We start from the raw sequence: 72,089 nt of genomic DNA, 5'->3' as shown, positions 1-72,089 counted from the left end.
CGTTAGAGTGAGTTACACGTGTGTCAACACATGAATGACCCATTGTGACGGTAGAGTGAGTTACACGTGTGTCAACACATGAATGACCCATTGTGACGTAAGAGTGAGTTACACGTGTGTCAACACATGAATGACCAATTGTGACGTAAGAGTGAGTTACACGTGTGTCAACACATGAATGACCCATTGTGACGTTAGAGTGAGTTACACGTGTGTCTATCCTGTGACGTGAGTACACGTGTGTCAACACATGAATGACCAATCGTGACATAGAGTGAGTTACACGTGTGTCAACCATGAATGACCAATCGTGACATAAGGTGAGTTACACGTGTGTCAACACATGAATGACCATTGTGACGTTAGAGGAGTTACACGTATGTCAACACATGAATGACCCATTGTGACGTTAGAGAGTTACACGTGTGTCAACACATGAATGACCCATTGTGACGTTAGAGTGAGTTACACGTGTGTCAACACATGAATGACCCATTGTGACGGTAGAAGTGGTTACAGTGGTAAACAGACCATTGTGACGTAGAGTGAGTTCAGTGAGTTAACACATGAATGACCATTGTGACGTAGAGTGGTTACACTGTGTCACATGAATGACCCATTGTGACGTAGAGTGAGTTACACGTGTGTCAACCATGAATGACCATTGACATAGAGTGAGTTACACGTGTGTCAACACATGAATGACCCATTGTGACGTTAGAGTGAGTTACACGTGTGTCAACACATGAATGTTGTGACGTAGAGCGAGTACACGTGTGTCAACACATGAATGACCCATTGTGACGTTAGAGTGATACACGTGTGTCAACACATGAATGACCCATTGTGACGGTAGAGTGAGTTACACGTGTGTCAACACATGAATGACCCATTGTGACGTAAGAGTGAGTTACACGTGTGTCAACACATGAATGACCCATTGTGACGTTAGAGTGAGTTACACGTGTGTCAACACATGAATGACCCATTGTGACGTTAGAGTGAGTTACACGTGTGTCAACACATGAATGACCCATTGTGACGTTAGAGTGAGTTACACGTGTGTCAACACATAGAGTGAGTTACACGTGTGTCAACCCATGAATGACCCAATGTGACGGTAGAGTGAGTTACACGTGTGTCAACACGTGAATCACCTATTGATTATTATTTCATTTTGCTGTCCATATTTACCACAGTGACGTTTATGATGCAACTATGACGTCACACGGTAAATGACGAATATAACAAATAGCAGTTTTGATAGATGTCATTTAGATGCATTATTTCTTATTATAATCAATTTCATTTCATTTCGATTTCAAACTTGTAAGTACAACCAGTTGTTTGTTGATACTAAAAGGCTCATATTTCTCACGCATTGAAAAATATATGACTGTCGTGTCATGGCGATACGCTTGGGTAATCATTCAGAAAATCGGTACGCCGAGACACATTAGATACGGCTCGCTGACTAAAGTCTTTATAAATATGACGTTACATTTGACTAGTTTCAATTAGAATCAGAGGTTAATTCAAGTGTGCCTGCTTGTTATAGCTATACGTGAAATATTCATGCATGGTCTCGGCTGATCGGTTCGTACCGCTCTGTTACACTTTGTTTCCCAGAGTAATCTTAGTTTATATATTTCCTCTGTATTTTTTTCTATGTCACACATACATATCATTGTCGGTGTTAGAACTGGAATAGGATTCCGGTACCACAACACGACTTTCGGACCTCCATTTTATGTTTAGAATAGCATTTCCGCTTCCTTTGATCGTTGTGGCATAGCAATACGGAGTCGGATTGTCATTTTCCGGCTCGATGCCTCCCGATACGCGCCTTAAATCAAGATCAGTGAACCGTGTCGCAGGTATACTTTATAAACACGTACCGGAATGCTGTAAGATTATCAAGTGCGAATGAAATCGAAGTCTGTTACTAATTAGCCAATCAATCAACGGCGGAGAGAATTCTCCCGGGAGTATGGTTCGGGAGGAACGGCGCTCAATGCCGTTAAATTGATCGGGGTGATATCACATTAAAACAGTCTTTTAGAAACTCATTTGACATCCAACCAAAGAAGCGAAAACGCGGCCTGTTGTGTACAATGTAGGACAGTCCTTGTACGTGTTCAAATTTCTATGCTCTTTAAGTTTCAACAATGCATTTACCGATACTGTGTAATAGAAGAACTTTGAACGAGGTTAAAGTGTATTTTATTTATTCATGAAACTATCTTGCAATGCTTGACAAGATACAGTTTCCTTAAACATGTCTGTAAATATTTCAAAGCACAAATACAGGTAACATATACATGCAATTGATAAAGTTGCACTGAATCATCTCCGTCATCGGAAATGAATCACGTGATCGCGTTCTTTTTTTTATTGATATTGTCGATTGGTTTAGCATTGTCTGGTGTTTTGTTATCGAACGTGACGCTTATATATTATCAAGTAGTCTTGATAATAGGTCGACATTGCGAGGCTGGTAATCTCGAGGACGATGTTGCGAGACTAGTAATCTTGCGGTCGACATTGTAAGGCTGGTAATCTTGCTGTCGACATTGCGAGGCTGGTAATCTCGCGGTCGACATTGGGAGTTGTTATATGACTGTGAGTTTTGCCGTTTGCTGATTGGTCTAGACCGCTCGAACTGGCCTCGATTTCTCGAAACAAACATGCAGACTTAAGTCAAAACTTAAGTTTTTCTTCTTATGTAACTTATATGAAAACTTAAGACTTAAATCAGTTTTGAACTTAAGTATGTTTCGAGAAATCGGGGCCAGGTCTTGACAAAATGCAATGTCAACCTGAGACCGATGAACACCTGTTAAAAGGTTGACATTGCAAATCCGATCACCTGGCTATTAATAGACACGGGGAATTCCCTGCCTCTTCAACATTTTGGACCAATCACAATAGAGCATAGCCGATCATCGGGCAATAGCAAAATTCAACATGGCAGACAATAGTGAGGTAGGATTAGGAAAGATGTTTTAACACATGTTAAATGTAGCTATATGTTCGAAAATTATATTGTCAAACAAGTACAGGAAAATTACTAAAAGTACTTACTGAGGATACGTAGAGGAAGATTTTCTTGATTATTTGTTTATCAATCATTGAGCTATCCTTGCTTCAAAATTGTTTCAAGTAGCAAAACTTGTATCATTATATCGTTTCACATAACGAAACAATTATTGACTTTTTTGTAGGCTAATACGAGGAATTGTTAAACCTTCGAAAGGTGATATTTCCCTAGGCCTTCGGAAATAAGTCAATATTTGTATAATATCATACATCAATGTTACGGTGATCTGAAATTGAAAAAAAAATGCGACAATTTAAAGGACTGCGGTGTTTGATGACAAGTTATACATTGTTATGTCGCTCTTCAGCGCATTTGAAGCATAAAACAAGAAAATGAATCCATGTAATAATAAACAAGAGATCCCAGAGGGATCTTGGCGCCCACCAAAGAATGATCTACGTCTAACAATGGAGAGATGGATCTTTCTTCTGCTTTTCAAACTTTTACTACATACTACATATAGAATTTGAGAAAGATCCTTTCCTTCCTTTCTGAGATATATCGCAGTAACAAACTTCAACTATCAAAATCCAAGATGGCTACCTATCGGCCATCTTGTTAACCGATCAGTCCCAAAATGCAATCTGCACAACGAAGATCCTAGGGGAACCTACATATGAAATTTGAGACAGAACCCCCTTCAGTACTTTCAGAGAAATATCGGTAACAAACTTTAACTATCAAAATCCAAGATGACGGCTGGTCGGTCAAATTGTTGACTGATCAGTCCCAAAATGCAATATGCACAACTAGAGTTCTAGGGGAACTTACATAAGAAATTTGGGAAAGATCGCTTCAGTACTTTCTGAGAAATAACGGTAACAAACGTCAATTATCAAAATCCAAGATATCGGCCTGTCGGCCATTTTGTTGACTGATCAGTTCTAAAATGCAATAGGCACAACTAGGAACCTAGAGGAACCTGTACATGAAATTTGAGACAGATCCCTTCGTGACTTTCTGAGAAATAGCGGTAAAAAACGATCAAAATCCAAGATGGCTGCCGGTTAGACAGATCCCTTCAGTACTTTCTGAGAAATAGCGGTAACAAACTTCAAATATCAAAATCCAAGATGGCTGTCTGGCGGCAATCTTGTTGACTGATCAGCCCCAAAATGCAATATTTGAGACAGATCCCTTTGTGATTTTCTGAGAAATATCGGTAAAAAACGATCAAAATCCAAGATGGCTGTCGGTTAGACAGATCCCTTCAGTACTTTCTGAGAAATAGCGGTAACAAATTTTAAATATCAAAATTCAAGATGGCTGCCTGGCGGCCATCTTGTTGGCTGATCAGCCCCAAAATGCAATCTGCAGAACTAGGGTCCTAGGAGAACCTACATATGAAATTTGAGAAAGATCCCTATAGTACTTTCTGAGAAATAGCGGTAACAAGAATTGTTAACGGACGGACGGGCAGGACGGACGGACCACGGACGAAAGGCGATTTGAATAGCCAACCATCTGATTATGGTGAGCTAAAAATGCATGTACACAGATAATTAATTTTACGACCGTTTCACTGCAGGTAACCGAAGATTATAAGTAACAAGCTAGTCAGCTATTCGTAATAAAGGGGACTTTGATTTGTAGATGAATACCCAAAATACCACAATCGTGTATGATAAGCAGACAGTGGGAGATAAGACCGATTACTCATCTGTTACGATCTCGCCGATTTTCCAATTCCTTCTCGCACAGTCAGACCGCCGTACATAAGGTATAGACATGTGGTTAACCACGCCCCTCCTCACAATCAACAAGGGACACCAAACGCCGTGTATAAGTAACACACTGATGTATTTATTATTGAATGTGATCACTCGACTGTGAATTGTCTCCGTTAAAATGGCGATGTTTGGTCACGGACGAGCTACCATCTGTGTATTATCTGCTATCTTGTTTGGTGGCAAAATATAACCCAAGTACACATAACAAACTATCAAGTTTCCTTGATCGCCGAGTGGAGGATATATCCATAGCGATCTCTTTTAGGACGTATTTCCAACGTTCCGGTTGGTTGAGCACGCAGTCACTTGAGAACATGGCGGGCACTTGCATTGCATTTTTTTCTTTCACACTTACCTGTTTATAATTTAGACGACGGAATGTTGATCACTCGATTACATGATGCTAAACCATAGCTTTAGGCACCAGTAGGTATAGATACATATATATATATATTTATGTAAATATATACAAATACATCAGTATGTATAAGACCCTCTGTAATCGACTAGCATTAAAACCGAGATCAATGATGAATGGCAATAACCTTTTGTAGGTTCTTATAGTAACTGATCATGTCTCCAACATATCTTACAGGATTATCAAATGTCTTTTGATTGGCGTAATTACCTAAATATACACCTTGTATGGTATTGATGCGTCATGGTCCCGTCATCAGGTGAATTCTCCTTCCTTGGTTGTTTCCGCGCTGTTCAACCTCCGGAGGTGCACCGACTGGGGTGATCAGGTCCCAGCCCGGAACCCCTCAGCTGTCTGCTTGTATGTAGCAACACTGTTGTTCTGATAGATAATGTTTATAACAACTTGATGTTACTGGTGTTGCCCTCTCCACTCCTCCTCTCTCTTCTTTCACAGCCATATTGATACCACCTCAGCCTCGCTGCAGAGCCGCCCTATCAACCTTCTTCTCTCTATGCCAGTGATGCCGATGATCCGCAGGGCCCTCCACATAGACTGCCCAACGAAACCACGACAACCAACATCTACAGGAAGACACCACATTCTGCATCTTCGATGCTGACAGTCGGATACCAAATCTTGGTACTTGGTCTATTTTCACTCGTAGGCGTCGTTGATTCGATCCTCCCACTGTCAGCCTGTTTGGACGATATAAAGACCAAATTACTATGTCTGGCCTTTAATTGGTTACTGCTATTTCTGGTGGGAACGTCATCCGGCCATTCAGATCTGCCCTTAGCTGCCAATCTTCTGCTGTACCTAGCACTCCATTGCCTTCCACACTGCATTTCACACTCAGCATACAAATAGCTCATGACTGTTCTTCCATTGCACGAGCTTCTTCTGAACAAGATGTCTCCTCTCCTCCTGGTTTGATGTCCTTCATTTTTCCTATGTTGTCACTCCAAGCCCTTGTCTACCCAAAGCTATTGTTCCAACGATGTCCCCATATTGAAGCTGTGTCGTGCAGATGCTTCTCGACATCTTCTCTCTCTGCTTTCAATGTTCCAGACCGTTTGCTGCCAAGAAGGTGTGATGTAGATTAGAAAGGGTTGGATGTGAATCTTGCGCGTGCTCTTTCCCTATCCTTTGTTCTTCATCTAATCCTTTTAGCTCTTATTTAAAGGTTCAACCTTTCTCTGATGTTTTTGCGGAGTTCTGACAATGCAGGTCTTTCTTCTTCAGTTGCATCTCTGAAGGATTTTGGTCATGAACTCGCTCGTTCCTGATGGGGGCAAATTCAACACTTGAAGAAATACAAGAACTGATTCAAGACATAAGACATTGGATGTGGACATTCTTTAATATAGGTACTTATTGACATATGCAGGTTGTTTTTTTTTCTAACGGATTTACTAAATATGCACCTTGCAACAACTCATAAAACATCATCATACTATAGCATACGACGATTGTGATGCTGAAGGTGCTTCAGAATCTGCAGCTACAACAGCAGCAATGCTTGATGGTTGTTTTACTTGTCCTTTTCTGTTTTTGTTTTTTTGCTTGTTTGTTTGTTTTTTGTTACCGAGTATATTTAAAGCATAGGGAAATATAATATTCTCGCTATATTCAGTCGTAAGTATACACTTAATAAAACACTTGAACATAATAGACTATTGTTTATATAATCTAAAACGGAAAACAATCGCCGGACGTCCCCATAGGAAGTTTTTTAACATTATCCGAAATTACGACCAAACTGTATATTATGCGGTATGGATTGAGGAAATTTGTCCCGGATCCCGATAATCTGTAAACCTGTATCTAATGACGTCACCAACCACACACAACGATCTACCAAAATAGTCCTATCACCAGGTCTAACAGAGATTCCGAAATTTCGTCTGATTTATTTTATCATGCTTCATTATGTTCTCATTTAGTCTGTATAGTCCCATGTTTTTAATCCATTCCAGTTTAGACGGACGATGTCGTACACCAATCTCGTCCAGAGTTGTCGTTACTTACAAGTAAAGAACGATGAGTATTACACGTGTAGCCGAGTATTACACACATGCAGTCGAGTATTGCACACGTGTGGTCGAATATTACGTACGTGTAGCAGTGTATTACACACGTGTAGTCGAGTATAAACACGGGTAGTTGAGTTTTAAACGTGTAGTCGAGTATTACACACGTGTAGCAGAGTATTACACACATGTAATCGAATATTCCACACGTGTAGTTGAGTATTGCACACATGCAGCAGAGTATTACACACATGTAGTCGTGTGTAAATGGGCGCAGGATGTTACAAAATGTTACTATTTGCTAGGAATCGCACTCGACTGAGAGGGATTTTTGGTTTTGTTCTTACACAGGTTTAGGACGTGCAAACAAGTTTAGTATTTTTAGGCTAGTATTTTTTTGCACGTCGTAAACCTGTGGTTCTTACGCTCAGTCTATCACTCATCCACGATACTCCATGGATTACTGTCGGGAATATTATGACAGTGATAGTAACCCCTGAAATATCGAGGATGTCGATCACTGGTATATGAAATCTCCCTAGCCGAGTATAGGTCTTTAAATACATGCCATGCCGCCGCCTTCAATTCTATAGTGGTTGTATATGTCTTTCAGCTTTATATGTTACAATGTTCGGACAAAAATGGGTGATAGTTAAAGACATAATCAATCAAAGTCTAGATTACTAAGAAAATGTATCTGTAATAGTGACACAGTAGTCCAGTCCTAGGCTTAACCACCACAGCAGGCGTACAGAACATGTCATTTCACACAAAAACAAATTATTTTTCTAATCACATTTAGAAGATGGAGGAACATTTGTACTTGAGAGGTAGAAAATAGAAAAAAAATTAACCCCGCCATTGTGCCCGGGAAAGTGCTTCCTTTTGTTCTGTGTCTTGATGACATTTACATTTAGATATAATTTTGCTTAGAACTCGGAGAATGACAAGCACAGTATAGATATAGATTTAACCTCTCTACAAGTACTACTTATATATTAAAATATCAAATATTGAGACCTTTCTCCAAGATGACTTTGGTTAGTTTCTGGACTCTCAATTCCATTATTTGATCCTTATGTTCTAATTGCTGTTGCAGGGTGTTTTTTTAATTACGATTCATATTTCAACTTCTATACTGAGTATAATATTATAAATCTGCCCGTTAGTGATACAGAAAACTGTATTCTACTTTCTACCAGTGACATTCTACTTTCTTTCTTAATATTCTACATTCTACAAGTAGTTCTGTACCCCGTAAAAAGAAAAAAGCGCACAATAGTTTTATAGAAACTGACCGTATGTCTATGCTTTAACTCAGAACACTTCGGGTTTCGTTCACCGCCGAAGCCGATGGCGTATTTAACAAAAAAAGCAGCCCAAATCGATCCAGTAAGTAAGTAGTATTCCGAGATCTCCTGATACTCTAAATACCGTGATTTCTCGTCCGTACCTTATCGTTTCTCGTCTTTCTTTCGTCTTCACAATGCCCCACTTTTGGCCTTCCGTTGAGCGTTCGCCCCTGTGAAGTAAGCTTTAAGTTCTGTCCCCTGGCCGAGACACACCAAAGTCTATAAAAGTGGTGGTTTCTGCTCCTGCTTGGCGCATTAATGGAGTGGGACGACTGGTTCGCCCGTTCTTAGTATAATGTGTGACCAGGTGGTGCGTGTTGTTTGGTGTCTTCGGCGGCATGCCTCAGTGATATAGCACTATAAAAAGGACAAGTCAGTCTGAGATAACATTAATATTTTCACAAATATCGGAGACAAACCATTTCTAATAGAAGTCAGATTAGTTGGTTTTATTGTGATATGCTAGAAAAGGTGAAATTTGTGTGAAACCTTCGCTCGCTGTCCGCCCATTACACATTGTGGTCGGACGTCTTGTATGCCGAACCCTTGCCCTTGCCAGTGGAGTAAAGCAACTTTGTCTAGATCTACTGAAATCGTTCTTACAGTAGTATCAGCTGCATGCTCCTGTCTAAAAACAATTTCATCAACTCCTCGGTGGTTATGTATTGCATTTGTTTAACGTATGTGACATTGGCTCGGGTATGGGTGCAGCGTATATTGCACCTGCTTAATCGTATTGCTATCCCATTTAGAATTTTAACGGTATCAATCAAGGCCGTGGAATTTGTCAATATTTTGTTATATGTTTCATATGGAATGTAGAACAATAAGTTTGTGACATATTTTGCTTCGTGGTTATGTAATAGATTTAGCCTAACGTCAAATGACCCTGACTGTTAAAGTGAATAGTCGGGCAAAGAAAACCAGTCTAAATGCGTTCATTGGCCTTCCAAATGTTCTCACATATTGATACGACGGTCAAGTTCTGCTTAGTTTCCCAGCTCTGACCATAAAAGTAAAGACAAGTTGAAAGCATTGAAAGCGAGGCTGTGTGGAAATGTAACCATGGACATAGTGAGCCGGGAGGACGTTTTAGAATTTCTATACTTTAAATTAATTTCTTCGTACGCAGACAGATTTTGACGAGAGATTTTATTTTTCCATTTCATAAGAAATTATACTGGATACATTCACACCATTTTTACCGACTTCAGCCATCCTTGCCCGACTGTTCACTTTAATAGGACGTTTATATAATAAACAAAATCAAACAAAACCATGCTTTCATAAAAAAACATCCTAGAAATGGTTGGGCCCAATCATTAGCCTAAATCTTCGTGACACTTTTACAAAAATCTAATTTCCGGTTGACACATATCTCACCTCCTTGTAGGCTTGTGTTTCCCTCCTTGTTAAACTACTATGTCAAACGCTACACTGAATCAGATGAACAGTTGTCGACAAACAGCGCCCCCGTGTGGTCCCATCGTCAACCATATTGTCGCCTGTCACATTTAGCTACGAAAACACTACCATTCGAATAGAGGACATGATTTGTAGATTAAATGCTGTGAATCTTGTTTGGAGGGAAGCTAACCCGCCCACCTTAGGAGAGACATTGTTCGATAGACTGTATGTTGTTTTTTGCTTGTTTCGTCGTGTTACAAGGTGTAGAACGAGCCTTGCTGGACGTCTGACCCCCAGTGCCCGGTGCTACGAGATAGAGGCAAGGTCATTCAGGACAAGCTCACATAGATCGTGTATAAGTATTCACTTGAAACCATATTTAACGGAAAATATATGACACTTTCCTCTGAAGATCTATTATCGCAATCACCCTCTGGTCTTCCGTGGTAATGTACATTATGTAAATACAAGTACAAATTTTTCTCAATAAAAAGTTAAAAAAACACACAACAAAACAAACAAACAAAACAAACAAACAAAAACCAGATTTTAATGGTGAAAATATATCTATCTATATTGACCAATTACAGCACAGCATTTACAGTGACAATATGGTTTTGGTGGGAATATCATATTTTCTTAAATATCAAATGAAAAATATAACATTACGTGTTTATTTCCAATAAATTTTTCATTTTTTTTTCTTGTTAGGAGCATACATGCGTTGCATTTGATTATTTCATATTAATTTTCTTCGAAATATGCGCCTCTTGTATTGAACTAAATTGGTAAGCGGGAAATAATAAAGGGTGACGGGGGTGGTAAGTGTCGCGTCAGATTGAAAAACCTGGTACATGCACTAGTATTTGTTTGTTTCTTTCTTTCTGTCTTTCTTTGATTATTTTCACGTCTTATTAACAGCCAGGGTCAAGTAAAGACGGCCTCCCATGTATTCGATGTGTAGCGTGTATGAAATGCGTTGTGTGTGTTTTGGGAGACTGCGGTATATTCGTGTTGTGTCTTCTTGAATAGAGGAACTATTGTTCTTTTTATAATTTGCTATATCACTGAAGCATGCCATCGAAATCGTGGTGAACAAGAACGCCGGTTTTCATGACCCTCGCGAGCTATTGTATAGTCATTTGCTTTGCTTTGCTTCTGATGGCGCTCGAAGCGAAGGAATACCAAAATAAACGATGATGCCTATGTTTAACCGTGTCAAAGAGGTTGATATTTTAAAGAAAGTTTACATATAGCAATTTTCATCAATATACCCGTTATATAATTCGATGAGTTGAACTTGACTGGCAACTACGTCGCATCATTCCACCACATTTCCTCCTGAACGAAAATAACGCACGTTCGATTTTGATCGATAGCATTCAAGATCAAGGTCACCAAAACGTTTTAATACAAATATCATTAACTGTAGATTTTAATAATATACTTATGACTAATCATCTCTGGTCGGTTTAGGGCTGTTTCAAAGATAATTATGTATATATGTTGTACGATGTAATACAATCTTGGAAACCGAACATTCCGATGACGTCATTGCTGTTGCACTCGTTGGCACGACGACTATCTAATTAATGTATTGTATTTTCAACATTGTGTTGGTGTTCTTGTATCCTTACTGTGTTTGATTTGACAGAACGGTTATCATAAATGTTATCTCTTTACAGTAGGGCTGGCCACGCTATTTCATCAACTCTTCATTGAGAATTCTTATAGCCTTATATTAGCATAAATGTTGACTTAAGCGCCATATTTGACCAGCTTTACAGTGAATAATTGTTATTTGAAATCAACGCTATGATGAATCTGTATTATGATGAATAAGCCTTATTAGTTTTGTTAAATTATATAATTGAAGTAAGGTTATATTGAATCAGAGATATATTGAATACCGTTTTGAAGACAAAGCGGAATGCGAGGTCGTTGGGAAAAGTATAAATTTTGGTACATCCCTAAATCCATGTGAACATGTTTGAATAAATGATCGATAACGGTTTTAGATATTTTTTTTATTTTGCTTAAAATTATTCCAATTTGTGCTATACAGTAGTAAATTCGATACATAACTGCCAAGTCTCGCCTTGACGCTGACTCAAACACGTATTCTTTGTAATGTGATTTACAAGAGATTGTTCACTGTCGCTCGAACGTTTGCTGTATATAAAGCGATTCATTTTCTTTGAAATTTTTCCATCTTATCGAATTAGGGGCTCTAAATCAGTAAATGAATACAGAAGGGTCCCCAGGGCAGGTCGATACCATGGTATAATCCGTTAAGTGAACAGTACAAAACACTCGTCTTCTAGAAATGATTGTTTTGTGTAGGTAACCGGGTTTCGCTAAGACTGTTTGCCGTAAATCTCTGTCGCATTTCGTATATACTTTATCATTCGCGATGTTTACTAGTAAAGCAGCCATGCAGGTAGTGTACACAGGTGGTAGGGCGTTAAACTCATACAGGTCCAGATATGATGCTATCCCCAATGTATGATTGTACAAGGAGACTAAAATTAAGGTTGGGATCTTATCTCCGACACCGTCTCACTTTTGGCCTTGTGTTGAGCGTTTACCCATACTAGTATTGTCATTTTATTTCTAAAGACACAGAAATTGTGTGAACTTTGTCTGAGATGTTGCGATTGAGTGTTGCTCATGGGTTCGATCCCAGTTAGCGCTAGACTACATATAGAACGAATAATCATACCCTGTCTCCACTTCGGTTATCTTCCGTCCGTCGTTCAGAGCTACGTCATCGCAGCTAGACTACATATACTAATCAGTACTTTTAAAGTAATGTGTACAGCATCACTTCTCTTCGTGTATTGGCTACGTCCATGACAGAGGAACAATATATAGTAGCTTTAAACATGACGATGTATCCGCAAATGAAATATGCATTATTAATGTAAATTTGCTCCTTGTGTTAAAGACGTGGCAGAGAGTCTGTGTAGAATTCTATTCTCTTTTATTCCGATTTTTATTAAAATTTCCACAAAAGCGATTTTTTATGCTAATGCTATCATTGTTTTGATTAGAAAATATTTGTTTAATGTAATTTACTATCGACTAAGACAGCTCTAGGATTAATCATTCCCATTACTTTTATTTGAAGCATTGAATAGCATTTATCTTATTAAAACATTTTGATGATGGGTACTGGAAAGATCCATTGCGCGTGAAGCAAATTCAATAATATTCGGAGCCGGAGACGGGCCGGAGAAATTCTGCGACATGGGAATATCTTATTTAATTATTATATTGCTTTAAACCTAAATCAATTGTCTGGGTTAAAATGAGATTTTCCTTGAAGATATGTAAGAAAATCTGTGACGTCAGGTGCAAAGCCAACACTTAGATTTGATTAGTGTTAACGCGATGGTAAATCCGGATTTCTTTTTTCATCATTAGAAAATGGCCAGAAAACCACACAAAAGATATAAATATTACAGCAGCTGTTTATTTAATTCACATAGAAGTGGATCGGAATATACTCAGAATAGTTCCGCACTGATTGGAACCCATATGATTATAATGGCAGGAAACAAGGGAATTCCGCCGAGACACAATAAGTGTCCTGATTCATATCACGAGACCAGTTGGAAGGATTTCCAAATCATTTTTTACTTCAGATTTCGACAATAATCCTCCATGAGTATGTTCAAAGGCATAAGTCATGAGTAATTGGGTTATATTGTAGAGAATACAAAGTGGGTCTTTTTTTGTCTTATTCGTTGAGCGATATGCAAAAGAAAGCAATTCATGGAAAAAACATGCGTTTTTTCCAAATAAATAAACTCAGATCACATTGCACTGCGCAGCGTTTCTAGATGCCTGCTGACAAAGTTTGTTGTATTTTATTTGACTTCCATTTTTAAGATTAAATTGAGTTTGTGTATAACAGCTGTATGTTAATGTAATTTTACAAAGATATCCATAATATGGACAAAGTGCGGCGATCTGAAGTCCACTTATGACAACAAGTAATTATCGGATACTTATCACTGGTACCCACGTGTAAAACATAAAAAAAAGATAATTAGACACCGTGAACCAAAGCCAAATGACTATTAAAGTGTATATGCCAACTCTTTCCATGATACAATATCGTCCTTTCCTCTGTCAACTCTCTCATAGACACAGTATCGTCCTCTTCTCCATCATCTCTCTCCTTGACACAATATCGTCCTTCCCTCTGTCATCTCTCTCCTTGACACAATATCGTCCGTCCTTTCCTCTGTCATCTCTCTCCTTGACACAATATCGTCCGTCCTTTCCTCCGTCATCTTTCTCCTTGACACAATATCGTCCATTCCTCTGTCATCTCTCTCCTTGACACAATATCGTCCATCCTTTCCTCTGTCATCTCTCTCCTAGACATAATATCGTCCGTCCTTTCCTCCGTCATCTTTCTCCTTGACACAATATCGTCCTTTCCTCTGTCATCTCTCTCCTTGACACAATATCGTCCGTCCTTTTCTCTGTCATCTCTCTTCTTGACACAATATCGTCCTTTCCTCTGTCATCTCTCTCCTTGACACAATATCGTCCTTTCCTCTGTCATCTCTCTTCTTGACACAATATCGTCCTTTCCTCTGTCATCTCTCTCCTTGACACAATATCGTCCGTCCTTTTCTCTGTCATCTCTCTTCTTGACACAATATCGTCCTTTCCTCTGTCATCTTTCTCCTTGACACAATATCGTCCTTTTCTCTGTCATCTCTCTTCTTGACACAATATCGTCCTTTCCTCTGTCATCTTTCTCCTTGACACAATCCCGTCCTTTCCTCTGTCATCTCTCTTCTTGACACAATATCGTCCTTTCCTCTGTCATCTCTCTCCTTGACACAATATCGTCCGTCCTTTTCTCTGTCATCTCTCTTCTTGACACAATATCGTCCTTTCCTCCGTCATCTCTCTCCTTGACACAATATCATCCGTCTTTTCTCTGTCATCTCTCTCCTTGACACAATATCGTCCTTTCCTCTGTCATCTCTCTCCTTGACACAATATCATCCGTCCTTTCCTCCGTCATCTCTCTCCTTGACACAATATCGTCCGTTCTTTCCTCCGTCATCTCTCTCCTTGACACAATATCGTCCGTCCTTTCCTCTGTCATCTCTCTCCTTGACACAATATCGTCCGTTCTTTCCTCCGTCATCTCTCTCCTTGACACAATATCGTCCGTCCTTTTCTCTGTCATCTCTCTTCTTGACACAATATCGTCCTTTCCTCTGTCATCTTTCTCCTTGACACGATATCGTCCGTCCTTTTCTCTTTCATCTCTCTCCTTGACACAATATCGTCCTTTCCTCTGTCATCTCTCTCCTTGACACAATATCGTCCTTTCCTCTGTCATCTCTCTCCTTGACACAATATCGTCCATCCTTTTCTCTGTCATCTCTCTCCTTGACACAATATCGTTCCTTTCCTCTGTCATCCCTCTCCTTGACACAATATCGTCCTTTCCTCTGTCATCTTCTCCTTGACACAATATCGTCCTTCCTCTGTCACACACAATATCGTCCTTTCCTCTGTCATCCTCTCTCTTGACACAATATCGTCCTTTCTCTCCTCGTCCTTTCTCTGTCATCTCTCTCCTTGACACAATATCGTCCTTTCCTCTGTCATCTCTCTCCTTGACACAATATCGTCCTTTCCTCTGTCATCTCTCTCCTTGACACAATATCGTCCTTTTCTCTGTCATCTCTCTCCTTGACACAATATCGTCCTTTCCTCTGTCATCTCTCTCCTTGACACAATATCGTCCTTTTCTCTGTCATCTCTCTCCTTGACACAATATCGTCCTTTTCTCTGTCATCTCTCTCCTTGACACAATATCGTCCTTTTTCTCTGTCATCTCTCTCCTTGACACAATATCGTCCTTTTCTCTGTCATCTCTCTCCTTGACACAATATCGTCCTTTTCTCTGTCATCTCTCTCCTTGACACAATATCGTCCTTTCCTCTGTCATCTCTCTCCTTGACACAATATCGTCCTTTCCTCTGTCATCTCTCTCCTTGACACAATATCGTCCTTTCCTCTGTCATCTCTCTCCTTGACACAATATCGTCCTTTTCTCTGTCATCTCTCTCCTTGACACAATATCGTCCTTTCCTCTGTCATCTCTCTCCTTGACACAATATCTCCTTTCCTTGTCATCTCTCTCCTTGACCAATATCGTCCTTTCCTCTGTCATCTCTCTCCTTGACACAATATCGTCCTTTCCTCTGTCATCTCTCTCCTTGACACAATATCGTCCTTTTCTCTGTCATCTCTCTCCTTGACACAATATCGTCCTTTCCTCTGTCATCTCTCTCCTTGACACAATATCGTCCTTTCCTTTGTCATCTCTCTCCTTGACACAATATCGTCCTTTCCTTTGTCATCTCTCTCCTTGACACAATATCGTCCTTTCCTCTGTCATCTCTCTCCTTGACACAATATCGTCCTTTCCTCTGTCATCTCTCTCCTTGACACAATATCGTCCTTTCCTCTGTCATCTCTCTCCTTGACACAATATCGTCCTTTCCTCTGTCATCTCTCTCCTTGACACAATATCGTCCTTTCCTCCGTCATCTCTCTCCTTGACACAATATCGTCCTTTCCTCTGTCATCTCTCTCCTTGACACAATATCGTCCTTTCCTCTGTCATCTCTCTCCTTGACACAATATCGTCCTTTCCTCTGTCATCTCTCTCCTTGACACAATATCGTCCTTTCCTCTGTCATCTCTCTCCTTGACACAATATCGTCCTTTCCTCTGTCATCTCTCTCCTTGACACAATATCGTCCTTTTCTCTGTCATCTCTCTCCTTGACACAATATCGTCCTTTCCTCAATTATCTCTCTCCTTGACACAATATCGTCCTTTCCTCTGTCATCTCTCTCCTTGACACAATATCGTCCTTTCCTCTGTCATCTCTCTCCTTGACACAATATCGTCCTTTCCCTCTGTCATCTCTCTCCTTGACACAATATCGTCCTTTCCTCTGTCATCTCTCTCCTTGACACAATATCGTCCTTTCCTCTGTCATCTCTCTCCTTGACACAATATCGTCCTTTCCTCTGTCATCTCTCTCCTTGACACAATATCGTCCTTTCCTCTGTCATCTCTCTCCTTGACACAATATCGTCCTTTCCTCTGTCATCTCTCTCCTTGACACATATCGTCCTGTCATCTCTCTCCTTGACACAATATCGTCCTTTCCTCTGTCATCTCTCTCCTTGACACAATATCGTCCTTTCCTCTGTCATCTCTCTCCTTGACACAATATCGTCCTTTCCTCTGTCATCTCTCTCCTTGACACAATATCGTCCTTTCCTCTGTCATCTCTCTCCTTGACACAATATCGTCCTTTCCTCTGTCATCTCTCTCCTTGACACAATATCGTCCTTTCCTCTGTCATCTCTCTCCTTGACACAATATCGTCCTTTCCTCTGTCATCTCTCTCCTTGACACAATATCGTCCTTTCCTTTCCTCGTCATCTCTCTCCTTGACACAATATCGTCCTTTTTCCTCTGTCATCTCTCTCCTTGACACAATATCGTCCTTTCCTTCTCCTCTCTTGACAAATATCGTCCTTCTCTGTCATCTCTCTCCTTGACACAATATCGTCCTTTCCTCTGTCATCTCTCTCCTTGACACAATATCGTCCTTTTCTCTGTCATCTCTCTCCTTGACACAATATCGTCCTTTTCTCTGTCATCTCTCTCCTTGACACAATATCGTCCTTTCTTTCCTCTGTCATCTCTCTCCTTGACACAATATCGTCCTTTCCTCTGTCATCTCTCTCCTTGACACAATATCGTCCTTTCCTCTGTCATCTCTCTCCTTGACACAATATCGTCCGTCCTTTTCTCTGTCATCTCTCTCCTTGACACAATATCGTCCATCCTTTCCTCTGTCATCTCTCTCCTTGACACAATATCGTCCTTTCCTCTGTCATCTCTCTCCTTGACACAATATCGTCCTTTCCTCTGTCATCTCTCTCCTTGACACAATATCGTCCTTTCCTCTGTCATCTCTCTCCTTGACACAATATCGTCCTTTCCTCTGTCATCTCTCTCCTTGACACAATATCGTCCTTTTCTCTGTCATCTCTCTCCTTGACACAATATCGTCCTTTCCTCTGTCATCTCTCTCCTTGACACAATATCGTCCTTTCCTCCGTCATCTCTCTCCTTGACACAATATCGTCCTTTTCTCTGTCATCTCTCTCCTTGACACAATATCGTCCTTTCTTTCCTCTGTCATCTCTCTCCTTGACACAATATCGTCCTTTTCTCTGTCATCTCTCTCCTTGACACAATATCGTCCTTTTCTCTGTCATCTCTCTCCTTGACACAATATCGTCCTTTCCTCTGTCATCTCTCTCCTTGACACAATATCGTCCTTTCCTCTGTCATCTCTCTCCTTGACACAATATCGTCCTTTCCTCTGTCATCTCTCTCCTTGACACAATATCGTCCTTTCCTCTGTCATCTCTCTCCTTGACACAATATCGTCCTTGCCATTTTCCTCTGTCATCTCTCTCCTTTTCTCTGTCATCTCTCTCACTTGATATAATATCGCGCTCCTTTTCCTGTTCATCTCACTCCTAGACTCAAATATCGTCTCTCATCTCTCTCTTCTTGACACAATATCGTCCTCGCTTTCCTCTGTCAACTCTCTCCTTGACACAATATCGTCATTTCTCTGTCCATCTCTCTCCTTGGACAATAATATCGTCCTATCTTTTTCTCTCTCTCTCTTGACACAATATCGTCCTTTCCTCTGTCATCTCTCTCCTTGACACAATATCGTCCTTTTCCTCTGTCATCTCTCTCCTTGTCCTTGACACAATATCGTCCTTTCCTTCCTTTGTCATCTCTCTCCTTGACACAATATCGTCCTTTCCTCTGTCATCTCTCTCCTTGACACAATATCGTCCTTTTTCCTCTGTCATCTCTCTTACCTTGACACAATATCGTCCTTTTTCTCTGTCATCTCTCTCCTTGACACAATATCGTCCTTTCCTCTGTCATCTCTCTCCTTGACACAATATCGTCTTTCCTCTGTCATCTCTCTCCTTGACACAATTCGTCCTTTCCTCTGTCATCTCCCGTCTTCTTGACACAATATCGTCCTTTTCTCTGTCATCTCTCTCCTTGACACAATATCGTCCTTTTCTCTGTCATCTCTCTCCTTGACGCAATATCGTCCTTTCTTTCCTTTGTCATCTCTCTTCTTGACACAATATCGTCCTTTTCTCTGTCATCTCTCTCCTTGACACAATATCGTCCTTTCCTCTGTTCATCTCTCTCCTTGACACAATATCGTCCTCCTTCTCCTGTACAATTATCTCTCTCCTTGACACAATATCGTCCCTTTTATCCTCTGTCATCTCTCTCCTTGACACAATATCGTCCTTTCCTCTAATTATCGACGCAATCCTTTCCTCTTGACTCTCTCCCTTGACACAATATCGTCTCCCTTTCCTCAATTATCTCTCTCCTTGACACAATATCGTCCTTTTTGTAATCTGTCATCGTCTCTTTCCTTTGACACAATATCGTCCTTTCCTCTGTCATCTCTCTCCTTGACACAATATCGTCCTTATCCTTCAATGTCATCGCTCTCTCTTGACACAATTTCGTCCTTCTCTGTCATCTCTCTCCTTGACACACATATCGTCCTGTCCTCAATTATCTCTCTCCTTGACACAATCGTCGTCCTCCTTTTCCTCAATGACACATCTCTCTCCTTGACACTATATCGTCCTTTTCTCCTGTCATCTCTCCTCCTTGACACAATATCGTCCCTGTCTTCTCGTGTCATCTCTCTCCTTAAACGCATAATATCGTCCTATTTTTCCTTTGTCCATCTCTCTTCTTGACACAATAATCGTCCATTCCTCTGTCATCTCTCTCCTTGACACAATATGTCCAAACCCTTCTCCTCTGACATCTCTCTCCCTTGACACACTATCGGTCCTTTTCTCTGTCACATCTTCTCTCTCTCTCTCTTTGACACACAATATCGTCCGTCTCTGTCATGTCTGTCCTTGACACATCTTCGTCCTTCCCTCAATTATCATCTCTCCTTGACCACAATATCGTCCATTTCCTCTGATCATCTCTCTCCTTGACACAATATAGTCGTGCCTTCCCTCAATTAAATCATCTCTCCTTGACACAAATATCGTATGGCACCTATATAAAAAAGTCCTCTGTCATGATCTCTACCTTGACAAGTCAATAATCGGATGTGTCCTTCATTCCTACGTCATAGATTAAATCTGATATTACTTAAATGCCTTGCGCACGATGTTATGTGTGGGTATGATGTCTACGGGAAACGATGTTATGTGGGTATGATGTCTGCGGGAAAAACGATATTATGTGGGTATGGATTGTCTGCGGGAAACGATGTTTATGTGGGTATGATGTCTACGGGAAAACGATGTTTATGTGGGTATGATGTCTACGGGAAACGATGTTATGTGTGGGTTTGATGTCTTGCGGGATAACGATGTTTGTGGGTATGATGTGGGTATGATGTCTGTGGGGTAAATGTCTACGGGAAACGATGTTAATATGTGGGGTTGGATGTCTACGCGGAAACGATGTTTTTGTGGGTATTGACTGTCTGCGGGAAACGATGTTAGTGGGTATGATGTCTACGGGAAAATACGATGTTTTGTGGGTATGATGTCTACGGGAAACGATGTTATGTGGGTATGATGTCTACGGGAAACGTTGTTATGTGGGTATGATGTCTGCGGGAAACGATGTTATGTGGGTATGATGTCTACGGGAAACGATGTTATGTTGGGGGAAATATGTTATGTGGGTATGATGTCTGCGGGGGAAACGATGTTATGTGGGTATGATGTCTGTGGGAAACGATGTTATGTGGGTATGATGTCTGCGGGAAAACGATGTTATGTGGGTATGATGTCTACGGGAAACGATGTTATGTGGGTATGATGTCTACGGGAAACGATGTTATGGGGTATGATGTCTCGGGAACGATGTGGGTATGATGTCTACGGGAAACGATGTTATGTGGGTATGATGTCCGTAAACGATGTTATGTGGGTATGATGTCTACGGAAACGATGTTATGTGGGTATGATGTCCGCGGGAAACGATGTTATGTGGGTATGATGTCTACGGGAAACGATGTTATGTGGGTATGATGTCTACGGGAAACGATGTTATGTGGGTATGATGTCTACGGGAAACGATGTTATGTGGGTATGATGTCTGCGGGAAACGATGTTATGTGGGTATGATGTCTGCGGGGAAACGATGTTATGTGGGTATGATGTCTACGGGAAACGATGTTTATGGGTATGATGTCTCGGGAAACGATGTTATGTGGGTATGATGTCTACGGGAAACGATGTTATGTGGGTATTGATGTCTGCGGGAAACGATGTTTGTGGGTATGATGTCTATGTGGGTATGATGTCTACGGAAACGATGTTATGTGGGTATGATGTTATACGGAAACGATGTTATGTGGGTATGATGTCTGCGGGAAACGATGTTATGTGGGTATGATGTCTACGGGAAACGATGTTATGTGGGTATGATGTCTGCGGGAAACGATGTTATGTGGGTATGATGTCTACGGGAAACGATGTTATGTGGGTATGATGTCTACGGGAAACGATGTTATGTGGGTATGATGTCTACGGGAAACGATGTTATGTGGGTATGATGTCTACGGGAAACGATGTTATGTGGGTATGATGTCTGCGGGAAACGATGTTATGTGGGTATATGATGTCTACGGGAAACGATGTTATGTGGGTATGATGTCTACGGGAAACGATGTTATGTGGGTATGATGTCTGCGGGAAACGATGTTATGTGGGTATGATGTCTACGGGAAACGATGTTATGTGGGTATGATGTCTACGGGAAACGATGTTATGTGGGTATGATGTCTACGGGAAACGATGTTATGTGGGTTATGATGTCTACGGGAAACGATGTTATGTGGGTATGATGTCTACGGGAAACGATGTTTATGTGGGTATGATGTCTACGGAAAACGATTGTATGTGGGTATGATGTCTACGGGAAACGATGTTATGTGGGTATGATGTCTGCGGAAACGATGTTATGTGGGTATGATGTCTACGGGAAACGATGTTTTGTGGGTATGATGTCTACGGGAAAACGATGTTATGTGGGTATGATGTCTACGGGAAACGATGTTATGTGGGTATGATGTCTACGGGAAACGATGTTATGTGGGTATGATGTCTGCGGGAAACGATGTTATGTGGGTATGATGTCTACGGGAAACGATGTTATGTGGGTATGATGTCTACGGGAAACGATGTTATGTGGGTATGATGTCTACGGGAAACGATGTTATGTGGGTATGATGTCTACGGGAAACGATGTTATGTGGGTATGATGTCTGCGGGAAACGATGTTATGTGGGTATGATGTCTACGGGAAACGATGTTATGTGGGTATGATGTCTCGGGAAACGATGTTATGTGGGTATGATGTCTACGGGAAACGATGTTATGTGGGTATGATGTCTGCGGGAAACGATGTTATGTGGGTATGATGTCTGCGGGAAACGATGTTATGTGGTATGATGTCGATGTTATTGTGGGTATGATGTCTACGGGAAACGATGTTATGTGGGTATGATGTCTGCGGGAAACGATGTTATGTGGGTATGATGTCTACGGGAAACGATGTTATGTGGGTATGATGTCTACGGGAAACGATGTTATGTGGGTATGATGTCTACGGGAAACGATGTTATGTGGGTATGATGTCTACGGGAAACGATGTTATGTGGGTATGATGTCTGCGGGAAACGATGTTTATGTGGGTATGATGTCTGCGGGAAACGATGTTATGTGGGTATGATGTCTACGGGAAACGATGTTATGTGGGTATGATGTCTACGGGAAACGATGTTATGTGGGTATGATGTCTACGGGAAACGATGTTATGTGGGTATGATGTCTGCGGGAAACGATGTTGGGATGATGTGCGGAAACGATGTTATGTGGGTATGATGTCTACGGGAAACGATGTTATGTGGGTATGATGTCTACGGGAAACGATGTTATGTGGGTATGATGTCTACGGGAAACGATGTTATGTGGGTATGATGTCTGCGGGAAACGATGTTATGTGGGTATGATGTCTACGGGAAACGATGTTATGTGGGTATGATGTCTGCGGGAAACGATGTTATGTGGGTATGATGTCTACGGGAAACGATGTTATGTGGGTATGATGTCTACGGGAAACGATGTTATGTGGGTATGATGTCTGCGGGAAACGATGTTATGTGGGTATGATGTCTACGGGAAACGATGTTATGTGGGTATGATGTCTACGGGAAACGATGTTATGTGGGTATGATGTCTGCGGGAAACGATGTTATGTGGGTATGATGTCTGCGGGAAACGATGTTATGTGGGTATGATGTCTACGGGAAACGATGTTATGTGGGTATGATGTCTACGGGAAACGATGTTATGTGGGTATGATGTCTGCGGGAAACGATGTTATGTGGGTATGATGTCTACGGGAAACGATGTTATGTGGGTATGATGTCTGCGGGAAACGATGTTATGTGGGTATGATGTCTGCGGGAAACGATGTTATGTGGGTATGATGTCTACGGGAAACGATGTTATGTGGGTATGATGTCTGCGGGAAACGATGTTATGTGGGTATGATGTCTGCGGGAAACGATGTTATGTGGGTATGATGTCTACGGGACGATGTTTATGTGGGTATGATGTCTACGGGAAACGATGTTATGTGGGTATGATGTCTACGGGAAACGATGTTATGTGGGTATGATGTCTGCGGGAAACGATGTTATGTGGGTATGATGTCTACGGGAAACGATGTTATGTGGGTATGATGTCTACGGGAAACGATGTTATGTGGGTATGATGTCTGCGGGAAACGATGTTTTGTGGGTATGATGTCTACGGGAAACGATGTTTTGTGGGTATGATGTCTGCGGGAAACGATGTTATGTGGGTATGATGTCTACGGGAAACGATGTTATGTGGGTATGATGTCTGCGGGAAACGATGTTATGTGGGTATGATGTCTACGGGAAACGATGTTATGTGGGTATGTGTCTACGGGAAACGATGTTATGTGGGTATGTGTCTGCGGGAAACGATGTTATGTGGGTATGATGTCTGCGGGAAACGATGTTTATGTGGGTATGATGTCTACGGGAAACGATGTTATGTGGGTATGATGTCTACGGGAAACGATGTTATGTGGGTATGATGTCTACGGGAAACGATGTTATGTGGGTATGATGTCTACGGGAAACGATGTTATGTGGGTATGATGTCTACGGGAAACGATGTTATGTGGGTATGATGTCTACGGGAAACGATGTTTTGTGGGTATGATGTCTACGGGAAACGATGTTATGTGGGTATGATGTCTGCGGGAAACGATGTTATGTGGGTATGATGTCTGCGGGAAACGATGTTATGTGGGTATGATGTCTACGGGAAACGATGTTATGTGGTATGACGTGTCTAGGGAAACGATGTTATGTGGGTATGACGTTCTGGAAAACGATGTTATGTGGGTATGATGTCTACGGGAAACGATGTTATGTGGGTATGGTGTCTACGGGAAACGATGTTATGTTGGTTTTATACGCCCATTTAATTACGAAACGTTTTGTGTATATTGTGATTTAATCCATGATCAAAACTGTGTGAATTTGTTGTAGGAATTCAGAAATTAAAATCTTTTTAATTTTCGCCTAAAAACTCGCGTTTGTTAAGAGTACACTCAGACACTCAGTGTTATGTTTCTATAACATAAAAAGATGTATTCAAGTTCATCCTTATAATGAAGATAATCTCTTCAGTATTAAAAATCCATTTAGGACTCTTTTTCTATGAAATCAAACTCCATTTTTTCTCATTTATGTGCTGATAAAGTAATTTTTTTAGCCAATAAAAATGCTTGTTTAAAGCAAAATTGAATGATTTTTGTGTAAATTGTGTTATTGAGCACAGAAATATCCGGGGAACGAAGTGATTAAAATGTCTAATATGTGGAGGCGTGTAGGTGTTAAAACAAATAACTAACAAATTAATATATTAATATATGCTTTTCCTTCCTAGTTATAATATCGGCAAATTAGTGAGAAGTAATTAAATTCATATGCTAGCTACGGAATACTCTTTTTTTAGTTTGTTTTATTTTTACATTTTATTTCGGAAATTGTGCATGTCACTTCATGTTTTTGAGTTGATAAATTTCGACTGCTAGGTCCACTATAATTAATATGATTAGAAAAATGACAATTCCTTTGAAATATAATTTATGGATCCTTCTCCCCATTTTCCACAATAAAATTCAAAACTCATATATTTTAAGTTTCTATATTGAAATTAACCTCGCCATTCGAACAATAATTCAACATGAAAAATAACAATAAAAAATAAGTTAAAAAATTGTCATAATAACTTTAAACTCAATATAAGTTTTTTCTTATTTCAATAAGTTCAATTAGCAACATTTATAATAGGCCTATGTGTGTGTTTTTGTTTCAAATAATAAACTGTTGAATTGTATTTTGTTAATTTATTGTTATGTGTGTCAAAGACTTTCAATGTTGTTTTATTAAACCGATTAAATCTGTTGTTTTTTTCTTCAATTTTCGGTTGAAAATCGCTGTTCTCCATTTTCCGGCTTTCCACGCCTACTTTTTTGACAGACAGGTAATGTATGCACACTAGCCTATTTACTATGCACACTTTCTCATTACGTATGCACACTCCGGTAAATACTCGATGCTGATTGGTGAAGTGGCGTGTGAATTGTGCATAACTAATGACTCCACGTGGGGTTGTTGAGTCGATAGCCAGCTGTTGAGTTGACCAATCACTCGCGCCCAAATATGGCAAATGTATTTGCCTCCTGCTTTTGTTATTTGCGGAATAATAACGCGTGTTGAATTATACTGTGTGTGGCATTTTACAAGGCAGTTCACACGGGCGCATACACATAGAGAGGTTCGGTCTGTACATTCGCTAGGAATTTTACATCATATATCGGCGAAATACCCGGATTTTCGTCATCAAATTGTGTTCAAGTTGTTCTCAGGGCTGTACCCCGGGTCTAGAGTTCATATGGATGTTACACAGCGAGGAATTCTTTGATGGATTACCGATAAATGCAGATTCGCGGGTCGACCCCGAGCTGTGTTGTGTGTGTAGACTGGTCGATGTGCGTTCAGACGCCTTTCCCTATGTTTTTGCATGTGTAGAGTGTTTCTAATGTGTGATTGTAAGAACAGTACAATCTAAATGAAGACTGGTGTAATTTTTGGGATATAATTTCGAATAACGAACTCCGCGATGTATCCTAATCGCCACCCGGTAAGTGCTTGTGCTGCTACAGAGCGTAGCACGTTTTTGCTTTCTGTTTACTTGCGAGTCTCTTTGTTCATGAATGGCGGGTTGTGCCTTGTCTCGGCGCGCTCAGAGACCCCGGGCTCTAGGCCTGTAGATTTGTAGATTTCCTTTCCCCAACGACCCCATTTTTGTTATGACTATCATTATCGTCGTTACACTGTTGTTTCAGACGCCACACCAGCCCGGTCAACCGTTTAAATTCACGGTGGCGGAATCGTGTGATCGAATCAAAGAAGAATTCAGCTTTCTACAAGCCCAATATCACAGGTACAGCTCAAATTAAACTCCACGTATTATCAGACCGAATATTTATGTAAATGTGTGTACTATGTCTCGTTGACTTTCCTTGTAACTGAAACATATTACCATAGCCATAAATGACATTTAGCATTAGTCTGAATTAGGTCACATGAAATGGAGTAATAATAAATGATAAGAAAAGTGTTTGGACTACCTCATGATGCCTAATACACAATGACGTATTGTTTTTGTTTTGTATGTGTAGTTTAAAAATGGAATGTGAGAAACTGGCCCAGGAAAAGACTGAAATGCAGCGACACTATGTCATGGTAAGTTCACACGCAACCAACCGTGACCCCGTTAAGAATATTTTAACGATTTCACTTTGATCCTGGATAGTGGGTCTAATGGCTGTAGATAAGATTTACACAAATTATCTAACAGCATTTTTAAATATTCTATCTTGATTACTGTACAATATCTGATTCGTACCCGTCCCCCTGCTAGGATCACAGGGCAATGTAAATATTAGAAACCTTGTGTACATATGTTTGTATGTGAAGATGCTTATGTTCGTATGTGAACAGTGCGCGTGTTAAACTTGGCGGTGTATCTGCCTGCACGTTAGGTAAATTGATTTGCCGTAATTGAATTAATTTTAGTCCCGTGTGATATGGCTAGGGTCATGACCTGCTAACCGAGTGTAACAGAAAGTGTTGTGACTCATAGGCTACACCATGCAGGGTTCTACACAGAAAAATCACTGTGAACTGGGCATCTCACTAAAACGGAATTACTGCCATACACATGTACATACGTCTGCATATAGCCTACTAGTTATATAATTACTTTGGCTACATCACATAGCCTTGTGAGCATGGTCTGTGTCAAGTTTCATTGGCCTATCAGTTTAATTGTCTAATTAAAAGAACATTTATTTAGCTTAGACAATAATCTGAACAGTGGGTATTTTAATTGCAGCTCGTAGAAAAATCATTTATAGATATATAGAAGATGTTTGTGTATTAAAGCATATTATTAATTCGTTTAATTTGACCTTTGGCAAAAAGTTGACCAACAAAGATAAGCGATATATTAAGCCTGATTGTATCAATTATCAATTAAAAGTGGAGAAAAAAAGCTTTAATATTTTCACAGACCATATATAGTCGAATATCTCTAGGCAATAAAAACCTTCAGCTATAAATATATTCATGAATTGATAGCGTTTTTAATGTATGTTGAATTTGAATTATTGATATAATTTGTTTGCAGTACTACGAAATGTCGTATGGATTAAACGTGGAAATGCATAAACAGGTAAGTCAAGATAACTAGACTGAAGACAGGTGTATTTATACAGGTAAACACTGATACAGACTCGTACATAAATACACCACTAACTAAAGGTGATACACATTTTTTGCGATAAGAGTTCCCCCATACAAACTAATCGCCATCTAGGCATGCCAGGATCACATGAGCAAGGTATACACTCGATAACATTGTAGAGTAATGTGATCCTCAAATGACTGCACTTAACGTTTTGTAACTGGTCGAGTTAAGAACATTTTATCAGTTTTTGAGCGTTAGGTTTAGGAAATTAGAGACTTAGGCGCCTCCCATTCCACTTTGAATAAAAAGGGGTTTATTTAATCCTGGTGGGCTTGCAGAGACTTCTAGAATTATTATTAAGCTTTCAAAATAAAACAGATTTAGGACCCTCCCATAGAAAATGTGATAAAACAGTTTGGAGACTGACTTTCCAGATGCTAGCTCAGTAAGGTCCCAAGGCTTTCGACTCCTCCCATATTTCAAACCCTGTCTTTGTGTGTCTGGGGTCATACAATGGGCCCCTATTCTCCCTAGGGGACAGAGCTCATTTTTCTCCAGTGGGTGTGTCACTTTTTTATATTTGTAAAAGAGGTGGCAAAATTCCTGCGTCTTACACAGTCACATGTAAGAGAGAAAATCTCCCTATATATATATATACACACACCAGAGAAGGAGATAAGTTACTCCTATCTGGGTCCTGATTACATGAGGTGTGTATAGGACTCGCTCCTGACTGTAGAAAAGCTGTAGATCTCTTGTACAAGTGTAATTGGCCTGTGATAAGTTTTTCAATATCTTGAGGGGGCGTGGCCTAATGCCTGAGGAGGCGGAGCCTAGCCTAGACTGACAGTGAGTGTGTCTGTTTGATACAGAAAACTGTTGTACACATTGCTATCAATCAATATCCTGGTCCAGGCTACACAAAGCTGGACATTTGAGAGGGGTAAGCCAGGCATCTGAGGGTTAGATATCCCAGCTGGTGCCTACATACCTGAGGATAACAGACACTCTTATTACTGTAGAATATTTACACGAGTGCTTACAGCCAAGAACACAAGTGCTTACAGACCGATGCCATTTCACTAAATTACAGTCATACAAATATACACAGGGTGTGTGTCGATTGCAGTTTTAATTTAAATTTAATTGAATGTGAAATTAGATGAAACAGCTGAACAAACCCTTAAATTGTGCTAGTTTTAACCACATTGATCTTAAATATGTCAGTGTTATTATAACAGACATTACATAAGAAATAAATGTTTCTAATTAGGGAATCAATGATATTGTGTAACATATTATTCGTGATTAATTTTTCCTCAATATTTCTGGTATTCGTGTGAATGATTTTGATAATCCTTATTAATTTTCCTTCAATATTCTCTGGAATGTACATACAGCTGAAGATATTTGAATACTAAATGATGAATGTTTAAGTTTCATCTTTTAATGTTTATGCAGAAAATGATTATTGAAAGATCCAATCTTGCAAACGAGCAATTATAAATATGCCACGTTAATAGATGTACGTTGGGTTTGGGAGTGTAAGGCTCTACAGTACATTGGATCGATGCCTTGGGTAGTGTTTAGCCATTCATTAACCAAGTCTAGTTACTAGCTAGTGTGAACACATCAATTCATTGGCTGCTGTAGATCTGCTGGGAATTGATGTAGTCAGTAGGGCAGTTTGAGGCAGATTGTGTCTTTTAATTGGATATGGATTCTTTCCTGAAGCACTTGTCTAAGACATTTGGTCTTATGGAACCTTGATTGGTTATAGTTAGTCCTGGTATTGTGGACTAGAATGGACCAGTCCAGTCCACGGGTCTGTCCCAGTATTGTGGACTAGAATGGACCAGTCTAGTTCACGGGTCTGTCCCAGTATTGTGGACTAGAATGGACCAGTCTAGTTCACGGGTCTGTCCCAGTGTTGTGGACTAGAATGGACCAGTCTAGTTCACGGGTCTGTCCCAGTATTGTGGACTAGAATGGACCAGTCCAGTCCACGGGTCTGTCCCTGTTTTATTGACTGGAATGGACCAGTCCAATCCACGGGTATGTCCCAGTATTGTGGACCAGAATGGACTGGCCCAGTCAGCAGGCCTTTCCCGGTATTGTGGACTAGAATGGACCAGTCCAGTCCACGGGTCTGTCCCAATATTGTGGACCCTGTCCAGTCCGCAGGTATGTCCCTGTTGATGGCCAAGTCCAGTTGCGGCAAAAAACTGATTGTTTGATTCTCTTGAGCCCTTATGTACAGTTATTTGTATTTAGCATGAATTGATAGTCTTCAGCTGTTCTCGCTGAATTAAAGTGTTACTGCAGCTTACCGGTAAAATGTCATTCCATTAACAGTATTGATTGCATGGAGTAACCAACCTATTTCTATTTTTTACTTCGTCATAAAAGGAACATCTTAAAGAATGCATCAACTTTTTTTTGCAACTGAACTGCCATTAAACCCAATTCTCAAAGATCAAATTTTTTAACCGGTGCTGGAACAATTCACTATATAATAGTGTAAGTTCCTCTGAGATTGACAGCGCTGATCAAAGCGGTATTCATTTCACTATAACCGACCCATGGGTTAATGAAACTGTTTTGAAATTCAGTGCCAGAAGCTATGTAAGTTGTACAGCAAGGATTCTCGTATTTGATTAAGATGGCGGAGAGCGCGGTTACATCCCCATTTAAGACATTGCAGTCTAACCATCGCTTCGCATAAAGAAGAACATAAAATCAATATAGCGAATAGATTCCTTCATTTTACTGGAATTGATAATCTTTTAGAGCAAATACAATTTCCATGGAAACCTAGCCGCTAAGAGTTGACGCTTTGACATGTCGGGACTTGGATTGTATGCCAGTCAGTTTGCATTTTTTGGTCAATAACTTTATTTAATGAAAGTTGTAATGGAAAATCGATCAGAATTTATAGCTAATATCTGAATAAACTAGCTGTCGTAGGACATGGTATTGTTGACTGGTATGTGGGCAAACACTAGAGGGTTAAAGAAGGCAAGATAGTGGGAATCGATGTGCTAAGAAAACAAAAGGCGCTCTCTTATCTTGTGTAAACTTCTAGATCTAGTATATAGGTTCAATGTCAACAAAACCTCAGCATATATACAGTCTTTTATTTATTGACTTTTCAGCTGTTTTCTGAAAGATAATGATTTAAAAAAAAATTCTTTTTACAGATTGTAAATTTTAAATTTACAGCAAATATTAAATCTTGGGTCAGTTTCTAAAAGGCACATAAATATTCCAAAATGGCATCATTACAATTCTTCAAGGACTTTTTCAATGGTGTTTGTTTTACTGAATAAAAAAAATTCCGGAAGATTTGATCCTGTGAGATGTTATAGAGAATGGAATGCTATTTATAAATTAATTGTCTGGTTTCTAGATAATAGCTTAATACTAAATTACTCTCCCATCTACAATTACAGTTTATAATTGTCTATAGTAAAGGTAATATGCTAATTAGACACATACCGATCATGCGATCATGTGTACTAAATACAAATTTAGTCGTTTTTCTAATTGGTTGATTACTGTTCGGTTATAATGCTTTATTGCTTGCCTTAGGAATTATATTACTTAATTAACTACAATGTACTCAGCAAGTAGAACCGGCTTCTGTACACAATTAATGCTTGGCTAGAAATGTATACTAAATCATATCTTGAAATTTTTTTTGACCAAGTTTGAAGAGATTTGAATTTCAAGGATCAATAATTATAATTCTTAAACCCCGACCCCGGTTACCCCCTTCCTGCAGGAAAAAAGGAAGAAAAAAAAAGAAAGAAAAATGTCATTATTGTCTTATTTCTTACTCAAGAAAAGGATTTATAAATGTATATGCAAATGAAATGATGTAACAGGAACATGTCGGTTTTTCATCTCTTCGCCTGTCTTATTACGCATGAATGATGCATTTTATACATGCATGACCTATTATCTGTAATTATCATTAAACTTTGTCATGAATATGTAAATGGTTTTCTGATAACAAGATGCGTTTTTTGGTGGTTTAATGCCCTGGAATTAAACTATCATTTTTAGTTAGGCCAAACCAAATATTTGTTGGATTTTAACTTTTCTTTTCCTTCTTTATCTGGCCTCTACAAGGATAATTGTAGATGAAGAAGTTTTGCTCGTTTTCTTCACATTCCGTTAGTTCTCATGCATGTTTGATAATGAATCTTGTTTTTAAGCTTAAATATTTTCTTTTTTTGTTTTCTCAGACTGAAATTGCCAAGAGGCTGAATGCTATTTGTGCTCAGGTCATTCCATTTCTCTCTCAGGAGGTAAGTTCCGGTTTTTCAGGTTATTCCATTTTCTCCACTTGTGGGGTCTGGTAGAAACAATACTTTTTACTTAAAATACACATTCGTTCACCAAAATGTTCGGTCGATCATTGATGACAATTTTATTTGTATACATTAAAAGAAATTTAAGACAGAATTATAATCACATTGGCAATTTTATTAAGTAATTTGTTAGTAAAATTTTCAACACAGCTGACCAAAATGTTTTTTGGGGTATTTCGAGTTTTTTCATTGTTTATTTAGAAGGATTGAAGTTTTTCATGGCAAGTTGATGAAGAGCAGGTGCATATTGGGGAGTCTTCCTTGGGGGGGGGGGGGGGGGTGGGTAATAGGAAATCTGTCCAGACCAATAAATATGCCCCCCCACTCCCCCTACCACTCTCCACTCCAGACAGACCCAATTATAGTTATCATATCATTACTGAGGAATGCAGTAGTGATGGGCTATTTGATAATGGTTTGCAGGGAGGGAAATGGTATAACCTAGGGTTGTGGGGGGGGTGTAAATTAGGATGAGGGGAGGGGGTTAATTGAAAACAATGGAAGGTGTGGATATGGAATGTTGATGATAAGTTTTTTTGGTATAGTCTGTCCATCGTTAATTAACTTAATCATGTAATTGGAATAAACATGTCCACCAGTTCACTTTCGAATGTCGTACCTCCTTACATCCTGGAGAGAGATATTTTGGACAGGAACAGCTAATTTACTAATTAGCAATGGTGAAATTAATTAATTACAAATTTCTAGTACATACACATTTCTATAAGCTATATACCCTCTCATTATATCTTGAAACAAAGTTGTCATCAGATAATATTTTGGTAATTATAAATATGATTTTGAAGGTAATTACATGGCGAACAAGGAGAGCTGACACTTGGTATAGATTGGTGTTGGATACTGCTATGTCAATAGTTATATTTAGTGCCGTGTGTTGTGTAAATAAGCCCGTTACATTGTGTGTTCGCAAACAACACCAACTTAACACTTGAGTCAATATTGACATTTCTCATATTTAAACAGACCTTACAATAGGGCTATAAAATTACGCTCGTTACCGATTTGTAACTATATCTGTGATGTTTACAACATTTAATTTAGTTTTACGAGTGATATGAGAGCTAGGCGAGACTCTTGTAGGGGTTCTGGATAGTTATATGGAGAAGTACACGTAAAATATGAAATCTGTGATATCTTTATAATCAGCTGTTCTGGTGCCATAATTAGAACTAATTTTATTCAAGAATTACGATAAAAAGTAATGACAGTCAGGCCATGTTCCTTCAGTTGTAAATAAAAGTAATGTTCATCATGTGGAAATGAAATACATTATCTTGTGACTTCCATTAAGATTGTATAATCGCACCTTATTTTCAGTACTGAAGTAAATGTAATCGCTGGTGCAATGACAGTAAAATTATTAATACTATCATGATAAGTGCAGTCATGTGTGAATTTCAGACTAGTTTTAAACAACATTCTGAGACATAGGGACCAGAGCAGAATACCGGGAGAGGAAGGGGGGTGGGAGCAGAAGGAAGAGCAAATAGAGGGGTAGGGGCACACAGAAGGGCACATACACACAGGGGCTGGGGCACCAGGAAGCTTTATAGATAGTGCACATACACACAGGGGAGGGGGGATACATGGAAGGGCACACTCAGGGAAGAAGGTGGGGGAAACATGGAAGGGCACACTCAGGGAAGAGGGGGGAGTTCATGGAAGGGCACACACAGGGAAGTGGGGGGGGGGACATGGAAGGGCACACACAGGGAAGAGGGGGGGTGGTACATGGCACATACAGGGAAGGTGGGGGGGATGGAAGAAGGAATGGAAAACAGCAGTAGATGATAACTTATTTTTTATTGCCCAGATTGAACAATGATTAAGCATTATAGAATGTTTAATGTTATGTTGTTGTGTCGTTTCAGCATCAGCAACAGGTGGCAGCGGCTGTAGAAAGAGCCAAACAGGTGACTATGACAGAACTCAATGCTATCATTGGGGTAAGTAATCTCCCCTTGATATTTGAGTTTTTACAGAAAACATACTTATAGCAGTCAATGTGGACTGAAAACAGATTCTCTTAAGTCATTTCAGAAAGACATGACTGGTTTGAATTTAAGGCCCTTCGTGACAATCAGAATAAATTGACTCGTTTTAAAAAGTCATCTGTTTATATTTAATGCCCTTTAGGCCTATTCTGACCAACAAACATACAGTGTTTATTAGAATAACACCCATGAAATTAGACTTATATAAGTATGTTCGCTGTCGAGAGCATGTGTGTCATGTTTGAAGTATTTTAATATAATCATTACCTTTGGGTATAAGATACTGAGATATATGTATATTCATATAGGTATTTAATTTTGTAGGCAATATCATCCATACACACTAGACAGAAACATGTATAAATGGGTCATTACTCAATTTATTTTTGAATGTAATTAAGTGTAAGAGGATTTTATCTCCATCATTATTTGTAGAGGAGACATCAGATATTGAAATAGTTTTCTTGACACCATATCTGTCTAAGACGCAATATTTTGTGATCAGATTTCCACTTAATATCAAATAAAGCGTACTTGCGTACTTTGTATATATATATGTTACTTAATTACTGGTTATTTTCCATGAGAACAAATTTGATCATTTTACTTATAAAAAATTGAAAAGATGAATGTTAAACGAATAACCAGTGGGCATTATTTACGTCTGCCTGTCGCTGGGATGGAAAACTTTCAGAAAAACTGTTGTTTGATCTTCACAGCAACAGATGCAGGCTGGACAACACCTGGCCGGTGCACATGCTCATGGGGCCCCACCATTCCCGATGCCTCCCCACCCCCCAGGACTACAACCCCCAGGGCTGCCCTCCAGTACAGCCTCTACGCTCCTCGCCCTCACCGGACACAGTGCCCTCGGGCTTTCTTCACACCTCAACTCACTCAAGGAGGAAAAAGGTGAGTAGTAGCTCATTCTGATCAATTAAGGTCAAGGGTCATGGAAAAGATCAGTTGTAGGTCAAGTAAGGTCAAGGTCATGAAAAAGATCAGTAATAGGTCAGGTAAGGTCAAGGGTCTGTACATGCAGTAGGTCAAGTAAGGTCATGAGTCATGAAATTGAAAAAAAATCAGTAGTATGTCAAGAGTAAGGTCAAGGGTCATGAGAAAGGTCAGTAGTAAGTCAAATAAGGTCAAAGGTCATATCAACATGTTCCTTTTAATGAACATTTAGCTTATTCCCAAGACATTTTCTTTAAAATTAACCTTCAATTTCATATGGAAATTAATCATTTATTTAATCTTTGTTTACATAATACAGGAGACACTGTATTAGATGTACTATTACAGTATGTACTGTTTATATGATAATTAATTTTGTTACCTCGTTAATTGGATGGATATAAAATTCATCAGGTAAAGGTCTGTTAATTGAAGTAATCTGTATGGGATTTGGTACATAATCCGTATGTTATCCAGTAAGTAGACAAATAGCATTAAAAATTTACTACAATCATCAATGTATACTGTATGTTGAAATTTGCCTCAATGTATAATGTTTGTTATCTTTCTTTTCATTTTCCATGTGGTGTCAAACAGATGAAAAACATGTAAGTAATATTTTACATTAGATTTGTACGGAATTAGTAATTATAAAATTGTAAATAAATAAGCAGATCTCCCGAAAGAACATTAAATATTCATCCATCATTATTCTACATTAATCCCCATTTAGGCTACTTTAGGCATATATAATCCTTTGTTAAATGACCCCAGGAATTAATAATTTGATACGATTTATTTAAAATACCTGCCAGTTTGATGACGTATTAGTTAGGGTACGGCAAGCTTTGTTACAGTGATAAGTAGAGGTGTTAGATTAGCCATTAAATCGTTATTGATGATAATTTCTTTTTGAGCTTAAATCGTGTCATGATTATCGGCTTATATATTTATAAGTAGAAAAATAATTGCCAGGTCAAAATTATAAAAGGATAACATGTTTATGAAACTATTTTGTGTTATGCAAGATTTTCATCCCTACCATCAAAGTGTCAAATTTGTGATTCTGGCATATATTGACAGAATTTTATCCAAAAACGCTGTTTTAGATTTATAAGTACACTACTGAATGTCGTTATAGAACAATGAACTTTTTGCATGTTTCGTTATATTTCCTGGACAGGATTTAACAAGGTTAGGTAACTCTATTCCCTCATGCTTCCAGGATTATCACAGTGAAATGAGATTTGTATAAATCCCATGCAATATGTCATTGAGGTCAACTAGCGTCTTTTATCAAAAGGTCAAATTGGGAGCAGAAAATCTGATATTTCGACCATCATGTTGATTGCTTTCTTTGTGTAGTCTAAATTCTTATACTTTCAGAATAGATGTAGTACAATTTTGTCCGAATATTGACGATATGATTATTGACTCAAATTTACTTTTATCGAGAGGTCATGGTGACCGAGTGTTCTGACGTATTACCACAAGCCCCCACCCCTGAGTTTCTAGTTTGACTCCCATTTGAGGCATTTGCAAGTCACTAGTTGTCGATTGGTATTTTTTCTCTGGGTACTCTGGCTTTCTTCCACTTTCTTAAACCTGGCTTGTTTAAATGACCCTGGCAGCCAATGATAGGGTGTAAATCACAAATACATCTTACTACAGAACAAAAGTGATCAACTTTAAAGATCGCATATACCAAACTGTCAGCTAATTAATTTTAATGTATTTTGTCTTGTAATCGTGTAATTATTTAGAATGTGACTCAATGATACCATTATCTCGAGGCTGGAGTGGTGATTTTTGACATATTGTGTTATAATTTCCTAAATCAACTTGTTCTTGTCTCAGCTGAAATTTACGACAGGTGTAAATTCTGCAATTTATTGCATTATTTGCATTAAAAGTACCTGTATTAACTAATCATGTGGCAGGTGAAACATTCTTGTCAATTAAAGGGGGTTTTAAATTTGTGATTGGATAGAGGGTACATGTACTTTCAGACAAAAAGAAGAAGGGGGATTAGAAGTGAGGTGAAAAGTTTCAATGTTTGAAGATGAGATTTATATATACATTGATAGAAACGAACACCGTTTTTAGTTGGTTGTGAAAGATTGCAACGCACTGGTAATTTTACACAAGCTATTTACATGATCCTTGGTGTTAAATAAGTGTGGAGGATTTGGCATTACAGGAGATTAACAGATGTTACCGAATCCATCCAATGTCTGATCCTCTTAACTAGTGGTATTAAGTCTATTTGGGTTAGGGCTTACCGATCAGGGATTACGGGCTAGAGAGGCTCGTCACGGCTCAGTGCCATCCACATTCTAATCCTAATCGAATTTATAACGTAAATAATACCAAGTGCTAGGATCAAGCCTGTTGTTAAAAATTCTTTAGAAAAAAAATCTTGCCTCATTCTTATGACGATAGCTTTAGGTATTGAATGGATCACTTTAAATATTGATCAAGCACTTTGCCCCCTAAAATGCGTACTAACGATAGAAAATACGACTGTTTGCTAATGAACAATAATGATATTTACACACCCGGCTTGTAGTTTATATTCAAAACGAAAAAAAAAAATCTTTTTACAAGTCCTTTTCACATAAGTAGTTTTGAGGCTCTTTAGGGGAACTTGATCGAAGTATAGTAAATGGGAAAATTTGTCTTGAATGAAAAATGTGTGGTCATTTTTACATTAACAGATTTTATTTTTTCATTCACATATATGATTTGACATAATAATTCTAATAATGCTGAAAATGTTAATGTAAAAAAAAAAAAAAAAAAGTTTTATTTTTATAGTTTACTTAAATTTTTCTTTTTAATTGCAAACTGACTATTTCAAATTTTGAATAGATTTAATTTGGCACCAAATTAATTTTCAAACAAAAAGCTTTAAGTCCGGTTTCTGAACATTTGAAAAAATGGATCTTTTACATTTAAGTAAACATTTGTAGTTAAATTGCTGATTAATTATTTAAATGGTCTAGACAAAATGTAAATTGTAAGGTAGCTAAAATTAGATAGAACATTTATTTCTTTCTGTTCATATATAGACCAACAAGAGTAAAGACCAATCATGTATTTTCTTTCACCATAAAAAAAAACCAACTACTCAGTCACCGATTGGTCACGGTCGGCTAACAAAGTACAAATGAGCCTATATTTGTCTCAGTTTGTTTGCCTTTCTTTGGCTTTTTGGCCTGAAATTGATAGTTTTGTGTTGGTCCTCTATTATATTGTGATTATGTAAACACGTGGCACATTAGAGTCAGCCATTCTGGGTAGTTACCATACCTAGAGAAATCAATGACCATTATAAACTACCGTTCAGACACAGATTCAATGTTTAGGACTTGACCCTCACACACCACTGATGCTTCACCAACCATCACACGACTTGTTAGCTTTCATTGTAAAACAGACAAAGAACGAATGATTTCGTGGTTTAGTCGAAATGAGACAAATGTTACAATTAACAAAAATTAAGGGAAAATGCTTTCAGAATATTTTTAAAAACTGCCATTTATTGAAATTATCGGCTATCTAAGTTTTCATTTTTTCATAAAGAAAATTAAAACAAATAAAGGACTTGTATTTGAGTAAAGTTGACGATGCTTTGCGTATCCAGTACAGTAGACCCGTAGGGATGTGTTAAAGTAAACATCGTGAGACTGTATAGAATGATCGGATATTAGCTTCTTGTCTTGACAAAGGCTGCGGCAATATTTGCTTTGCCCTATATGAAATATTTGTTTCATTTTCTGCCTCACAAAAGTTGCTACACATAGGCCGCTGTTCAAACAAGGTTAGTCAGCTCAGATATAGCCAACTATTTGAACAGAAAACCCTGACAAAACATTGCATCCTCCAGGGATGAGAACAAGTCGATTCCTATGGATTTGTGTTGTCAATTGTGGCTTGTGTACATTAGGTGTTAAGTACACTGGAGAATGGATTGCCCTCGGACAGAAGGACAGGTGACTGTTTACGAGAGGAAAGGTGGCTCTAGGCGGCTTTAATTTTATTTGACGGACCAATGTTTTGATTGTTTTGTTTAGCATGTTTGTTTTCAACCACAAGATATTTTGCAAACAGCTATTGACGATAATTCTATATCTACAAACGTTGGTTGTACACCATTAAGTTGTTAGGCTTTTGATAGGTGTGGCGTGGCATGGTAGATTTAAACACCGTGGAAATTCTCCGATAAAATATGTCGTTATCTTTGACATTGTGTACAGTTTCTGCCTGCCCCTTTAAAGTAAAGTAAATATTAGTTCTGGTTTAATTCAAGCTTAATTGTTTCTAATTTAAGTTTGTTGTCTCAAATATTAATTCATTGATGCATTTGTATTTAAAACCCTTTAACAAAAAAATTGGCTGATCTTGCAAAACTTGAAGAAGAAGAAAATGAACCTTGAGAAATCTTGACAATGTAAAAAAAAAAATCAATGAAAATATCGAATGATGAGGGCATCTCTTTATGAGGGCATTATTCATAGTTGTATGGGATTAGATTGCAAGGCGACTCGTCTAAAGTTATGTTGTGAAAAAAAAAAACCCATTAACAATGGAATTAGAAATATGTTTACGGCAAGACAATTTTTATATGATTATTGCTAAAAAAATTACAAGTAAATTTCTGAAACAGCATTTTCAGCTTAATTTATTACTACTTAGAGAAGGTCGCTTTGGGAAATCAAATTTTCTGCCGAGAAAAATTTTAGAACGAAAAATTGCTGTTTTTTCTCCTTTTTGAGAAATCAATAATATGAATGAAAATGAACATTTGATCTTTCTGGATTGAAATCTTACTAAAAATCAATACGATAAAACAAAATTATCAAAAAATAGATTTCAAGGAGGCATTTGAAAAAAAAAAAATATAAACAAGTAATGTAAAAAGACGACAGGAAGATTTCCCTGAAGGCATATTCACTGCAGGTCTTGCTTAATGTTTCAACCTTTTAAGGTCCGTTCATTTTAATACAGTATAATTTTTGTCGCAGAAAAAAACAATTACATTACAATTTCATTTCAATGAGACTTTTAAGTTATAATCAAAAGCAGTAAATTTTCAGTTTTACTTGAATTATTTCCACATTTTCGACAAGATTATTTCCACATTTTCGACACAAATTTTATGCTGCAACTTGTTCGTCATCAATCATACTTGTTTAGAGTCATTATAAAAAAGTTGAGGCAATAACGCTGGGTTATATAAGATCTTAGGGTTACTCAGCTGGCGGCCATTAAACGCTCATTAAGCATATGGCAAGAGCTTGCTCCGAATTCTTTTTTGATCCAGTGCAAATGTAAGTATATGACGCTAATAGGCCCTAACCATACCCACAAACAAATGGCTTTTTATCTCGTTTTTACTACTGCATATTTTTCCTGGGGTGATTTTTTAATTCAATTCTTTAAATAACGTACCATCTCGTCCAACACTGTAAAGATATATACAGTCTTCCTGATTTTTGAAAACTTGGCAGCCTCTGTTAGTATTATCAAACCTACCAATACACGTAACCCAAGAAAACAGGGAGCTGTCTTAACATCTGGCAGCTAGCGTATGTAGATAAGCTTCATTAAAAATCATTTTGAAAAGATGTAGTCAAACATTTTTGGCTATCTGTATAAAAAACATTCAGGAAAGACAAAACGCCAGTTTTTAGTCAATCATAGTTTTCAGAGAAGAAGAAGATAATGATCCTAATGTAATACTTCAATTGGCAAGAGGTTAGGCAGAAAATGAATTAGAGAGCTCGAGATCTGGTGTGCTCGGGGAAAACAAAGAAACGCATATGATGTAATCGTGGAACACCCTAATCTCGGGAAATTATTCTGAAGCTGTTAAAAGCTGTAAAGAACCGAAATCTATTCTTTATTGAGATGTTCGAGGCGTTTGGCACTGTCTGTGTCAAAGATGTATATCTGCAGACTTGAAACGCGCTGCTGAATTTCATTTTAAGATTACTTTGCAAATGGGACGTTGAGAGGTGGCTCGGTGATAGAAGAACACCTGTTGTTGTCGGCATGGCTTCACCTCGCCTTCTGACCCACTCGGCTTCATGTTGATAAATAAATCGTGCAATCTGCATCTGACTCTTTCTTAATGGAAGCAAAAATATCTGTAAAAAAAATAAAAATCTGCTAATCTTTCATATGATCACTTGACTAAGGCACAAATATCCGTGAAGATCTTTAAGATTTATTTGTATAGAAATGCGTCTACAAACATATCGCAGCATATTAAATTAAACCTGGTGAGAAATGAGGGGATCATCAAAAACCAAGAAAATCTCGTTATCGTTTAAATGGTATCATCTTTTACTGGAGAAATATCTGTTATACCTCCTTCTAGATGATCTAATGCAGACTTTTATGTCTTGTATAAAAAATCATCTTGGAATAAATTTGAATTTGAAAGGGAGATAATTTTGTGCCATGCTGGCTGAAGAGACTTTGAGCTTAATACGCTTAACGATTTTCGTTGGCATCAAAAAAAGTGATTTAGCCTAATATAGATTGATTGTTAAACGTCAGATATACATCAAGTACATTTGTAGTCCAGCTCATTAGCAGTGTTAGTGTGGAATTGTATGGTACGTAGTTGAGAAATATTGACGTAGTTGAGAAATATTGATGAGGTTTAACTGTAATGCTTATAAAGAGGCTATCAATTGTCAATCAGTTTGGATAATTTACTTAAGTATCGACAAGCTGGATAACATACTAATGTCCAAAACCTGTCTTTGTGACACCTCTATAGACAGACCACTTGGTAAATAAGACCACATTCTTGGGGTCCCAAATGGCAGCTCCTATATACCATTTGACCTGTGTATTAGGACCATCATTTGACCTGTGTACCATCATTTGACCAGTGTATTAGGACCATCATTTGACCTGTGTATTAGGACCATCATTTGACCTGTGTATTAGGACCATCATTTGACCTGTGTAATAGGACCATCATTTGACCAGTGTATAAGGACCACTCTTTGACCTGTGTATAAGGACCACTTTTGGACCTGTATATAAGGACCACCATTTGACCTGTGTATATGGGCCACTTTTGGACCTGTGTATAGGGACCACCATTTGACCTGTGTATAGGGACCACCATTTGACCTGTGTATAAGGACCACTTTATCCATTGGATGGTCTTTATAGACAGGTTTACACTGAACAAATTTTAATTTGTGGAACTCCCATCATAAAATATAACACCCTTTAACCTGGCAGCATATAAGGGGCTATTATTAGACCCCTTTTTGTTTATCTGTACCCCTAAACTTACTAAAACTCATGTTATGGGCTGCATGGATCCCTGCTACCACTTGAAACCTTATATTAGGGACTGCATCAATCCCTGCCACTTTAAACAATTATATTAGGGGTTGCATCGATCCCTGCCATTTAAAACATTATTTTAGGAGCTGCATCTTTCCCTGCCACTTGAAACATTATATTATATTAGGAGCTGCTTTGAACCCAGCAACTTGAAACATTATATTAGGGGCTGTGTGTACCAATAAACAAATAGAAGGGCTAGTCTGAGCTGAATAAATCCATGGTATTATTTAGGGACCGTCTGAAGCCAGATATCCCCGAAACTACTTGAGGAGTATAGAGCCCCTCGTAAAGTCCCTATCTCTCGGTATCGGGGCTCTAAGTTTTGTCATTTGAGATACTTACCTCTCCAGGGTGGCCTATCAGCCCTTCAATATCTCCAGTGCCAATACAATATCGCAACAATCGCCAAACAGCACTGCTTAGCGAGTGTTGAGACAGCTATATGTAAACACTCTCCAATTGTTTGCTCTGTTGGATTTGGCTAAGTGTTTGCCGATCATAAACCTTGTACTGGGTGTATACTGAAGGTGAACTTTACGAATACAGGTAGAGATTGATGAGAGGCACTGATCTCCCGCGAAGTTCCATCGATATCGTCACTCGTTGTTGTATTAGATCGTCGGAGCTAAATCCCCAGTGTTTAGGGAGCCGAGGCCTACATTTGTATATTCTGTTATTGAGACGGTCATGTTTAAGGATCAACGTTCGGGAATCAAATGGTAGTTTTACTTGTTGTTGACAAGATTTTCTTATTTTAAGGCTTTTAACTCAATTGAGACACAAAAACTCTGTTTGTATTGCTATTTGGCTGTATTACCCGACTTGTCTGTTACGGAGGTAGTTATGACATCGGGTTATAGCGCGTTGATTCTCAGACGATAGGCCAAGTTATAATTGGTTTTAATATCTTTTATACTAAATGGGAGGAGTCTCCTTAAAATCTCTGCTCTGGGAAAGGTTGAAAGGTCAAGGTCATTATTTTCGCTAAACCAATTTCATACAAGCAATCATATAAAAGTTCCAGCCAAGACAATGGGTGAAATAACAGTTTCTGTTTATAGAAAGGGACAGAATATCCAGCGTTGCCATGGTAACGCGTACATCAATATACATTGAAGTACAAACATATTTGGGCAACACACCTATAAATAGATAGAAAAAGTAATGAGATCGGAGAAGAAAGAATTAAAGCAACCAATGGCATTTAATTTCAGATCTCGCTGCATGCATCAGAGACCCCCGAGACTCGATTAGACTGCAATTTCAGCAAGAAATCAATATCTCATTGTCTTTATCTTTTCCCGTATAAAATGTTGTCCCGAGGGTATTTAGTAGGCCGGCATGTCTCCTCATATACTCACTGGCTGCTGTTCCAACATCCTGCGATTCGGCGCCTGTATAGTTCCTACGCGGATCAGAACACCATCATTTTAGTTCTCCAATATATTTTATAGCTACACGTCGAGTGATTTACGATTCCTATTTTCCTTTTGGCATATTGAACGTATGGAACATACATTAGATGTTAAGATAGGAAATGAAATTTTTGTGTACTAACTTATATTTTCAGAAAATTCCATGGAATTTCCACTTTGTAATAAAAAATAAACATTCAATATTTACATTTAGTTTGTTATATAGGATTGTGTAATTCTAGATTTAGCTGAAGGTTAAAAATGCAAATTTAACAGACAAGCATGAAAAGTAATATCGTAAAGACTATAGCTCTTATACCAAGCCTACTAGATCAATATCTCCGCAATCCCAATTTAAAACGATATGACTGCCAAATTATTGCTGAAATTATCAATGAAAAAGTTAGCTTCATATATAATATGCTTTGGTATTATTGCCAAAAAATCATTATGATGAATCAGGGAAAATATTAAAGATCCAAGCTTTTCTGAATTAACATTAGAAAAACAAACTACAATATCCTACATTTCAAAGAATCTTGACATCAAAATTAATTGCAAAAATCCAACTGAGGCCACCATTTTGTCTCAACGTTCTCGGCTTCTGATGTCATGTCATTGTTTACGGACGTCTGAATTCCCAGCCAATGAAAATTGCTCCAGTTTATAGTAGTCTAGTGACTGATGCAAAAATATTCCACAGCCAAAGCTGCGGGATATCCAGGGAGGGGGAGGGATTACGTGATATAATGTAATATGTGTTATAAGTTTTTCCATGTATACATATTTCCTTTTGATGAATGTGTAGCTAACACATGAGCTAAAGCGAGAAGGTTACCTTTAAAGAGATAAAAGTATTAATTATTTTTGAGTGTTAGATTTGTGGCTGGAACATAAAGAGAAAGTTAATTAAAGCAAGTGATTACTGGTGTTGGATGTGGAGAGTTTACTTAGCAGAGTACAGGGCTCTATAACCCACAGCTGTCTGGTTCAAAGGCGCACTTTTATATCGCCAGGCAACAGTAGGTGATATGGCTGCAATTAACATGTCGTGGCATTAATTAGTCTCGTTAGCTCTTGTAGGATGATTCTGACAAACACAATAGCAGGTCACATTTCGTTAGTGATACACAAAGTTCTAACCTGGACTAGGATATGTCAAGCCATGTTGGAATGTATATATACATAGAATTATCGCTAAGTTTACTTCATATACCAAGTAAAGATTGGAGTTCATTGAGGACAAGCTCTAGGGCTATATAATTAACTTTAGGAAATTCAAGACATCTAATTTCAATTCACCTTCGGCAGTGATATACAAAACGTATCAAAATCTAAAGTAGTATTAAAAGGACTTCGTTAAATGTCGGAAGTTTTTTGTGTGGTACTAAAGAATAGAATCAAGGAATACTTATGGATGAAATATCTTAAATTTGACGATGTCTAAATATCAAATTGTTGTTTCATACATGTATATCTTTCAACTAGGAGAATTTTTTTTCAGTTTGTTAAAATGTTGTTTTGAATTTTATGTTTCAGAGGTCTTCCACCTCACCTGGAGATCGAGACAAATACGGAGAAAAATATGCAGAGAAATTCAGCGAAAAATACCCTTCACATCGCAGTCGAACTCCAGAAGTAAATGAAAATGCATCAAAAAAGCGAAGAACCGAAGAGAAGTCTAACGTAAGTTAGGTTCATAAGGTTCATAATGAAAGCAATTTTATCGACGTCATTTCAATCATCATAGGTGGAAATTTGTGTAGAATGTTGTATTTTTCGAGCCATGGCTAAAGAGGAAAATTACATGGTGAACAGTGAATACTTATCACATGATCAATATGTGTAAATAGATACTGACACAAAACTACGATAACAATGCTCCACTTTAAGAGATTAACTCCTAATTTATCATGTATTAATTTATTTGTCGGATATGATGTAAGCCTGCTTTGCATTGGTTGAAAATGAGTATCATTTGTTCCAATGTTTGTCGCAATGTTAGAGTTTGATTTAATGGTTTTCAGGATAGCGATGGTGAGAAGAGTGACTCGGAGCTAGTAGTTGACGTTGGGGAGGTGAGAAGCATCCAACCAATCGCTGTACGGCTTTTATAATTGCATTCGTCCTAATTTGTTCATGTAGAATTTTGTAAAAAAAAAAAACACTGGCAACTTTACTATTCCATTAAATTGACAACGCTCCATTTGAAATGGTTAAAAACTTTTTTTTTTTAGTTCTTACATATTCGATCTTTTAACCATGGTTGAATACTTGGGAGTAATTACTTATTGAGACGCGACTTAAATTTTTAAAAAGAGTGGAGATTGCGACAGGTTTTCTTTAACCAATATTTTTTTGATTAACAAAACATTAATTTATCAATTGAATACTTTCCAATAAGTAACTGACTATGAAGTTTCCTCAACAAATGATCTTGACTGACCTTGAAGGTTACACATTTGAGATCTGCATGACATGTTTGAGCTTTCACCTGTGGTTTCAAAATCTAATAAAGAAAAAAAAGTAATACTTGTAATCCTCTATGGATGAGAAAAAAAGAAGTGACAAGTTTCTGTTTAAAAAGTAATCATGCAAAACTATCTGAAATATCCATTGAATGAATCAGGACTTTTTGGCCTCTTGTGCATTTATACATTTTTCGCATATAATATGTTTACTTATTTTATGAAGAAAAAAAACTAATGAATAATTTTGTTTATTTGATTAACTTTGGAAGACTCATTCATCGCAGAAATCTTAATGGAATATGATCTGATTTAGGATGCAACGTCCCCTATGATTGAAGATTTTTTTAAAGTCATTTGTCACAGAAATCTTAAATGAAACATGATCTGATTTAGGACTCAGCGCCCCCTCCCCCTATGAATGGAGATCTATCGCCCAGAGAAAAAGTCCCTAAGGAGCTCCCCAAGAAATCAGAAGATCGGATAAGTCCACGGAGTGACGCATCCTCGCACGGAAGTGTAGCATCAAACAAACACGGCAGAGAGGTAAGATGTCTGGCTAAGGAAGTTGTACGAGAAATATTTCGTTATCTTGGTAACTTTAAAACTTCACAATATTCAATTTATATTGACCATAAGTCTCTGTTGATACTTTTCTCAGGTTGATAAAACCATGTGTTAACCTCATTAATTATAATCACTTTGTTAATTAAGCAAAGAGAGATATTGTGGTTCTCTTGACTTTACTTGTATATCTGATTTTACAGAACGAGAAAGCATCAACTCCCGTTTCCAAACCGGCCACCCCAACAAGTTCGGGAAGCACAACTCCCGGGCCATCGGGCGGAAGTGCAATGAAGTCAGGTGCGAAGTTTCCCCTTGCAGGTGAGTGAGAGAGTGGTGTTGATTGGTGGTTTGATTTATAGGCAGTGCTTTGGTTCATTAACAATAGTAGTCCGCAACAAAAAGTAGTCCCATTTATATAGATTATATTTGTTCTTTTTTAGATACAATTTGTAAAATTTTTAGTTATAGCGAAATATGTTCTTTTTTATATAAATTTTTGTGTTGCCTTTCTTATTCAATTACTAAAATACTTTTTTTTCATTTTGAAATTTTTTGAAATCTATTATTCCATAAATTACAGTTGCATGAATTTATAGTAGATGTCGCTGTAGATTTCTGTTTTTGTATAATGCTTAAATTGTTATGCATATGTATATGCATCTTTGTATATTTAGAATTAAATTTAATGTGACATGAATTTCACAGCATTCATATCATTCAAATTTGTTTTAAACTTTTTAGTTAGATATCAGAATGAAACAAGAAACTTTACTTTAGAATATTCTGCCTTGGGTTTATGTAATACATGTAAATATATAGGATTGAAATTGAAATAGGAAATGCCCTTATTTCCCTACCTCACTGCAAATTGTCAACCCAACACATCACCTCTCTCTCACTCTGACTAACAACATACCTGTGTCACTGACGAAGGTATTTCACCTGTGGTTACCTGCAATCCTTTTCTGTCACATCGTCAAACCACAGCACAAGTGAACTGTGGTTGTAGACTGTTTGATAAATTGTATTAATTCTCATAAGTTACTGGGTACATTTACCTCCCTGAGGTAAATTTGTGCTAATTCTCTTACATCACCTGTGTTTTCTTATGTACACATGTACATGCATGATCAATTTCTCTTAATCTAAGATTGGTAGAATTATTTGTTTTAGATAAGGAAAGAATTGAAATCAATTTCATGTAAGAAAATAAGATTTGGGAAGAAAAACTGACCTGAAAACATAATGACTGATTAAGGGAAATCACTGACTACAGAGGATTCCGCTTGAATAAGTCATTTTCCAGAAGAAAATATTCAAATAACTGGAGTATTCAAATAGGCGGAGATGGCATTTTGATCCTATATATTTCAAAATTGAAAAATATTTGATTTTATTTTTAGAATTTCCCAAATATTTTATTTGAATAACCGGAGGTCATGTAAAAGTCTATTCAATACACGGAGTTAAAAAACAAAGATAAAGAATTTTATACAAATAACCGAAATATTCAAATAACCGTTATTTGATTATGTGGAGTCCTCTGTATATATAAATATGTAATTAGTAAATAGGTAACAGAAGTATTGACAAAATTTAATTACCCTTTTAATTGATGGGAAAACTAAACTCATCATGGACTTTGTGTATGAACTAGGACTTTGTGTATGAACTAGTGGAGGAAAGTTCTTGGTTTGTCCTCATCTAATTCACCCCTGAAAGTACATTTAGACTCTTCTGAATCAAAGACTAGACCAGTCCATTATGATATTTCTAGGGTAAAGGAGGTAATTGGGGAAAATTTCTCTTGTAATTGTAACTGAAAACTTTTATGTATTAGCTACTTGGGTAGTATAAGTGTTCTATGCAGAGCAAGTTTGTGGTTGATGTGTGTACAGATAAAATGTAAATCATTCTTGTGGTAAACGTTAATTATAAGTAGTTTGTAAAAATGGCTATTTTCTGTTCAGTAGTGGTTTGTAATATTAGCAAGTCTATAAGATACCATCAATGGGTCAAAGATTGTCTTTAAGCCAACTGGTCTCTATAGCCAACTAGTCTCTTGTCAAATTATGTTGAAATAAGCCATTCAGGAAAGGTTCAATGTACAGGTGGTCACTTAAGGCAGGTTTTGTGCTATGGATGATAAATATTGGATTCTTTGTCTTTGTCAAACTTAATAGTCTTAATTTGAAACATCCGGGCAATGTTTTCATAAAGAGCATATTTAAATATTAAAATGGTAAGTTATGAACCTGAGGCAAGTCTTGATACGGCGTTAGAGTGAATTTGTGCCTTTTTGAATTGTTTTTTAATAAAAACTACTGAAAATCTTATTTTCATACAGATTATTGGTTATTAAAGAAAAGGTAGATTTTGATAACTTGCATAGAATTCTGCTATTTATAGTATTCATGATATTCAAATAAATCAAAACATTAAATCAATAATACTGTCATAGATCTTACAACATATGGAAGAAAATAATTTTCTGATACTGATTAGTATGAAATTGATTTCAGTACAAACATCAATCACTGTTTCTGGCTTTTGATTATTCTGAAGATTCCAGAACGGCTTTTGGGGCAATTATCCAAAATTTTAAAGAAGCTGAATTCATTGAAATGAAATATTCATTGGGAAAGGAAAGTAATTTACGGGAAGAGAAATTCATCATGCAGAAATTTAATTACTGTTAAAATAGAATATCTATTTCCTGTTAATTCTTTCTGCATGCTGGTGGCGTTGAACTTTGCCATGGCAACCAACATCACTTTATATGTTGTGGGTAAACGGAATACATCTGTTTGTAGCATGGTTGTTGTATGCTTATATATATGTGTGTCATTATCGATTTCTAATTTTTCCATTATCTTTGTTTCATAATGTATGAAAATTCAGAAAGGAAAAAAAAAAGATTTTAAAAAAAATTATGATATAAAAAAGAAAAAAATCCTCTTTTTTGTCAATCTTTTTAGCTTTGAAGAATTAAAAGTAAACTTTGTGTCGTCAATTATAGAATGCCATCATCCTTGATACTTCATGGGTTACTATAGCTGGATATAGTGAAACTGAAATTTTTTTTGAGTAAAATGAAAAAGCATCAAATTTTGAAATTCCTTACTGATATTTCATTATTCTGACTATATCTTGCATGGCGTATGTAGCTGATATTTCGTTATTCTGACTATATTTTGCATGATGTATGTAACAGATATTTCGTTACACTGACTATATTTGTGTGGCGTATGTAGCTGATATTTCGTTATTCTGACTATATTTTTCGTTGTGGTGTATTTCCTTTGCTTCCTATCGTTTTGTTCGCTGGTTGTGTATCAAGTTATGTGGCCTTTTCTGGCAGGTTCCTATCCCCCTTTTCTGCCCCCAGGCGGACCCCATGGCCTGCCCGCAGAGATCCCACCTGCCAGCTACAGTAACGGAATCCTACACAACAACATCTCGCCCAACCCTGCCATAGGAAACTATCACCGACCACTGTTTGACCCCCACCCCCCAGCGATGAGGCCCGGGGCAGGCATGGGAGGAATCCCCGGGGGAAAGCCGTAAGTATCATTTACTCCCTATCAAATAGAGGGGGGAGGCAGGCACATCTCGTTCTAATTTGTCATCAGACTCCAAGGTCATGAAACAGTCTTTAATTGTTACAAAAGACTTAGCCAATCACAAATGATGTTACAAAACATTGTCAAAATTAGCCAATCACACATGAGGTTACAAAATGTTATGTCATATTTCATTGGCTAGCCAAACTAAATCCTCAAGATCTAGCCTGTTTCAAGTTGCTGGATCTTGGTCCGGGGAAATATCTTACAGACTTCACTAGTTTGTAAACATATATTGAGGTTCTAAATTTTCCAGACCAGAAATAGCTATACTACATGTACCTTTTGCTATATGGAGTATGTGATTAGCATAAATTAATATTGCTGCTTGAACTAGGGATCAAACTCCGAGCCTACTTGTAGATGATGACAGAGATTTCCTGCTCGAGATGTTTCTTTGAGATGTTTTATATAAGTGGACTCTTGTAACCGGTGCCCAATCATTGGAGCTGTCATATATACTTAAATTACTACAGCTATTTACTCTTATTTATTTACAGTATTTAGAATTTTTACTCGTACACCTGAAATATGAGTGGGGCTTGTTATTTTAGAAAAGTATTTATTTTAAAATATACATAGCTGGTTGGCCATGCTTGAAAAATAATTTCAAAATATTTTTTAATCGAGCTGAACAAATGTTGGTGGATTTTTGGGTTTTGGTCGGTTTGTATTGTAATTGTGTTTATGGATTAGAGAGAACATTTATCAAATGGAAATGATTTAGGAAGGTTTTAAAAACGCTTTCTATCCCTAGACACTTTATGATCGTACGAGTTAACTATTCCTTACAGAAGAAGGAATTATAAATTAAGGATCAATGATGTATGTTTTTGAAAATTCATGACTTCGTATGCTAGCTTTCTTAAATGAAATGAAATTTGAAAAATGACACCATTTTGATATCAAGAATACTAGTGTGTGAAAGAGTTGGCTGTAAGATATTTAGTATCACCGGATAAAAAAAGTGCACTGTATGTGTTCAGTAAAATAGCAAAGAACATATATTTGAAAAACATGATTGTAGAAGGCACTTTCGGACAACTTTGTTCTGGAAATATGTCGGGAAAATTACAAGCCATATCCGACTATTCCTTATAAATGTTTCATCCATTTTTAAGTATAAGTCATAAATCTTGTGATAATGGATGCTATATTTTACGTTTCCTGGGAGACAGTCATGCATAAAAACCATTAGACTCGATAGGTTTTTGAAAATCACATGCAACACAAGCATTAAGCTTTTGAGTGTACATAGTTTCTTGGGGGATTTTTTCTGTAGTACAGTTGTTCGGTGTTCTGTTTCTAGAGCATATTCCTTCCACGTTAGTGTCGACGGCCAGATGCAGCCGGTGCCGTTTCCACCAGATGCCCTGATTGGTCAGGGGATTCCACGCCACGCGAGGCAGATCAACACGCTGAACCATGGAGAAGTCGTGTGTGCCGTCACCATCAGCAATCCTACGAGACATGTCTACACAGGAGGCAAGGCAAGTATCGCCGCCCTGGTGGTGGCTATGGCACTCGGTAACGAGTCATTAGACCGCTTTATAGTATCTAATTTCCAAGGGTCGGAAGTGACATCATTGAATAGAAATAAAAAATCTAATGCTTTTGTATCAGGTTTCTTAATTGATGCTGCCTGCATTTGTACGTTCATTTACAAGTTATTGATTTACCGACATTTACTGCTTTGTATGCTCTGAAAAACATCCTGCTGAGAAAAGTAATCAAACAAGGGTTTAAACAATAGTGCCATATTGTGAAATATACATAGACTGAAATATACATGTTTGTAGGCTGAAATATACATGTTTGTAGGCTGAAATATACATGCATGTGTGTAAACTGAAATATACATGTTGGTATGTAGACTGAAATATACATGTATGTGTGTAGACTGAAATATACATGTATGATTGTGTGTAGACTGAAATATACATGTATGATTGTGTGTAGACTGAAATATACATGTATGATTGTGTGTAGACTGAAATATACATGTATGATTGTGTGTAGACTGAAATATACATGTATGATTGTGTGTAGACTGAAATATACATGTATGATTGTGTGTAGACTGAAATATACATGTTTGTTTCTTGGTAATTTGTAACTGAGTTAAGGAATGAAAGATGTTCATTTCTTTTACTGAAGATTTGCTTGGAAATGTAATAATGCTATACTGTAATACTGAATAATCTTACATATCATCATGTTTTGTTACAGGGATGTGTAAAAGTTTGGGATATAAGTCAGCCAGGAAATAAAAGTCCCATTTCACAATTAGACTGTTTGGTAAGTACATCATCACTACTTTCTTCAGAATTTCTTGTAAATACTCATTTTTTGCATGTTTACCATGTTTTTCCTACTTTGAAATGATTCTGTGGATTTTATTTTCACAAATTGTACTGGTAATCATCTGTGAAATTCGCAAACTTTAAATGCAAAAATAAATTGGTTAAAAGTAATAGATGTGTGTTAGAGATGTCTTAAAATATTGGGTTAGCATGGTATGCCAATCATATCCATTGTGAGGTAGTTACAAGATGTGGGTTGATCTTTTATCTCCGAGAACTCTGGCTATCCTCAATCCCATACCTGACACCATATGATCCTGGTCGTTTGTAGTGCATTAAATTATCTCAAGGGGTTATTAATTTGTACTCTTATAAAAAGATAAAAAAAAATGTCAAGCAAGTAAATGGAGTAAAAAACATATTTATCACTTTGGTAATTTCGAAATAAATCTATTGAGTAAACAGCAGATTGGAAATGTAAACATTTCATACAGATTACACTTTACAATTAACACATTCCTGCAAAACAAACCTGGCAGTCGATCCTACAGCAGGAGGTTGGCAATACAGTCACCCCTAAAATTTAATGTGGACTGTTTCAGTTCTTAAAGTAAGAGAGTCCAAATGTGTTTTCAAGGGTGAAGAACTTAAATTAGAAAATATCTTATCGACTAGAAGTTGTTGTTTTTTTGGATCAGAAAATGTTAAAAAATTGATTAAGCTACTTTCTAGATGAAATCTTATCAAAAGAAAGTTTTTAAAGAAATTAGAAAATGCATTGTAAAATAATTGCCTGAACTCTGGCCAAGAAAGCTATAATTTGTCTTGGCAAATTATCTGACACTGAAAAGTTGCGTTATAAAGTTTGTAGATTTGAAAAAAACATTGTTTCATTTGGTTTTTCTGTTATTTGGATGCCTGATAACAAACATTGAAAACATTCTAACAAAATATACCTATCAATACCGCAATCTCAAGAGAAAGAAATTGAAATAATGGAGCCACTTAGAAGTCGTTAAGTACTTCATGTAATTAATTATTTTGGCAGTAGATTTTGTTGGGTGATAAAAATTGTCTAATTGTTTTATCAATTCTGAAAATTACCCTGAGTATCTTAACAACTTTCAGCCTATTTCTCTCGCTGTGTGATTGCCGTTAGACATTTCATCCGAAACTAAATTAAATACATAAATTCCTCCAATACATTATAATTAAGGGTACTCTACAAATGATACTTGGACAATTGAATCAGAAGAAAAGTCGCAATGTCTGGTCCGCAATACCTTCCTTTTAACTTAATTGTCCTTGCTTTCATTCTTTTTCTTAACGATCACCATTAATTGACATCAAATTCTTATTCATAATGTTATAAGTCACTAGGCTTGTGAAGTAAGCTTTGTGTTATACTTGGCATAGAGACATGCTTAGGTGTAAATGATTTCTATCAAGGCTCTTACGAAATCAGATACACCAACTTCCTTCTTTGTAGATAATGTTGTGTCCTAATGCAATCCAACCTTGATGATCATGTTGGCTAAATAGACCGTCATACCTGGTCAATGGATATAAAAAATAAATGAATCACAGAGCCTGCTGGGCTAATCCTGATGGCAATGTATCTCCTGAATAGCTGTGCATACTAATCTATGGCTAAGTGAAGCGGAAAGCTTGTAAAAAGATGAAGGAGAAATAGCAAGATTACATGCAAGGTTTCTTATTTGTTTGTAGCAAAGAGATAACTACATAAGATCCATTAAGCTGCTACAGGATGGCCGGACGTTAATTGTAGGAGGTGAAGCGAGTACGCTTTCCATATGGGACCTGGCGGCAGTGAGTATCCCTTAATTACTATTCCAGGTAGACACGTAATCACATCTTATTATTACTGGTAGACACATGATTACATCTCAGGTAGACACATATTAACATCATATTATTCCAGGTAGACACGTAATTATATCATATTATTCCAGGTAGACACGTAATTATATCTTGCTATTCCAGGTAGACACGTACATTACCATATTTCAGGTAGACACGTAATTATATCTTGCTATTCCAGGTAGACACGTACATTTCCATATTTCAGGTAGACACGTAATTATATCTCACTATTCCAGGTAGACATGTAATCACATCTTATTATTACTGGTAGACACATGATTACATCTCAGGTAGACACATATTAACATCATATTATTCCAGGTAGACACGTACATTACCATATTCCAGGTAGACACGTAATTATATCTTGCTATTCCAGGTAGACACGTACATTTCCATATTCCAGGTAGACACCTAATTATATCTCGCTATTCCAGGTAGACACGTAATTACATCTTCATATTCCAGGTAGACACCTCATTATATCTCACTGTTCCAGGTAGACACGTAATTATATTTCCATATTCCAAGTAGACACATAATTATATCTCGCTTTTCCAGGTAGACATATAATTAAATAGATTTACAGGTAACTGTCCGTAGAAATTTTGAGTTGGTCTTAAGGCTCCAGGGTTCTGTATTTCCATAGTAACTAATCTCCAAGTACCTTAGGTAAGTACGGGTTCTGATTGGTTGACTGTTGTGTACGAGGTTGTTAACGTATTATTGATTGGTTGATTAGACTGAGTGGCAGTTTGTGTCGTGACAAAGCCGTCTGCCTGTGTCACGACATTTCTGCGGAACTGTACCCTAAGTGACTACCAGGCATTCTGTGTGGATCTAGTGATTTAAGTCTAGTGATCAGAGATTCTGGTACATATGTTGCGTGTCGTTCTCCATTAGGCTAGTATACCTATATATAGAGAAGGTGTTGCTAGCTTTAGGAGCACTGCAAGGCTTAGATTTGTACTTGAGAGGTCAACAAGATGGTAAAAGAGGTCAACAACATTTTTTTTCTCTCTTGAAATCTGACTTCCTGATAACTCAAAAGAAAAGTGCAGTAAGATTGGTACAATAAGTGTTCTGAGGGGACCTTTGAATGTAGGACGCTAGGGGTCGTCAAGGAATACAGTAACATCTTAGCGTAATGTTGAATATCCAGTAAGATCTTCGCTCCATCTCAAGAATCCAGCAACTGCCCATGAAATTAAAAAAACAACATGAAGGCAGTGGGAATCTTAACATTTCATCCATATATTGTAACGAAATAAAAGCACTATGTCTTGTAACATTGTCTTCTTTTGTGTGTACAAAATGTCTTAACTGTATAAAAAAGCTTTGAGTTGGAAGACCTTGATATTAATTGTTGTTTTAATAATAAATCTTCATGTCCAACAAATCTGTTTCCTGAGCAGATTTCATGTTATGTGTACACATAATTCAAATTGCTTAAAGATGCTCCACCGCTGACAAATGGTATTTTTTCACTATCAAAAACAGCAACAGACGATTTAATATTTTTTCTTCAGTTACAAAAGTTACTTACTTTACACCATTACCATCATTGAAAAGTTTGAGCTTCTAATTTTACTTCCAGTTTAAAATATCGAAAATAATTAATTGCATCCCAAAAAAATTCCGTTGCATTATATTCTTTATGGAATGATGTACTGATTGCGCATGTACCAAAGGCAAAATGAATTATTTTATATTATATTTTGTGGTAACTAGACATATATATACACGATTTAACACCAATTATTGTTCAAATTATGAATATCATTTATGCTCTGTCAGCGGTGGAGCATCTTTAAACAATTCATTTATATTGATTGACAATTAATAGTCTTGTTCTTGTTTTGACAGCCAACTCCGCGGATTAAAGCCGAGCTGACCTCGAGTGCGCCCGCCTGTTACGCCCTAGCCATTAGTCCAGACTCCAAAGTCTGTTTTAGTTGTTGTAGCGACGGTAACATAGCAGTTTGGGATCTTCACAATCAAACCCTCGTAAGGTAGGTATCCACATCACTTAGTCTGACAAACTGGCGTTAACAAATATTGTAAAATCAATGCATTGAATGTTATTATCATAGTCTCACTTTGTTAATTTTAACGAGAGTTAATTGGCAATCAAATGAGGGAGGAGGCAGATGTACAAAAAGGAAAGAATTGAAGAATGTAAACAATTCAGAGATCATATTTTGTTCTCCATTTGTTTATTTTGTTTTTTATTTTAGAAGAATGTATTCTATAATTCATTTAAAAAAGAAAATTATCAAACTGTTAGAAAAAGATTTCAAACAATAAAAGTGATCTCTATTGATACAGCCTGTATTTACTGTTCAATTTGTTGTGGCCTTTAGAGTTCTCTGAAGTGCAATAAAAATCCATGTCATCCTTTTCCAGACAATTCCAAGGCCACACAGATGGTGCTAGCTGTATAGATATTTCTCCTGACGGCACCAAGTTATGGACTGGAGGCCTAGATAATACTGTCCGCTCCTGGGACCTTAGGGAGGTAAGAAAAAGGGGTCACTGGGTACAAATGAGGGGTCAGTAAGTTCTAATAATGAGGTCACTAGGTACAAATAATGGTGAAGGGGTCACTTGGTACAAGTAAGGGGTCACTTGGTACAAGTAAGGGTCAAGGGATTACTTGGTAAAAGTAAGGGTCAAGGGGTCACTTGGTACAAATAAGGGACCAATAAGGCCTGATAACAGGTCACTTGGTACAAAGTGAATAATTTGATATAATTAGTGGCCTTTATAAAACATTGAATTGAACTGGGTGATTAATGGTGTTTTACTGATGTTTAGTGATGTTTTACTGATGTTTACTGATGTTTTATTAATGTTTACTGATGTTTTATTAATGTTTTACTGATGTTTACTGATGTTTTATTAATGTTTACTGATGTTTTATTAATGTTTACTGATGTTTAATGATGCTGATGATATGTTACGGTGTCTATCCTGATGTTTCCTGTACTGTTTCCATATCATTCCGCCCTTTTCAGATAATTCATTAAAATTCCAGTGATTTTCATTCAGATTGTTTGTATAACTTATGTTTTTTGTTTATTTACAGGGTCGACAGCTACAACAGCATGACTTTAGTTCCCAGATATTCTCCCTTGGGTACTGTCCTACCGGAGAATGGCTAGCTGTAGGGTAAGTCCTTAACAAGGGGGCATGACTTTCCTTCCCAGATATTCTTCCTTGGGTACTGTCTTACTAGACTAGTCCTGAAAGAGAGGATCACCGCCTTCTCAGGGCTGCCTCTCAAAGTCAGGAATTTTAGGAACATATAACTACCACTTGACCAAAGGTTGTTGTTGTCTCTTTGTGTTGTATTAGATGCACACCAAGCTACTTGATTTATTTGGATTACAAGTCCTCTTGTGTCTAGTGTCTCAAATATCAACAAGTATTTTGTTTCTCACCAGACTTCCCCCATCCTCCTCTATTGCACAGCTTTGTATGGAATTTGTCTAATCAGTATAAAATCAGTTGTGATATTTGTGTAATCAGTATATAATCAGTTGTGATATTTGTGTAATCACTATATAATTAGTGTAATTTTCTATCATGCAGTATGGAGTGTAATCAGTATGTTAGTTTGATATTCCTTGTAATCAGTATATAGTTGGTATAATGTTCTATCTTGCAGTATGGAGTGTAATCAGTATATTATCAGTGTGATATTTGTGAAATCAGTATATAGTTGGTATAATGTTCTACCTTGCAGTATGGCGTGTAATTAGTATATTATCAGTGTGATTTTCTGTGTAATCAGTATATATTCAGTGTAATGTTCTACCTTGCAGTATGGAGTGTAATCAATATATTATCAGTGTGATATTCTGTGTAATCAGTATATATTCAGTGTAATGTTCTACCTTGCAGTATGGAGAGCAGTAACGTTGAAGTGTTACACTGTAGTAAACCAGACAAATATCAGCTGCATCTCCACGAAAGCTGCGTCCTCTCACTCAAATTTGCATATTGTGGCAAGTGGTTCGTCAGTACCGGCAAGGACAACCTCCTGAATGCGTGGCGTACCCCATATGGCGCTAGTATCTTTCAGGTATGTATCAACTTATGTAACCGCGAGACAAAATCATAAATAGGTGAAGGTACGTGGGCAGTAAACCAGTCATATAAACTGTGAAGACAATCTAACATTGTCATTTAGGTACAGGTTCATTATTTGAATATAACTTAAATATTATTGATTGTTGTTCACAAGAATAAATGTGGTGAGACTAGATGTGTGATAGGCCAGTGTCTATACTCGGTGAGACGATATGTGCGGGCTCAAAATAGAAAGGATTTTACTGAGTGTACTTGGCCCACATGGTTCGCCTTACAAAGTGAGGCACTGCACAGCTGTCGCAGGCTTTCCAAAATCATTACACCGAGTGCTTGCTTTCACTTTGGGAGTAAGACAATTATAAGACTTTAATGGCAGTTGTTGAAATCGTTGGGACCAGGGTCTACTCTATGTTAGGCATGTTCTCTTGAAATTGAATTATTCTAAAAACATTAGACAAGAAAAGCACATTTGTAGTAAAAAGTTCTAATTTTAACATCAGTATTAACAATTCTTCATTCATAAATATAGACCTAGCCGGGAGGCATTTCTACACGGTAACATACACCGCCTTCACGCTGTAACCGAGCACAGCTGCCCGCGATACCAAGATTAAATTAAAACACAACCCACGGACAGCAGGGTTAATGCTGTAATGATTAGCCACTTGGGGGAAGGGTTTTGAAATTCGGAAAATTTACAGATGTGCTTCGACATTAGGAAGCAACATCTATCATAATTTGTATGGTGCTACGGCAACGAAGAGCTGGCAAATAGCTGTGTATAAATCGCAGGTTCATTATAAGGGAAACGGAGATGTTTATACATAGTTATGAACATATGTATAATCTCAGGCATTTGAATTTAATTGTTAGCGGTAGATTACAAGGCCTTGGTAAGAGGCTGTGAGATTGAATATAGGATAGCAGGGTGATATTTATTTTAATGCGAAGTAAATGCTAGAAGAAGTTGGCACGTTATCAAACAAGAATGCCTAGTATTTATTATTAGGTGATTTTTGTGATTACATTTGGGCTGCCCGTGGTTTTCACAGATCACTATCAAAAAATCTAGAAGAAGCATATGCTTTGAAGAATAATATAGGAAAAGGAATTAAAATGGCATTGGATCCAGGAGTACCAGGAGTAAAAATGGTACTAGTAGTGATATTTACATTGGTTGTTGTGTAGCAAGCATTATATATTTTTTTTTTTTTTTTTGGAGGGGGAGGGGAGGCATTTACTATTAAAATGTACCATGAAGTTGGCAATGCAATAATTGCTAATAGAAATCTGATTGTAATTTCTTTTACCTATGATTTCTTAAATTCACCAGAAAAAGGATATCTTTAATATTGAAATTCATGAATTTAACGCAAGATTTTGCACAGGCAAAAAAAAGAAAAATTGATATTAACACACATGTCTGTAAATGAGGCATGTTTATGTATTTCAGATAACCATATTTTGTCAAAGGAATTTTGTAATGTTCATCTATCATTTAGCATTAAAGATCTTTGTAATGTAAATTTCTTACATGAATATTAAACCTTCATCAAATGCATAATTCTGAACAACATTCTAAAAACATTTTAAGCAGAAAATGCCCTCAGGTTGCCTTGGTGATTGCAGAAAGTTTGATGTACATCACATTTACCAACATTCTTGGATCTTCTTTATGTAAAAAGGATATCTAATTGTTAATTAATTAAGTGGTGAGGAAATGTTTAAGGAATTTATGAACAAAATTGTTGACTTTAATCAATTTCTGTTTCAGTCAAAGGAATCTTCATCGGTTTTGAGCTGTGACATATCAACAGATGATAAATATATCGTGACGGGTTCCGGTGACAAGAAGGCCACACTATATGAAGTTATATTCTAAACGGCACACTGCCCAGTAACAGATCTCCTAGGCCACCGCAAGTGTTTCACTGAGCTTGCCCGAACTCTTGGTGAAATCCAGTGTTCACTTCCTGTCAGGACACACATAAAAGCTCGCTCCTGATTGGTTGAAACTTGTGTTGTTTTCTGAAAAGACAGAATTTGGCTGATAGTTCAAGGACGACACCAGTAGGGCGTTAAATGGACCAACAGAGCGAGTAATATTAGCTCACGGTGACAATTTAGTCCACCAACATTCTGGACAATACATACCATTGTCTGCGATTGTCCAACCTATGAAATCCAGTTCCTTGTGAACACCTAAGAAAGTTCAGAAAATCTTTCCATTTACTTTTCTTCTCGATTAAAAATGGCCGATTTCATGTGGTAGCGGTTCCCATGGTTACTTAAAGTGATCATCATGGAAACAAACTAATAACCTGTTGCAGAGTGCTATGATTACCTCATGAATATACGTGTATTATAGAGGGGAGAAGGACACGTAGAAGTAGATGGAGTTGTCTTGCCCAAACCTGAGTCCCTGTGATTGCTGATCAAACTTGTGTAAATATCTTAGACCATTTCCCCCATGTTGTTTTCATAAACTTTTTTCCTCCAGCAAAAAAAAATAGTATATATATATTGATGTGGAGATCATTCAGGTGGTCACTGCAGACATGACCTTGTGTTGATAAACTTTTCAAGGTCGTTTGTACCGAGATGGACGGTTCGTGTTGTGATTGCGTATTAAGTGGTGCAACTGTTGCTGGATGCTGAATGAACTTTAAATGTTGTTGGTAAATATGAAAGTTAAGGACGAACAATAGAAGAGAGGTACTATTAATGTTTTACGTAGATATTCAACAATACTGTATGTGAATACCTTCTTATTTTTTCTTTCATTCCTTTTGGGGGATAATTCTGCAGCACATTCTCTTTCAAACAAATTCTTGTCAACCTGTGACAATAGAGCACTTAGAATTTGTTTTTCATTCGTATTGATCAAGTCGTTGACCCAATATGGGCAGATCAGGTAGATAAGTAATATATATGTGTTTAATGTTCAGTGTTGTTATCTCATTAGCGTTTTTTATGGATGGACAACAATTCACTCAGGTCATGGTCCTACTAGGACACTGTATGCATGCCCATTCTAAAATCCTATCTCATGTAGGATATCATTTGTTCAAAAATGAGATTTTCCCCTCTGTTTTATCAAATTTCTTGGCTCGTATGTCCACAATTAAATTGTAATGACATTGCTATGAAGATCAGTATTGCATTTGTTTTCCTGAATGTCTAGTACACCCCTGTAACTTCATATAGTGGACTGTTCTAGTACACTCCTGTAACTTCATAGTGGACTGTTCTAGTACACCCCTGTAACTTCATAGTGGACTGTTCTAGTACACCCCTGTAACTTCATAGTGGACTGTTCTAGTCTATGAATTAGAAGACTCCAAATGTGTGTTCAGGGGAGAGCAAGTCCATCTATCGTCATGTTGATGAGTGAACATTTTGATGTCTACCAGCGGTTGGCATTGTAGATACATTCAGGAAATTTACACATATAAATGTCAGCTTTCGTTAAATGTTAACATTTTTAATGTATTCATCCTTCATACAACTCATGTTCTGATCTAATAAATGATCCTGTGTTGGTGTGCTTGACGTGCACATTCTGCAATAATATTCATCGTAATCAGCCTCCTAACTTCACACTCGGCATGTAACATGTTGTAACATTTCAATTTCCGTCTAAATATGTCATTCATGTTATACAGCGTTCACTTACAAATGCAACTTGTATTATGCTCATGAATTCAAAAGTTTTTTGAGACCAGAACATACAGGTGAAATTCCAAGAATTTTGTAAGGATTGTAGTGTATAGCTTACTACCTAAGATCACTATAAATACCATCTGTAAAATGCTTAAATTGTCTGGGAATGATTTGATCACTTTGATCGTGACTACACACAAAAAGCTGGTCATTCCTTGAAATCCAGGAATTCTCCATAAGTTACATGTATTATACTGGTAAAGTGAAAGTAACAAAATATACCTCTCCCAGGGCCTGCTTAGGACAGTCCCCTCTCATATCCATTGTAAATTAACTGTGTACATGTTGTGTAAATGGAAAGAAAGGAGTGTCATTGTGCAAAGTGGAACAGTATGTATAGATAAAAGTTTGACAGGGGTGCGCCACGGGGTAATTGTATCTGAATAGTATTTAGTATGTATAGTATTTGGGGAAAAAGTGTGTCTGGGGTGCGCCAAGGGGTATACATGTTCATGTGCTGAAATAGTCCAATTATCACCTTTCCTGTTCATAGCAGATATTGTGCTTGTGGATTCTATTGTTATCATCAACACATCGTGTTTTCAGCTCAAGCTCCGAGCATAATAATGATGATAATGATGTAATGATGATGATGATTAGGATGATGACGATAAAACATCATATTATGTATATGCTATTATAGGAGAAAATTGTCGTTCATTTTCTCGACAAGGACACATTGTAAGGTGTGCCATTTCTAGTCAATAGGTTTCTCCTTCAAAGATGTCCAAGGGTATATATTAATTAACAACTGTAGGTTTGTCCACAACTCATTATGTTATAGCCATCAAAAAGTATCATTTGTCTGTTTGAACTGTCAGGATAATTGCCGATTCAAAAGTTAATTCAAAATAGAAGAAATAAAAAAAAAAAAATAAGATTTATCACAGATGATTTTCATTTTGTGTTTAACTTTAATTCCTAGTCCAAATTTTTTGAGAGAAAAATATCTACAAAAATGTACTAAATTTTTAGGACATTGTTTTATGCTTTGTTCAAAAAAAAATGGCAGCAAGCTGATACTGGCCGGTTTGTCCTCCTGACTAATACAGTTTAGATACAAATATACATTCCCCCTGACAGAATGACAACACTAGGTTCATATCAAACAGACAATTGATCATAGCTCTCTTTATCCAAGGTTGATTATCTCCCCTTTGTTCCTCCAGGTGGCCCTCGAGTACCACGGCCATTGTCTGTTATCAGACAGCAGGTTTTACACAGGTGCACTGTTAATCTGTAGGAAGTTCCACCTGCTAGGAATCATTATCAGGTGTAACACTGACTGATTCCGAGGTGGCATTAATCCATCTATGCGTCACCTTCCAAAACAACAGATCATGTTGGAAGGAAGCAATGTACAGGTGTCTGTGCACTTGTTGCTCAGAGCATTACTTAGATGGCAGGTACACAGATGGTGTCGCCTGTTGTGAGAGCTCACTAGGCCTATTGTGAGAGCTCGCTAGGCCTATTGTGAGAGCTCGCTAGGCCTATTGTTAGAGCTTGCTATGCCTGTTGTGAGAGCTCTCACTGTACATGTATTGACACCTGTACCAAGAGCTTGTCACAGGCATCTGCACCAGTCACAGAGCTCACTAACAGTCCAAGAGCTCACTGAACGGGTTTCATTACAGGTCTGTTCTTGGAGCTCTCCGGTGTGTAATGGCACCTGTTCTTTGAAACGAATGGTACTTATATGGCTTATCTTCTCTGTTAGGCTTGCCGAAGGGGTCGAAGGTCGGAGAGAGTCAGCCTATCCCAGTACAAGTGTTGTGCTTTGGCAGTTTCTACATGGTGATGCTAGAATTCAGGGTCCCTGTATTGATGGGCAGGTTTTAGGGACGGACTTAAAACAGCAAGTAGATATGGTACCCTGTTGAAATTGTTATAACTATTCTCTATTTTTGTAATTAAAAGTTTACAAAAACAAACATTTATCCTTGTATTCTTTGTTGAACAGTCTTTATCACGAAAATATCTTAAGAAAATCATATCAAGCAACTTCAGCATTTCTTCCATTTTATTTGACCAGTACAGTGATGAGTCTAGAGAGATTTAATCTATCCTCATATCTATCTGATTACTATACATTTCCTACATTTTCAATCATAACCTGTACCTTCTGTAAATGCTGAAACACTGACACATATGATTATCTTAAGATATTTTACTGTTGTCACAGCAAAAACAACCTGGAATAACCAAATATTTGATAACATAATCGCGTGGCAGACCAGACAGGATTATCTTAATGGTCATCACATGATACAGGATTATCTTATTGGTCATCACATGGTACGGGATTATCTTACTGGTCATCACATCATACTGGATTATCTTAGAGATATTCACATGATACATAATTACAATTATCTTACTGGTCATCACATGATACAGGATTGTCTTACTGGTCATCACATCATACAGGATTATCTTACTGGTCATCACATGATACAGGATTATCTTACTGGTCATCACATGATACAGGATTATCTTACTGGTCATCACATGATACAGGATTATCTTACTGGTCATCACATGATACAGGATTATCTTACTGGTCATCACACCGTACAGGAATATCTTACTGGACATCACATGATACAGGATTATCTTTACTGGTCATCACATGATACAGGATTATCTTACTGGTCATCACATGATACAGGATTATCTTACTGGTCATCACATGATACAGGAATTATCTTACTGGTCATCACATGATACAGGATTATCTTACTGGTCATCACATGATACAGGATTATCTTACTGGTCATCACATGATACAGGATTATCTTACTGGTCATCACATGATACAGGATTATCTTACTGGTCATCACATGATACAGGATTATCTTACTGGTCATCACATGATACAGGATTATCTTACTGGTCATCACATGATACAGGATTATCTTACTGGTCATCACATGATACAGGATTATCTTACTGGTCATCACATGATACAGGATTATCTTACTGGTCATCACATGATACAGGATTATCTTACTGGTCATCACATGATACAGGATTATCTTACTGGTCATCACATGATACAGGATTATCTTACTGGTCATCACATGATACATAATTATCTTACTGGTCACCACATGATACTGGATTATCTTACTGGTCATCACATGATACAGGATTATCTTACTGGTCATCACATGATACAGGATTATCTTACTGGTCATCACATGATACAGGATTATCTTACTGGTCATCACATGATACAGGATTATCTTACTGGTCATCACATGATACAGGATTATCTTACTGGTCATCACATGATACAGGATTATCTTACTGGTCATCACATGATACAGGATTATCTTACTGGTCATCACATACAGATTATTTATGTCATATGTACAGTATTTCTTGTCATCACATGATACAGGATTATCTTACTGGTCATCACATGATACAGGATTATCTTACTGGTCATCACATGATACAGGATTATCTTACTGGTCATCACATGATACAGGATTATCTTACTGGTCATCACATGATACAGGATTATCTTACTGGTCATCACATGATACAGGATTATCTTACTGGTCATCACATGATACAGGATTATCTTACTGGTCATCACATGATATACATGATTATCTTACTGGTCATCACAGGTTACAGGATTATCTTACTGGTCATCACATGATACAGGATTATCTTACTGGTCATCACATGATACAGGATTATCTTACTGGTCATCACATGATACATTATTATCTACATGGTATCACATGAATACAGGATTATCTTACTGGTCATCACATGATACAGGATTATCTTACTGGTCATCACATGATACAGGATTATCTTACTGGTCATCACATGATACAGGATTATCTTACTGGTCATCACATGATACAGGATTATCTTACTGGTCATCACACATGATACAGGATTATCTTACTGGTCATCACATGATACAGGATTATCTTACTGGTCATCACATGATACAGGATTATCTTACTGGTCATCACATGATACAGGATTATCTTACTGGTCATCACATGATACAGGATTATCTTACTGGTCATCACATGATACAGGATTATCTTACTGGTCATCACATGATACAGGATTATCTTACTGGTCATCACATGATACAGGATTATCTTACTGGTCATCACATGATACAGGATTATCTTACTGGTCATCACATGATACAGGATTATCTTACTGGTCATCACATGATACAGGATTATCTTACTGGTCATCACATGATACAGGATTATCTTACTGGTCATCACATGATACAGGATTATCTTACTGGTCATCACATGATACAGGATTATCTTACTGGTCATCACATGATACAGGATTATCTTACTGGTCATCACATGATACAGGATTATCTTACTGGTCATCACATGATACAGGATTATCTTACTGGTCATCACATGATACAGGATTATCTTACTGGTCATCACATGATACATAATTATCTTACTGGTCATCACATGATACAGGATTATCTTACTGGTCATCACATGATACAGGATTATCTTACTGGTCATCACATGATACAGGATTATCTTACTGGTCATCACATGATACAGGATTATCTTACTGGTCATCACATGATACAGGATTATCTTACTGGTCATCACATGATACAGGATTATCTTACTGGTCATCACATGATACAGGATTATCTTACTGGTCATCACATGATACAGGATTATCTTACTGGTCATCACATGATACAGGATTATCTTACTGGTCATCACATGATACAGGATTATCTTACTGGTCATCACATGATACAGGATTATCTTACTGGTCATCACATGATACAGGATTATCTTACTGGTCATCACATGATACAGGATTATCTTACTGGTCATCACATGATACAGGATTATCTTACTGGTCATCACATGATACAGGATTATCTTACTGGTCATCACATGATACAGGATTATCTTACTGGTCATCACATGATACAGGATTATCTTACTGGTCATCACATGATACAGGATTATCTTACTGGTCATCACATGATACAGGATTATCTTACTGGTCATCACATGATACAGGATTATCTTACTGGTCATCACATGATACAGGATTATCTTACTGGTCATCACATGATACAGGATTATCTTACTGGTCATCAGATGATACAGGATTATCTTAATGGTCATCACATGATACAGGATTATCTTATTGGTCATCACATGATACAGGATCATCTTACTGGTCATTACATGATACAGGATTATCTTACTGGTCATCACATGATACAGGATTATCTTACTGGTCATCACATGATACAGGATTATCTTACTGGTCATCACATGATACAGGATTATCTTACTGGTCATCACATGATACAGGATTATCTTACTGGTCATCACATGATAAAAGGATTATCTTACTGGTCATCACATGATACAGGATTATCTTACTGGTCATCACATGATACAGGATTATCTTACTGGTCATCACATGATACAGGATTATCTTACTGGTCATCACATGATACAGGATTATCTTACTGGTCATCACATGATACAGGATTATCTTACTGGTCACCACATGATACAGGATTATCTTACTGGTCATCACATGATACAGGATTATCTTACTGGTCATCACATGATACAGGATTATCTTACTGGTCATCACATGATACAGGATTATCTTACTGGTCATCACATGATACAGGATTATCTTACTGGTCATCACATGATACAGGATTATCTTACTGGTCATCACATGATACAGGATTATCTTACTGGTCATCACATGATACAGGATTATCTTACTGGTCATCACATGATACAGGATTATCTTACTGGTCATCACATGATACAGGATTATCTTACTGGTCATCACATGATACAGGATTATCTTACTGGTCATCACATGATACAGGATTATCTTACTGGTCATCACATGATACAGGATTATCTTGGTCACACATGATACAGGATTATCTTATGGTCACACATGATACAGGATTATCTTACTGGTCATCACATGATACCAGGATTATCTTTCTGGTCATCACATGATACATAATTATCTTACTGGTCATCACATGATGCAGGATTATCTAACTGGTCATTACATGATACAGGATTATCTTACTGGTCATCACATGATACAGGATTATCTTACTGGTCATCACATGATACAGGATTATCTTACTGGTCATCACATGATACAGGATTATCTTACTGGTCATCACATGATACAGGATTATCTTACTGGTCATCACATGATACAGGATTATCTTACTGGTCATCACATGATACAGGATTATCTTACTGGTCATCACATGATACAGGATTATCTTACTGGTCATCACATGATACAGGATTATCTTACTGGTCATCACATGATACAGGATTATCTTACTGGTCATCACATGATACAGGATTATCTTACTGGTCATCACATGATACAGGATTATCTTACTGGTCATCACATTATGTCTTACAGGATTATCTTATCTTTGGTCATCACATGATACAGGATTATCTTACTGGTCATCACATGATACAGGATTATCTTACTGGTCATCACATGATACAGGATTATCTTACTGGTCATCACATGATACAGGATTATCTTACTGGTCATCACATGATACAGGATTATCTTACTGGTCATCACATGATACAGGATTATCTTACTGGTCATCACATGATACAGGATTATCTTACTGGTCATCACATGATACAGGATTATCTTACTGGTCATCACATGATACAGGATTATCTTTCTGGTCATCACATGATACAGGATTATCTTACTGGTCATCACATGATACAGGATTATCTTACTGGTCATCACATGATACAGGATTATCTTACTGGTCATCACATGATACAGGATTATCTTACTGGTCATCACATGATTATCTTAGTCATGATACAGGATTATCTTACTGGTCATCACATGATACAGGATTATCTTACTGGTCATCACATGATACAGGATTATCTTACTGGTCATCACATGATACAGGATTATCTTACTGGTCATCACATGATACAGGATTATCTTACTGGTCATTACATGATACAGGATTATCTTACTGGTCATCACATGATACAGGATTATCTTACTGTCATCACATGATACAGGATTATCTTACTGGTCATCACATGATACAGGATTATCTTACTGGTCATCACATGAACAGGATTATCTTACTGGTCATCACATGATACAGGATTATCTTACTGGTCATCACATGATACAGGATTATCTACTGGTCATCACATGATACAGGATTATCTTACTGGTCATCACATGATACAGGATTATCTTACTGGTCATCACATGATACAGGATTATCTTACTGGTCATAACACAAAGGATATCTTTGGTCATCACATGATACTCTCCATTGAAACAAAGGGAAGTAACTTTGTTATATTGTACGGTCGGAGTGAAGTAAAGGGAAGTAACTCTGTTATATTGTACTGTTTGAGTGAAACAAAGGGAAGTAACTTTGTTATATTGAACTCTCGGAGTGAAACAAAGGGAAGTAACTGTTAAATTGTACGGTCGGAGTGAAACAAAGGAAAGTAATTTTGATATATTGTTTTGTCGGAGTAAAACAAAGGGAAGTAACTCTGTTATATGGTACCGTCGGAGTGAAACAAAGGGATGTATCTCTGATATGTCTGATCAGTATGGATGTCCTCGTCTATCCTGAAGCGAGCGTTCCAATGTCAGGTCCGTCGGGATCATGTGATTAACCTTTGAGAGCAGGTTCTCATCAAACTTGACCAAAAGTAGCCGCGGAAGGTGATTTAATCGTAGTTCATTCGCCGTCAATTTGGCGGAGACTTCCATTACTTATGTAATATTTAGTCCTCAGCGTCCATGTCCTAAGATGTCGCGAGTAACGAAGATTCTAAAGCGTGTAAAATATGTATGTATTGATGAATTTTTCCCTTGACTAGAGAAGTGAATCTGTCTGTGACTCTGTGCCTTATTTTAATTCGTCTAGATATAGTGTACATGTATGTCGATAAAGGTCCACAATATACACTCCCTGAGAGAAGTTACGGGCAACAAGTTGTAACTATGTTCATTTTTATTTCCGATCAAAGTTATTATAAGATATCTGCAATATGTATATAACGAACTTTGATTTTAACGAAGTGATTTTGGTTGTCCCGTGAAGTTCGTTATAACTGTGTTTTATTGTATCATCATTTGTCATTCTTTAATTGATTTCAAAGACACAATAATCCAGAAAGAAACATATAGCAAAATAAAGGTACATGTACATGTATGATAATTATAAGGTACAAACATGCATCACTATAGCACTACATATCAGGTCGATTCATATTCTATCGAAGTCACTTCCCTACGTTTCAGTACGTCCGTACCGATCTGAGTTCTTCTTACATAACTTTTGAACAAGGGTCCAGATGAACTTGGGGAGAGTTCAGATGCAGCGAAACTAAGGCTAGTAACCGACAGATCAGAAAGAGAGGGTCGCAACACGTCAACGTTTACCAAAGCTTTGGGAAATTCGGCAGATGGTCATTTTTGCAATGTTACGCCATGTCAAGGTCTTGTCGTCGAAGTTCCGTTTCCTGTGTGGCACCTACGTGTGATGAAATCATGCACGTCAATGTTACAGACCGGAAACTTTAGAAACTAGTGGGCTGAACTGTCAATAAAGAGATCGCACACAATGATGGCATTTACGAAAGTGTGAAAATTAATGTGAGACCAGAATCATTCAGATCATGAGCGGAAGACAAAGTTCCAATACTATTACAGAGAGGCACATCCTCGATACTCCAGGGGTTACTATCACTGTCTTCATATCCATCCCTCGACTATGTCATAGTAAAACTGAAGGCTCTGTGTGTGACAACGGATAAGAAGTTAAGCTGAATTTCTGCTGGCCTGTGATTAATTTTTTTTCTCTCCTGAACTGCCTTTAGTTTTGCTATGACATAGTACAGTGGCGGATGTGACGGCAGTGACAGTAATTTCTGGAGTATCAAGGATGTGAGAGGAACGCATCCTTCAATTCCGACAAATAGGTTAGCATAGGCCAATGACGATTTTTGGTACGGATTTTTACCTTGAGTCATAAGAGAAGATCTTTTTCCCTGAGATCGTTCTACAATCATCGAGGACTCTGATGAAAAAAATTATCCTGGAGATTAATGCTGTCCCTCGGCGAGATCAATCCCGTCCCTTCGGGAGA

The 72,089-nt window shown here is 37.5% G+C and overlaps 1 protein-coding gene across 3 annotated transcripts; it reads left to right on the top strand.

Annotated features, from left to right (window-relative positions):
- The first annotated feature begins 26,024 nt into the window (after positions 1-26,024).
- On the top strand, positions 26,025-64,806 carry LOC138333815 (transducin-like enhancer protein 4). Of its 3 annotated transcripts, XM_069282427.1 has the most exons (21): positions 26,025-26,461; positions 26,667-26,764; positions 27,003-27,066; positions 28,013-28,057; positions 32,323-32,385; positions 34,341-34,415; positions 35,183-35,375; positions 36,015-36,025; positions 45,752-45,898; positions 46,240-46,314; positions 47,077-47,226; positions 47,448-47,565; positions 50,609-50,810; positions 52,180-52,360; positions 53,100-53,168; positions 54,902-55,003; positions 56,924-57,069; positions 57,464-57,575; positions 58,146-58,228; positions 58,964-59,144; positions 60,927-64,806. In XM_069282427.1, the coding sequence occupies exons 1-21, from the start codon at positions 26,441-26,443 to the stop codon at positions 61,032-61,034; spliced, it is 2,244 nt and encodes a 747-aa protein (XP_069138528.1). In that variant the 5' UTR covers positions 26,025-26,440; the 3' UTR covers positions 61,035-64,806. The 3 variants fall into 3 exon arrangements, with proteins under 3 accessions (XP_069138528.1, XP_069138531.1, XP_069138529.1); XM_069282430.1 differs by lacking the exons at positions 26,025-26,461; positions 26,667-26,764; positions 27,003-27,066; positions 36,015-36,025 and having other exon boundaries at positions 28,014-28,057; positions 47,448-47,544; positions 50,636-50,810; XM_069282428.1 differs by lacking the exons at positions 26,025-26,461; positions 26,667-26,764; positions 27,003-27,066; positions 36,015-36,025 and having other exon boundaries at positions 28,014-28,057; positions 47,448-47,544.
- The last annotated feature ends 7,283 nt before the right edge of the window (positions 64,807-72,089 follow it).

This window comes from Argopecten irradians, chromosome 10 (genome assembly GCF_041381155.1).
Source record: "Argopecten irradians isolate NY chromosome 10, Ai_NY, whole genome shotgun sequence".
Lineage (NCBI taxonomy): Eukaryota > Metazoa > Mollusca > Bivalvia > Pectinida > Pectinidae > Argopecten > Argopecten irradians.
The sequence above is the reverse complement of the archived record's forward strand: the minus strand, read 5'-3'. Positions and strand labels throughout refer to the sequence as shown.

Coding starts and splice junctions, on each gene's coding strand:
- LOC138333815 (XM_069282427.1), top strand. CDS start 26,441: ATGTATCCTAATCGCCACCCG. Junction 47,227..47,447: donor CAAACAAACACGGCAGAGAG/GTAAGATGTCTG, acceptor CTGATTTTACAG/AACGAGAAAGCATCAACTCC. Junction 55,004..56,923: donor CCATATGGGACCTGGCGGCA/GTGAGTATCCCT, acceptor TTGTTTTGACAG/CCAACTCCGCGGATTAAAGC.